Source organism: Papaver somniferum, chromosome 8, assembly GCF_003573695.1.
Source record: "Papaver somniferum cultivar HN1 chromosome 8, ASM357369v1, whole genome shotgun sequence".
Classification (NCBI taxonomy): Eukaryota; Viridiplantae; Streptophyta; class Magnoliopsida; order Ranunculales; family Papaveraceae; genus Papaver; species Papaver somniferum.
In genome coordinates, this window is record NC_039365.1 from 132,576,722 (window position 1) to 132,648,810 (window position 72,089).

The following is a 72,089-nucleotide window of genomic DNA, read 5'->3' on the forward strand; positions in this document are numbered from 1 at the left end:
TATTTGGTATCAACTCTCTTCAACCAAGTGATATGAGTTGGACAAAGGCTCTTCTGTTTATCTTAACATAAACTCCTTTGCTAGGTTCCAAGATTTATCTTATGTTCAATCACCCAAAGGTAATCGTTAAGACTTTGCAATCAATACCTTTAATCCCAAGGAAACGTATTGATGCCGATCTACACAACTATTCTATCAAAATACCACACGGATAAATCGATTATAGTTGGATCCTCTATTGCTGGTAGGACTAGAAGATACCTACAGTTATAAACTGCAAGTGCACAGTGTCGATATGCAACACAGGGCAAGCACAGGTCGATCCACAGGGACAAGGTGGGTGTTGAGTTGAAACTATGGCCTTACTATAACTGATTCAATCCAAATAGTAACAAAAAGGGGTTTTGTTTGTGTCGATACGACAAAGTGATGGATGATTATACAAAATAAATGAAATTACAGGGCAATAAATGGTAAACTAGGGCTTTGAATCCACCCTCAAAACGCATAGAATCTCTAATTTGATATACTAGTTCTCCATTAATCAAGGAGCTATAGAGATGATAGTCTCAAGATACCTTGAAGATGTGATATAATCACTTGTATACATATATGACTTAACCTCACCTAATATGTCAATCCCTAGCATTACTTGTCTTTCTAAGGCACAGGTAATGAAATATTGAACTAAAATCAGTTCACATAGGCTTGAATTTTGACAAAGAGTTAACCAAACTACCTAGGATGCTTGACATACAAGGTGAAAGCAAATTGACAAAATTCAGAAATTAAGACATGTTTACCAATAAAATTCCATGAAGAAAAACAAGCAAAATCAAATAAGAGAATTCTAATTATTAAAGGGTTTCATTTCCGCCCTAGCAGAGAATTTTAGAACATAATACAAAATAAAATTAGTCATAATTTACTACTTCAAGTTGCACCGGCTACTCCGGGCTTAACTTCAAAATATCACTGCTTCCCCAATTTATACAAAATATTTAAGTCTAACAATCCCCTAGTCAACAAATATAATCAGAAAATTAGGGATTTGATTGCTTGGAACTCACCACTGATAGGGTACTCTTTTTATCTTTCACAACCACGACCTTATCTTCACTGGATTTCTGATGTTGATGGTGTTTGAAGGAACAACAATTTCAGACCTAGCTTGTCAATTCATTCACTCTTGAGAACCAATTTAGCCCACCTATTCTTGCTCACATAATAATTACTGATTCTGGGTCTAGCTTGATTGATTTGTGAAAGATGGAAATAGGGTATAGGGAAGATACAACCTCTTAGGGTTAGGCTCTGGTTTAGGTGTTCGAACAGATGGATGGAGATGTTTCTGGGTGAGAGATGAGGTGGTGTTGGGTGTGATGGTTCTGATGTGAAATGGTAAAGTGGGAGGCAAAAATAGAGAATACACAGTAGAGGGATGGGGTTAACAGACAGATAAAATGGAGAAGAAACAACCTCTTTTCTCACGCGTGGAAGCCTAGGTTTAGGTGTTGGTGAAGTCATCAAGGGCATGTTTGGTTGCTTACTTTAGCTTTGAGTATATATGATTTAATGGAACACCTTTCCTTGGATATTAACTGTGCTAGCCTCTTTGCCATTTAATCTTCACTTGAGTCATTAGCAAGACCAACTTCTCATACTTTGTCTACACCAGCCCCCAGTCTTTGGTTCACCATTTAGTATCAGTACCTACACCATAACGCAAAAATGAGATTATTCCGACAATATTACCCGCTAATGAACATATGCACCAAAATACAAGATTTGATATAAAATGAGATCCTATAACACTTGGGATGTGATAAAAGACAACAATATAGCCTAGAAATATGCATTATTAGGCACCGATCACACCCCCAAACCTGAATTTTGCTCGTCCACGAGTAAAACAAAAGCTAAGAAAAGTTCTATGACAAAATATAAGCTCAGATTCCATGAAAGTGATACCTGCATTCAGTTTTAGCTCACAACAATTGGATATGTCAATCTAGCTTTCAAAGGCACAATTCTAGCACTGAAACAACTAAGGACATGTGATAAGAGTGTAAAGTGTATATGCCTTAGACATGCGTAGAGAATGATTTACTCTAGGAAGTTATGACTGCCAATTACTAAGAGATAGTTTTTAGGCTAAGAACTGAATTCAAAGACAAGCTAGTTGTCCGGCTTTACGAGAATTGTGAATGTTCACCTAAGAGTTGCTAATATTTCAGCTTAGCTGCATTGTACATCGATGGCTACACCCTCCTTGCATATTACAAAACCATTTACAACACATAACAACAAAGAACATTGACTGCAATATTTACATTGATTACTCTCATTTTGAGGCAAGAGAGACATTTTGACATTTTTACTGATGTAAAGCATAATAACAAACAATGAGTGCTTCTTTTTTCTTTCTTTTTCTTTTCATTTTTCATTTTAATTTATTTTTTTTGCAACTGGATTTTCTTTTCTCTTCTTTTTTTTTTAACTGATTTTTCAAGTGACTTTGCAATAACAAGAGATACAGACACAAGATGACACGATAACTTTACACAAAAACAGAAAAATACATTACATGACACTTTTGGCAAGAGGCAGTCATTTTCGATGCACCCGATCAAATTCAATGGTTGTTATTCATAACGTATCCTCCAACTTCTATCCTAGACAACCAAAGAACAAGCTAGTCAAGTCTCATTCAGTATTCTAGATGATTGGCAGCCTACTTAACCTATGAAACACCGACGCTATACACGCTTGGTCGATCGTGCATGTGCAAAATTTCTACATCACATGTGAATTGTGCTAGAATCAGGGGTGCCTCATCATCTAGACTAAGAACCCTAAGATATCATACATGCACAGGTATCACAAATCAAGGTAAATGAGCTTCATTCTTCATTTTTTTCATTTTTTTCATTTTTTTTTATAACAAAAACAAAGAGTTCTGTTTTCAATTATAGCATGCCATCAGTCATACGGTATCTACTTTCACCCCCAAACCTAAACTAAACATTGTCCTCAATGTTTCAAAATATAAACATAATTGAACAACAACATACCATTAGAACAATGCTGAGTAGAGAAAAGGAACGAGATTACCAGATTTGACGAAAGAAAGAACCAAACTCCATTATTCGCAGCTAAAATCCAACATTTTTCAGCTGAAATCATTGGATTAGCACCATATATATAAAAGAAACATAATATTCAACTGAAACATTACCTACTGGATTATATACAGGAAAATTTCTCCATACACATACAACCTAAAAAGTTGAGGATCAACCCAAAAGAAGACATGCAGAGACATCAACAGCCTTACACATATATAACATGAGAGTGCAAGTAAGGCTGCATATGTAAACGAGTTACCCCCAAACCTAAAGTTGTCAACATATGTGTTTTTTAACACAAAATCTTGCAATTTTAAGGGTACATCATGCACAAGATCCAACTCAAAATGGACTTTGTTAGGGGAGGGCAGAGACAAACAATCCAACTGTAGATGCAAAATGGTCCAAAAGAACTCAGTCGGCAGTTCGCAGAATTGGCTCACGCCATTCTTCTGGTTCTCTTGATCAACAAAGTTCGCAAACTTTGGTTCAAGGAATAGAACTTATACATAAATGTGTTTCCACAACAATGCTTATGTCCACCATTGGTTATGTAATCTAAACTCTCATTCCAATCATTGAAACATTCTTAGAGGACGTTATGTAGTTGTTACACCATTTCTCGTCAAACCAATTTTCAAAGTGATTAAAACATATCATGAATTTCGTCACTAGGTAAAGATAAACTTGGTTGAAGCGAAAATCTTACCAACACATATTTCGAGATATAGATAGGCGAGGTATACTCGGCTCGAAATACCAAATGTGTATAATCAAAGTCTATATATAACATACGACTTTTATCTCAAAGAGTAGGAGATAGAGTAGATAGACTTTTGAGTGATAGATAAGTTCAAGTCTCCACCTTTTTGCCGAGAAGTTCCACCGGTTCCTTGAGTATTTCTTCATCTTGTATGATGAATCGCCATGAAGTCCTTGAGCTCAACTACACTTTCTATCCTAGTCCGAGACTTAGATATAGTAGACTATAAATCAAAACTTATAGTTTTGATCACTAACATTGACAAAAATGCTTGAGATAGCAACCATGCGAGTTCGACCGAGCAATGCTCTAACAATTTCCTTTTCGGTTCACAACACAAGATCATGAACTTACTTCCTTAAAACACATGTAAGAAAATTGTTTCCTAGGATGAAATCCTCACCTCATACCCATACATAATCACAATAGCATTCATATGATTATGTTTATGTATTATCTACAAAGTTTAATGGTTAAGCAATAAACCTCGTATTTTATTCCTTAATACTATGTCTATCTAGAGTATTCATGCTTCACAGTTTTGTGTTTTCAATATGCACGACTTGAAAGATATGTTAGGGAATGAAACAGTTCAGGTCAAATATTACTAACCTCAAGTGGAAGGATGATGTTGTGGTTGTAGCTCCGTACTTCTTCACTTCTTCAAGTCTTCACAATACTTGTAATGTTTCGTATCCTAATACTTTCAAGTTAACCTATATGAAGTTGACTCTAGTACATTTAATCAAGTGACTCTTAAATGAGTTTTGGTTCACTAAAATATGACAACCAAACTTGATATACCAACGCTTGGTGGGTTCAACCGAGCTATGCTCTAACAATCTTCCCCTTTGTCAATTTTAGTGACAAAACTCTTACAATCATATGGATAAAGAAATTACAAGAATTCATTACACATACGCTTGATTCCCGAATTCAACAACACATAACCTGCATACATTCAATCCTAAAAAATGCAACATCTGTTGACATTATAATAACAAAGCTCATACTCCCCCTAAAGGTGACATAGGTAGATTTGCAATCCTCACGTCTTTGTTATACCAAATCATATGATATGTTACTCCCCCTTAGTCTATGCTTTTCCTCATTCATTATATAAACGTTCAAGCATATTTTCATCTTCCCTAGTGACACCAATCAATATAGATTGACACCAGTATCACCTGTTTACTCCATATATTTCTCCCCTTTTTGTCACAAAATGACAAAGAAACGAAAAAATAAAGGATAACACGAAAAGAATCTTACAAATCTCAAATAGACTTGCAACCTGTTGATTCAAGCACGAGGGTTCAACACACCATTTTTGATAACCAATATCAAAACCGAAACTACAAAGTAATTATGCTTTGATATGTTACCATGGAAACAATTGCCCGAACCAATTTTCCCAACTAGTTAAGCAAACCAAAAAACAACTAATCACATTAGTTCCTTTGCTAAACCTATTGTATAAATACAACCGCTTCATTCGATAAGACCAAAACAAAGATATACTCTATTTTTCTCATCAGGTTCTAATTATCCATATAACTAAGACCTTTAGATTTTAAACAAGCCAAATACTAGGTTAGTTAACTAGCATTTCCTTGTTTAGGCATTCGATTAGACTTGAATAACCGAAACCTCCACTTTGATAAGTCTAACTAAGATCAGAATTAACTTAGTTTATCTTATCCGGAATCGAATTGGACTAAACAACTCATCCCGTCAACATATTCTTATGTCAAGCCATAAATAATTCATAAAAACCAAAACAAATTAACTTGCACAATTATTCACCTCAACCGGAAGCAATTGAAACAACATAAAAAATTGATACCATAAACAATTTATTATCATAAACATTAAAGCACTGCAATTGCTCCGTAAAATTTTGTAAGCCAGAACAATTGATACCACACAACAAAGTAAGATAACAATAGTTTTTCTTAACCGGAACCAATTGAATCACACACACATCCATACACACATAATGGAATAAAAACATCAATTGTACCGAAATTTTGTTAAGCAAAAGCAAAAAGATATAAGCAATAACAATAGGCTTTTCTTAAACAGGAAAACAATTAACTAACAAGATTGTTACCTCAATTTCGCATCCAATCCTCCAATAAGTTTGCATCGTTTTCTTCCAGGGAGAATTGATGTCTAAATATCATCATGTTGTCATCCTTATGCCAAAACAAAAGAATAACAACAACCCTCAATCTTTACCAGAGAAAGATTGAAAATCGGTTTTAACAATTGCAAGCAAAAGTTGAAAACCGTTGAAACACATATGCTTTTATGCTAAACCAAAACCGATTAAACATATTGTGACTTTTTCACATATTGTATCCATCAGAACCCCTCATGATCCTTTGATAAAGCCTACCAACATGGGCTAGAACTTAATCCTGCTAAATCAAAAAGTCACCCAAACCATAAGGGTTCACAACATATTATGAGATCGAACATCAAGGAAATAAAACCGAAAGCAAACATCCCATAAACATTCATAACAATGAATAAAGCTTTTAAGCACGCGCTATGAAAATCAAAAACTATCACAAGAAAAATTATAAATCAAATAACTTTATTCATAATAGTTTTTATTCATAATAGACTTAATACAATCAATGAAAGAAATCAAAAATTGCAGCCTATTTTTTCTATCCATCTAGTAAATAAGAATCTTATCTTATTGCATCTTCTTGTTTTTCCTACAAGAGTTTTCCAAATTCTTTTGTAATTCCGTTCAAGGAGAAATCTCATCGAATAGAGATTGAAACTTCCACAAGACATCCCCACAATGATTAAGGGAGTAGGTAAGATGCTCAATAATGTTTGATGATTGAGCAGTTTTTATTAACTCCTTGTAGTAGAGTACACGTTTCCATTCTCTATCAACTCTTTCATCAAGTAAAACTCTTCTTCTGATTAAGTCCAATAAACCATCAAGTAAGCTAGATGCATGTACTTTTGAATAGGACATGAGTAGAATTGAATGGTGGCATGTATTGTTGCACAATGTCAACCTGTCGGAGTCTAAGGAGTCAAGATATCTTTCAATCTTGTAAAGACAATAATCATTGACAATTTCCCTGCAGACTATACCATTCACTTAATAAAAGATGTGACAGCACTTTCCATCGAACATGCGAGCAAGTTTCTTGGAGAGTATCATAGTAGTCAGTTTTCTCCTTAAATCTTCATTCGGTATCATCTTTGAACATATGCTTGTGAGATCTTCAAGATGACTACTTTGAATAGTCGAAATATTTATCTTTACCAAAAATATCATAAAAACTTGTGGAAGAGCCCAAGTCTCAATTTCCGATGTTGAGATAACATTTATTTTAAGGCAAACATATTTTTGGAAATACATTCTTTTGATACTGAACCATTCAAGGGTTTTTAGACCGAATCGGCTTGTGGATCCGAAGATCTTCCCACCAGTTCACTACACCAAATTTAGTGATTATCAACGGTAAGAGGCAGTTGCAAAGTGGGGTTGCAACAGTTCATATCTGTTACGAAAGTCGATGTTGTAATATTTTGCAACGGACGCATTGCTGTTGCAAATTTTTGGTCGCAACGGTTTCTATCTGTTGCAACGTCAAAAGGTCGCAACTTTTCCAAACAGTTGCGAAATTAGATGTTCGCAACTATTTTCTGCAGTTACGATTTTTTTTGCAACAACAAAAAAAAATAGTGGTTTTGTGCTGGTCAAAACCAGATTCTGACCTGGTCAAAACCGGTCAACTCTTTGTGAATTATTTACTGTATTGATATTTACAATTTACAGGGATTACTGTATTCCATTGAACTTTCATTCTATTCACAAATTCAGCTCAGGAATGATATAAAATATTTGTTTGTTACGCAAATATTTTGTATCATTCAGTAATACCGCAAATAGATGACTAGAAATCCGAAATAGAAAAAGGTGAGTGCTGATGAAGTAACCTGATTCACCGTAGAGACTACAAACCCTTCCACTCTTACGAAGTGTTGGTACATCCTCCCCTGCTACAGTTAGGCGACAACTAGTTGGATGTTCAATACTTCCCGTATGGTAGACCAAGCCAACTCACCCTTCAGCACTATTTTCCTTTGGTGCAGGACCTTTAGCCTTGGGTTCAGCAGACTATGAAGAATCTTTAGATGCATTTATTTTTATGTATGAAGCTTTAGCACCAGGCTTTCTTTAGTGCATGACTTTTAGCCTTAGGTTCAGCAGTCCCTACAGGGGAGAGAATTAGACTTAAAGAAGAACTTGACAGAAACAACAGAAACGTGACTTCCTGAGAAACATGGAATCAAACTATACAGAAATATTGCAAGAAATGTTCAATGATAGTTATGACTGCTTGAGAATCAAGTAAAGTATAACTACAGTAAACCTACAATATGGTCGATTCCAGGAGTGCTCTCGTATAATAATAATAATCACCCTTAATTTTGGTGTGCGAAGTAAAAAAAATTTGTAATACTAACAATGAACTTAACATTTTAGACGTAAAACTCAGTCACTACTTAAACTTGCACTTACAAGTCCTTACTGAACGTATTCCACATTGTCCATGCTTATTCCAGACAAAGCTCGTAATTAGCCACTACCACTGTATGAGCTCTACCAATGCCTGCTTCGATTATTTTGCATCTGCAGCCAACGATAATGTACGTTAGTTGTTGATAAAAGAACATATGGTAGAGGATTATTAACCACCCGCCATCAGAAGTAATTTCCACAATGTGAAACCGATTATAAACAACCCAATGAAAATGTTATATCCATTTTAGAGGTGGAGGTTCGTAATGGCCAACAAATCTATGGAAAGGGTTCACATAATCTTTGTACATAAATCCACAAACAATAAGGAAACATTTAGGATACCTTAGTGATGCAGGGGAACAGCCAAATAAGTTGAAGCAATATCACAATTCCAAACAGATATAAACTTACTCCAATAGTCCACATACAATTGTCGGCCTATCATGCCGAATCGTATCACCATGTCCCAATTGTCCCCTCTACACAAATAAGTCAAAATGAACAAAATCCAATCCAAAATTCAAATTGAAGGAAGAAAACATAACTGGATGAAACACATTGCTCAAAAAACAAAGATTTACATACCTAAGTAATCAAATTCCAAAATTTAACATCTCCCTAACATTTTGACACTAATTAATACCAGGTAAAAAGGAAGTATACAATTGATTGTCAAGTAGATATTTGAAGTTAGCATTTCCTTCAGAAACTCTATAACCTGAAGTAGATAAGTCAATTTACCAGCTATTATTACTGAGAAACACACAAATAGATCTAAACCCTAAAGTCGGAACTTAATGAGTGACTATCACCTTTGTAGAGTCTAAAAGGTAGAAATGAATTATTATTCAAGCAAATATTAAAAGCTAGAGTGAGTACCTCCAGATTATGGCCATGAACAAGCGGTAAAGGGCAACGATCAACGACTCTAGTAACACCAGTTGAATGGAAATCACCAATACCCGCAAGATGCACCTGTTGTAATACATCTTTAGTTAGTTCATATAAAATGTAGTCTAACTAGTTCATATAAAATGTAGTCTAACTAGCGGCGGAAGTGAAAAGAATATGTTGTCTAGTGCATACCAGGAAAATAAGTTGAACATAGAAAAGCTCTAATACATGAACCAGGAACAAAACCAAAACATCAAATAACCAAAGGGAATGGACTCGAACAACTGACCCATGGCTAATCTTCCTCGCATAAATGATATAAGCTAGTTGGTCCAATATGAATCACTAACTAACAGTATACCGCGAGGCATAAAAAAGAATTTGGAACAGAAAACAGTCAAGAAAATACATGAAAGAGATAAGAAAATAACTGAAACAATTGAGCCCGGAGTTATAAAGTTATGACTCTAAAGAATGATTCACCAAGCCAAATAGTGGCATCTGTACCTGAATAAGGTCTGGAACTAAGCAATTTGCCACCAAATGCTTAGATATCAGGACTCAGGTTTCTCCTAGAGCAACAACAACTGTGATCTTGGCACTGAGAGGAGTATTCTAGTGAAAGAGTTCTTGGACCTGAACTGACAACAACACCTTTATTCTTCTTTCAAATCACGTGCATTAACCTGTTAGAAAATGAACAAACTTGTGCTCGGACAAATACTGCTAAATGCAGAAGGATTATACAGAATCCTCAACAAATTTATATATATAAATAAAATATATGGCATCATCTTTGGAAACCAAGTTTATCCAAAAAGTTACAAGTAGCAGATGACACCCAAGAGATTAATCTGAAGAGTATAATAAAGATTGAACTTCCATTCTTTCTGTTCAACATAAACAAAAAATTGTTTGATACCCTAACATAGCAAACCCTAAATACATATTCAAAGGTCCAAATTTGATGATACCTATAAACAAAATCAAAGATTCAAACTTATTAAGAAATTCATGGAACGAGACCAAATAAAAAAGAAAAAAATAAAGGTATTTCCAGTAGACCAACAACATCCACCAAAAACACCAACACCAAACTGAACAATCACTCACAACTGTCAACCACCAGCACCTCCACCCACAACCGCCAATTGCAAGAACCACCGCCCACAACCTAAAACTTTAAGTCACCAGAACACCATAATCCCTGAAATCAAACCACCCATAAAAAATCCCCTAAAACAAACTTGTTCCCATACAAAAACCCAAATTGAAATTACAAAATCAAAATAAAAACTAAGGTTTTGAGTTTTTTAGACTTACAGGGGGTTAGTCGTGGGAGAGTTCGAGAGACTTTAATGTATTTAAGTTTTCTCCTGTTAGTCCTGAGGGAGTTTGAGGGAGTCTCTCCAAATCTCCGTTAGTCGTGGGGGAGTTTAGAGGAGTCTCCTAAACTCTCTAGAAAACACCTGTTAGTCGCTGGGGAGTTTAAAAAAAGCTCTTGAACTCCCTGTTAGTCATAAAACCCTACAATACTAGGGAGTTGGTTGCTTTGGGGAGTTCGAAGGAGTTTTTAGTGTATTTTGGTCTCACAACAAATCTCTCAAAAGAGTAGAGATTTGGGAAGGAGTTTGGTGCGTAGAAAACCATAGGAGAAAGAAGAGGAAACGTTTTTTTCCAGGTATGTTTTTTTTCTTCTTTGATCTCCATGATTATTTATAATAGTTTGATTTGTGTACTATTTTGATTGTTTTTCATATCTTTGATCTCCATGATTTTTTATTTTGATTGTGTGTATAGTTTTTTTTTTTTGTGGGTACTCTCTCTCTGTCAAAACCCTAATTTGTGGTTCAAAAGATCTTGGTAAGAAATTGCATGATTTGATTATAATGATATCTTTAAATTCAATCGTTGGAATATGATGAAATTTGAGTACGTCGTAGTTTACCTTGTTATAGAAGTAAAATAAATTTTCAGGCGGATCAGGTCACGTTTTCTACTGCAAAGCTTGCACAATATATGACTATGGTCTGCTGAGTTTAAATCCCGAATAGGGGACTGATTCCTATTTATCTCATTCTCCGCTTATCGGAAAAAGCTGAAATTTTAGTATGATGTTTGTATATATTAAGGTTACCTACTGTAAAAATTTCATTAAGTTCTGATTACTTTAGGTACACCAAAGTGTGAGAAATCCGGAACTGAATTCTGTATGCACGTATTGAAAGTTGTCGGGTTCTGAGTAATGTATCTTTTTAATGAACCGTTGGAATGCTATGATTTTTGAGTGTGTTGTGTAATATTGAGTTGTAAGTGTACCATAAAAATTTAAAGAGGATCAGGTAAGTATTAGTACTGCAAAGATTGGACAATCTGAAACTGTGTTTCGGTGAAACAGAACTCCTTTACAGCTATCTTCATAATTTGTTATGTCATCATGCATTAATTGGCTTGCTACTTTGCATGGGTGTCATTGAGAATAAATATCACTTGTTAATTCATCTTATTTAGACACATACTTCTATTCTATTCTATATGCCAAAGTTCAATACAGTGGCGTACTTCATTCCGTATTTGCGTGTTTTAGCCAATTCATACGGTGCTTTTGTTATAATGATATCTTTAAATTAAACCGTTGTAATATGATGAAATTTGTGTATGTCTTATTTTACCTTGTTATAGAAGTACAGTAAAATTTTCACGCGGATCAGGTAACGTTTGCTACTAAAAAGCTTGCACAATATATGACTATGGTCTGCTGAGTTTAAATCCCGAATAGGGGACTGATTCCTATTTATCTCATTCTCCGCTTATCGGACAAAGCTAAAATATTAGTATGATGTTTGTATATATGAAGGTTTCCTACTGTAGAAATTTCATGAAGTTCTGATCACTTTAGGTACACCAAAGTGTGAGAAATACGGAACTGAATTCTGTATGCACGTATTGAAAGTAGTCGGGTTCTGAGTAATGTATCTTTTTAATGAACCGTTGTAATGCTATGATTTTTGAGTTTGTTGTGGAATATTGAGTTGTAAGTGTACCATAAAGATTTTAAGATGATCAGGTAAGTATTAGTACTGCAAAGCTTGGACAATCTGAAACTGTGTTTCGGTGAAACAGAATTCCTTTACAGCTGTCTTCATAATTTGTTATGTCATCATGCATTAATTGGCTTGCTACTTTGCATGGGTGTCATTGAGAATCACTATCACTTGTTAAGTCCTCTTATTTAGACACATACTTCTCTTCTATTCTATATGCCAAAGTTCAATATTGTGGCGTACTTCATTCCGTATTGGCGTGTTTTAGCCAATTCATACGGTGCTTTTGTTGCAAGGAGTTTCTAAGGGATTTTCTTTGATTAAAAATTTGTCTAAGTAGATCTGCGTGTTAGTACTGTGCAATCTAGTATCACATTTTTTTATCATGTTTACATTAGACTTTTTGGTGTTATTACTATCCTTGCTTTGTTAAGTTCTAGTATTAGTCTAAGTACTAATGTAGCTAACATGTCACACCATAGAATGGAAAAATCCAGCCAACCTGCTGAAAACAACAAGAAGAAAAAGAATGTTAGGAAGAATAAGAATACGGAACCGGAAACGGAAGTGACTACGAATTACAAACAATGGACAACTCGAGAGACTGAGAAATTATTGGAACTGTTGGTAGAAGCTACACTTGAGAAGAAAAAAGACACTAGTGGTTTGCAACTTCGACTTGGAGTTCATATGCGTGCTCATTGGATGGGAAGGGTCTGCTCATGATTCGAAAATACTTAACGACGCAATGACAAAAAGAAATGGACTGAAAATACCGCAAGGTAATTTTACTTTTATCTAATGTGAAGTTTTGAGTTTTTTGGTTAAGTTATATTCGGGTTCTACTTGACGAAGTTTTCTTTTTGTGTTTTATTTAGGTTAATATTACTTGGGGGATGGTGGGTTTGCAAACCGACGATATTGTTTAACACCATTTCGTGGCCAACGTTATCATTTGAAAGAATTTTCTGGTACGGGTAATCATGCGAAAAAGGCTGAAGAATTATTTAACATGCGTCATGCTTCTTTGAGGAATGTAGTTGAAAGATTGATCGGTGTTGTGAAGTCTCGTTTCTTGATCTTTAAGTCTCAACCTCCATTTCCGTATCAGGTGCAAGCGGAGATAATGACAGCTTGTGCAGGCCTACACAACTTTTTACAAAAAGAATACCGTTCAGATGAGTTTCCGGTCGAGGAAGAGGAAGAGGAAGATAGCCATCCATCAACGCTTGTAAATGACGTTGAAATTGTGACACAACAAACTCAAGAACAACAACGTCAAGAAGCTAATGCATGGAGAAGAGTATAGCGGATGATATGTGGGAAAATGTTCGTGAACAAAGGGAGTTAGAATTGTATGGAGACCGTTAAATTGAAGGGAAAAAAATTATCTCGTGGCACAAAATAACATATTATTGATACAGAGATATGATCATTTTCATTTATTTTTTTCTTTTGATTAAAGATCAATGTTATTTGCAAATAAGAGTTTATTGTTTCTTAAAAGAGAATGAGTTAGGAGTGAACTCTCTCAAACTCCCCCAAACTCCCCCAAACTCCCTATAATAAACTCTCTCAAACTCCCTACACTCCCCCAAACTCCCTGAACTCAAAAACACAAAACTCTCTCAAACTCCCTACACTCTCTCAAACTCTCTCAAAATCCCTGAGATTTAAAATACACTCAATTCCCCCGAAATCACTCGAGGACTAACCCCTCTCGATTAGAAGGATCAACGATTTGACAAACAATAAGAGCAATCAAATAATTTTTTGCAGTACCAGATTGAGCTTGAGCAATCACATCTCTACCTTTAATCAGTTATTAGATCTACATGTATGAATCTACCTGATTCTTCTTCTTGAGTCTCAAACCTGTAGAAGATCATAGTAATTTTCTAGGGTTTGAGAAATTAGGGGCTTATTACAGAAAAGGGTTTTCTAGGTTTAGAATTTCTGAAATTATTATGATAAAAAATCAGGATACAAAAGCATAAATTTTAGGTTTCAATGATTCTTTAGTGGAATGGGAGAACTTTTTTTTATCGCAAAGAAGAGAACGAGAGAGGGGCAGAGAATTAGAGAAGATAACGAGAGTGGGAGAGAGAAGAGAATGAGAGGTAGACAAGAGTTCTCGATAATCATATAGACTGAGTAAGTTTTGAAGCTGACTCCAAGGATCTGAATGAGCTGAAATCAAGTCAGCTTAAAAGTGTGGGAAGCAAACACACGACTCGCACGCGTACAACTCTATTCTGTTGCTAACCATAACAAGGACAAACAGTTTCGACTTTTGTAACAATTAGAAACTGTTGCAAACAAAATTGCAACTAAAATTCGCAACCGAAAATTCGCAACATGGAAAAAGATGTTGCGAAATCTAGTTACTAATTCTTGAATTTGGTGTAGTGAGTTGTGAGTTATGTTTGAGAGATTTCGAAACATAAACCGACTTGGACTGTTTAGGAAACTGATTCCCTTTAGTTTATCGTTGATTTCAACGAAACCATTATGCGGAGAATGCATATGGCTACTTTTCTTAGAGAATATGAAGAAATACTTCCTTTTATTAAACTTGTAGTTTTGACATTTCTCTTTAACTCGAATTATATTGTAACAGGTTTTTATTACAATATTGGTTTTTAATAAAATAGGAGTTCCTACTTTATTAGTAACCTTTTGAGTTATTCGATTCTTAGTTTTGAAATACCTCTCTAGAAGATTGCTTCTAAAATCTAATCCAACGGGATTTTCCGTGAATATCATTGATACATGACCAAATGTAAAATTTACAAAATTTAAGATTTTTACATGATTGTCTCTTTTAGAGAAGTGTTCATGGTGAGAAACCGAAGCAACGTAGGAGATATTTTGAAACCCTCTTAGTTCAACATTATAAAAATTTGTTGAACTATATTGATTCCTTTGTATGAAAGGTTGATCAACAGAAGAAATCATAGAATTGTCTCTTAGATCTAAGAGAGTTTTTCTTAAGAAATCACAAGTTCGATACCAACTTTTAGATGATTCCTTAAGTGGGAATATAGTATTCTTCTTTTGAGTTCTCCACCATGGAACCCTGAATATGTCAAATCCTGCCATTACGTTAACTGAATCATTAAGAAGATTCACTTTCTTATAGGATGGATCGTACCATACACGGATTGTTAGATCTTTTCGTGTTTGCCTGCTCGGATACCAATTGAAAGTCGTGGGGTACCCAAATATACCTCAAGCTAAAATTTTTCCTTCCTATAAGTCCTTTATCCGAAAGTGATTGTGTCGAGACAATACAAAAAATCGGTTCACACTTTGTGTGATCGTCTATGGATACGAGATCGAGACAATACAACAAACAAAGTGTGTTTACTTGATACAAAGGTTCAGACTTAACCAAACACAATAGGATTGCTTATCAAGTAAATAGGAATTAACGTTTGTGTAATTTACTTTAATTATAATAAAACAATTATAATGCGGAAATATAAAGTAAATGACACAGCAAGATTTTGTTAACGAGGAAACCGCAAATGAAGAAAAACCCCGGGACCTTGTCCAGAATTGAATACTCTCAGGATTAAGCCGCTATACAAAATAAACCAACTTCGTATAGTTGAGACCAAGAAACTAAACCTATAGTTCACCTAGTTCCGTCTGTATTCCCACACCTCCGACCTGTAAACAAGTCACGTACTTGGACTAATTCCTTTGGTTCATATTCCAAACAGTAAAGGAACAACAAATATGTTTGGTATCAACTCTCTTCAACCAATTGATATGAGTTGGACAAAGGCGCTTTTGTTTATATTAACATAAACTCCTTTGCTAGGTTCCAAGATATATCTTATGTCCAATCACCCAAAGGTAATCGTTAAAATTTTGCAATCAATACCTTTAATCCCAAGGAAACGTATTGATGCCAATCTACACAACTATTCTATCAAAATACTAAATGGATAAATCGATTATAGTTGGATCCTCTATTACTGAAACAAGTATTGTGCACACCAAAGATTTATATAACCAAGTCAGAAATCTTCTATGTCTTCTTTGTCTTCAAATCTTCTTAGATCTTCAATAAACACCTTCACACAACTACTTGAATCTCTTGTGATCAATCACGCACAGAACGGAGTCTGTTAACAATGGATTATTACAAGATCGTCTTTAGAACTAACAACAGTCTAAGTATCCCTGTCGAAACCTTGAACTAGTTTGAGTGAATCGTATATCAGAAGAGAAGATTCTCAAGCATAAACAAACTAGGTGCAATCAAAGTTCAACCACCGTTAGTCAATCAAATCAATATGAAAACAAAATATAAACAACAATTATCTAGTTTCCCACCAACGGTATGCGCTAGAGATTTTCAATCCCAAAGAAGACTTTAAACTAAGCGGCTATAAGAGATTTCGCCTAATTAGGTTACTCTCCTCTCCGATAGGCGGCTTCACCAGTAACAGTACAATAGAGGAAGTTTACTGTCACGAAGGATTAGTTTTCCCAAAATGCAAACTCAAAGTATTTATAGACAAGGAAGTTTGGACACCAAAGAATTTCCAAAACCGAAAATATTCTCAAGATATTCTATAATAATTTTCATAATCGGTTTTCATAATTCCTGATAATGCACTGTCCAAAATATTTGATCGAAAATCTCCTTGGAAAATCTTTAACTAGCAAATGCACATTACTAATTCTTATTTTCCATATATAGTTAAAAACCTTAATTGAAAGATTCTTAACTTATTTAATTTCAATCCTAGGATTTACTTCCTTCTTAGCAGTTAAGGAATATCTTTGAACAATAAAAAATATACGCATTATTGCACGTGTTCAAAGTGTGTCGACATCCTTTCTATGTAAGTCCTCTTTCATACTTACTCACTTGAAACCGATTTACCACACTTCCAAACAAGTTTAGAATTGGTTCATATGACTTTCAAGTACTATGTGATTGATCAAGTAACACTCAATCACAAATCATGGGTTTAACGGTTCTGCCAAAACAAGTTTCGGTTCTACCTCCATGTGAGTACTGTGCATAGTCACACTAGCTTACCAAAATTCGGTTGACTAGGTACTAGGATCGGTTCCCCACATATATATGGTATATAACTCATATGTGTTGCACATGTCCATAGGATCCGTTCCCCTTTGCCTAAAAACGTGTTGCACATGTCCATAGGATCGTTTCCACTTTCTTCTATAAACCTTGTTGCACCCCATACAAGGATCGATTCCTCTTTGTATGTGTTTTACCTCTTACTAGGATCGGTTCCCCTTTACCCAGTGTTAGGCCTTACACACACAAACTCGATCATACCATCAGGTGATTACTTAAGATCGGTTTCACTAATAAAAGTCATACCAATACATAAGTCAGGCCTCATGTGAATATTTTTACCAAGAACACAAACAAGTCACGAGCGGTTATACTAATCACACATATTGGTCGTTCATAAGATATGCAATGAAGAACAGCCCCAATAACGCCTGGCGATTTCCTTTTCGGTTCACAACACAAGATCATGAACTTACTTCCTTAAAACACATGTAAGAACATTGTTTCCTAGGATTAAATCCTCACCTCATACCCATACATAATCACAATAGCATTCATACGATTATGTTGATGTCTTATCTACAAAGTTTAATGGTTAAGCAATAAACCTCGTATTGTATTCCTTAATACTATGTCTATCTAGAGTGCTCATGCTTCGCAGTTTTGTGTTTTCAATATGCACGACTTGAAAGATACGTTAGGGAAAAAAACAGTTCAAGTCAAATATCACTAACCTTAAGTGGAAGGATGATGTTGTGGCTATAGCTCCGTACTTCTTCACTTCTTCAAGTCTTCGCAATACTTGTAATGTCTCATATCCTAATACTTTCAAGCTAACCTATATGACGTTGACTCTTGTACATTTAATCAAGCGACTCTTAAATGAGTTTTGGTTCACTAAAATATGACAACCAAACTTGACATACCAACGCTTCGTGGGTTGAACCAAGCTATGATCTAACACCACCTAATTTTCTGGAGGACCGTGGAAAAGATAAGACATCCTATGTCCATCGTCACTAACCTACATACCCCTCCGCGACTCAAAGGATTCCTCATCCAAAGGGTTATACCACTCAAACATCTACTCTTTATGATGGAACATGCAATGCTCCAGAACATGTTTCTCAGTTTCTGGAATCACTGGGAGAACATGAGTACAACCATGGCGTTTGTTTGAAGGAATTTTCAAAGTATCTGACAGGCAGAGCATACACCTTGTACAACAACATCGCACCAGGAAGCATTGCCAGCTGGAGAGAGATGATTAATGCTTTTTACAGAAAGTACTTCTTTGTTTCAGAAAAAGTCACTCTCTGATCTAAGAAGGATGTTTCAAAGGAGCAACGAACATCCTAATTATTAAGTGAAGAGGTTTAGAGTCCAGGCTCTGGACTGTCATGATCCAAATATCACAGGGCAACAACTTGTAGACCTGTGCATAAATGGACTGATTCCAGTCTACAAAGCTTTGCTGGAAAATCTCTGATTCTATACTTTCTCAGAGCTTCACGAAGCGGCCAAGCAATCAGAAACCACCATACTTGCTTTATTGGAACGAGTAAAGGACACAAAAGCCGAGGAACCGAGGGAAACTCTAGGTAGCAGATTCTTGATCAACAAGCAGTACAACCTCCAACCTTCCACGAATATTATTGCAGAAGGGAGCAAACTGAAAGCCGGGGCACAACACAAGCACGCTTCTTCAGCCCCTCAAAAAGCACAGCGGAAGGATGATCAAACTCGGAATGCACAAGCTCCAACCTGACGCACGAAAGCCAATCAAGCAGAACTTGATTTCCTTTTTCCCATTGAAGAGGTGATCGAAATGTTAGAGGTCTGGATCCAGGATGGTACAATCAAATTTCCATATGTCAGGAAAGAACCAATTGAAGAGGACATGGATAATCCTAGCTACGGTCGCTTTAATAGATTCGTCAATCATCTCTCAAGTAACTGCAGAATTTTGAAGTGAATATTCAAAAAAAAGTTCAAATCAGGAGAGCTTAACCTGGGGACTGAAGGAGTACACAGATACCCTCTCCCATTCAGGACTTTCACTCTCTCTAAACCAACTGTCAAGGAAGCAGTGCAATCCTTAATCGAGCAAGCCTGTGAATTGCTGTACTTATCAAAGGCTCAAAGAAAAGACATGTTTTCTACACTAAATCACATTGTATCAGAAAGCGTTTCTCAATCCAGGAAACATTCCCTGGACCTCCAACCACAGATAAGGAGATGTACGACTGGGGACTACTCACCACAGTTCACCTCAAAGTAAACGAGTTCAAGCGAGCATTGATTGATGTTGGTACCACTGTCAACATCATCCCACTGAAGACTCTCAGAGTTGCTGGTATTACTCGACAGAAAGATACTCATGCTCTCATCTCAATCATGGATCATGAAGGAACACCTAAAGAAGATTATGGTTACATTACTCTTAAGATGAGAGTAAGTTCAACCTGGACAGAAACCATATTTTACATAATCCGAGAAGATCCATGATATGACATGATCCTCGGACGAACATGGATTCACGCTGAAAAGTTGACTACTGATGAGGCACATACACCCCTCTCAGACGAGGAAGCTTTGATTCAGAAGATTCAAAGGATGTTCCATCAACAAAGAATTTGGAGCAATTTCAAACTATGATGAAGTTGAAACAAGAGCCTGAAGAAGATGTATTGACATTTATCAGGAGATTTCGTACTCATGCAAGTCTTATTCCTCCTAATGCGTCCATGTCATTTGTTTTCAAACATGCTCTCCTAGTCCGGGAACTCAATCATGCTAGCAACTCTATTGTTATAAGACGCTATGAGTGGATAGCCTCAACGCAACAACATTTTACTAAGTGGTTAAATGTGTAACCTCTCCGGATTCAGAACTTTTCTGAGACATTCATTGCTGAAGTAATGTCCAAACACAACAAGGAATGTCTCGGGTATTCTCCTTTGCGTGAGTGTCCACATGTGCCTCAGAACTGGAAATCTTCAATGTCTGCACAAGCATGGAACCCCACTGTGAAAGAAATTTCGAATCAGCAGAATATATTCATAGCACGAACGGTCAAGCCTAACAAGTTTCATAAAGGAGATCTGGTTCTCAAAGCAACCAAGCGTAATCTTCATTTTACAAGGAACTCCAACTGGGAAGGACCTTTCATGATCACTAAGTTTGTGGCTGGTGGGTACTACAAACTAGTCCACATGGATGGGAAAGCAAACGTAGCAGTAATACACGAAAATTGGCTCAAAGCGTTTGACGCTTGAGAATAGTAAACGTTTGAGGTATTGGGTGTTTAAGGCATGAACACCAAAAATTTTGCATTTAGGATTTTCTTTCACTGTATTTTGATTCCTCCAAAACGTGTGCAACACTTGCATTCAGTATTTGAATTCAGCAATTAATCAAAGTTCATTTACTTAAATAAAATCTTTATCAAACCCAAAGAAAATCCACACAGCCATTCACTTATTAAAATAAAAAAAAATCAAAACCAGAAATAAAACCTCACAAGCAAAATAGGATTTATTTTCCTCTGCATCTTTCAAGAATTGCAAAGATGCCTTTGATGACTCCAACTCTTTGGTCAATCTATCAACCACAACTTATTTCTTCATCACAGGATCGTTCGGAAAGGGTATGTTCTTCTCACAAGAATCCTTGATGATATTTATTTCCTGACGAAGTCACTTCACATTGAAGCCAAGCATCTCATAATGCTCCAAGTTATACTCCCAATCAAAGAGTACATCTTGAGTAACATCACTTCTAGCTATGGTTTGTATATCATCTATAAAACGCAAGATGGATCCTACTTGCATGGTTAAGAAGTAAACGCGTTTTGGGTCTTTGGTAACGACGATGTGACCATACATCTTCCATATCTTCTCGTAAAAACCAGCATATCCAGTAGCAACGCTAAATCCACCAACTAATTCATGACACGGGAGCAACTCACCGAATGAAGGATCAAGAGCAATTCATGCACTCGGGTATTCATGAACGATCATACGAGTCTCGACCATCGGAGCAGTTTCTTCTATCTATGGAATAGCAGCAACTTGGGCTTCCATCTCTTCGACAACTTCAGTAGCAATCTCTTCATGACCCTGAGGTGCGGAGGTGGTTATGCCATCATCTTGGTTCGTCACTTGCAAAATGACCAAAACCTTTACACTTAAAGCACCGAGGCATATCCTCGTCATCAGTTTCATCATTATCCCTATTTTTAAGAGGAACACGATTATGAGGTTTATCTGATGACCTGGATTTATCTCTGGAGAACCGTTTACTTCTCTTTAAAAGAAGATCCCTAAACTGTCTTGTGATCAACGAGGCTGACTTGTCAAGATCTTCATCTGATGAATCATCCTCAGAAAGATCATCTTCAGAGATGCAAACACTTTTACATTTATCAAGTAATTTAGTGTTCTTTTGTGATTTGAACGCAACATCCTTTATGGATTTGTATGTATGCTCATGATAAAAGATCTTTAATTTCCTAACCAGAGTATTTCTGGAAAGCGTTGCGAGATTATTTCCTTCAACGATGGCATGATTCTTAGAATCGTATATGGATGGCAGGGATCTGAGAATTTTCATCAATGTCCTTTTCAGGAATAGTCTTACCCAATGCAAAGGATGCATTAACAATTTCAGACACTTTGTGATTAAGCTCATCAATTGAATCTTCATCTGCCATACGAAGGTTTTCCCAATCAGAATGTAGGTTTTGAAGCCTACCTTCTTTTTCACAGGTATTCCCTTCAAATACGGTTTCTAAGATATCCCAGGCATCTTTAGACTTCGTGCACGTAGTCATATGATGCTGGAGATTTGGGTAATGGCATGTATGATAGTATTTAAGCCGTCATAATTTTGCTTTGCAGCAAGGATTTCTTCTGGACTATATCTACCAATATCCTTAGGTATAGACACATCGTCTTCTGTATTAACAGAAGGAGTATAGCCATTAACAACACGTACCCATGTTTAAAAATCATGATCTTGAAGGAAAGCACGCATAGAAATTTTCCACCACAAGTAGTTTGAGTCGTCGAAGACTGGTGGTACTTTTACGGAGATAGAATTTATGTCCATAGAGTCAGATCGCTACAAACACAGACTTATAAGGTCTTTAAGCGTGTTTGCCTGCTCTAATACCAATTGAAAAAGTGGGGGTACAACAACCTCACCCAATATTTCACTTAGAAATCTGTATGGACTAACTCCAATATACTTTTAAGAGAATCAACTAGACAGTTAGACTCAATCTTAATAAAAATTATATTAAAGAGTTATATCTCAATTTCTCGATTCAATCCTCACCCAAACAAATAAAAATCTGTGAGCCTGATTGAATACAAGAGAAATAACTTGAACGGTACCAAATACCAATGCTCAAGGATCAATCAATTTCAATCAACAACCAAAGGTTGGATTTATCAATTGATCGATTCAATGCACAACCTTTGAAGTCTTTAAGTCATTAATCTATAGGGTCTCGATAGAAATATAAGGTTAAAGGAGAATCAACTCTATCATACACAACTAGTATCATACAGGAGGTGTGGGGATTAGGTTTCCCAGTTGCTAGAGTTCTCCTTTATATAGTCTCCAAATCAGGGTTTGCAATCTAAGTTACCTTGGTAACAAATCATTCAATATTCACCGTTGTAGATGGGGGAAAACGATTCACTGGTTTTTAGAGAAGTGAAGAGACGAGCGTGTTTTCGAGACTCCTACACCGAGCAAACTACTTAACCACACACAGATGCACTGCAAAGGGAGTGCTTAGATTCGAGAGATCAATCTGTAGGACTCCGGCCTAAACCAAGTCAATGGTCGTTCCAGAGTCAATTCGGTCGCAAAGAGGGAGATGGGTTGATTTGTAGGAGGGAAGTTGAGAATTGTGTGGGATCAATGGTGATCAAGGATTCTAGATGTGTTAAAGGTTTCTGCAAATTTGGTGAACTGATGAGTTCGAAAAAGTTCTGATAGATTGATGAATTATTGAGAGTGGTTACTCGATAAATTCCATGTAGACAATTGCTGATAGCTGGTAATCATTCCTTGTCCTCAATCATGGATTCAGAGACTCATTTATATTGTCAGAGTCGTGAACACCTTGATCCCTGTAAGTGTGACGGTTCCTTGAGTGAAAGAGTGGGAAAGTGGGAGATCGTGGTGAAACCAGTTACAGATTGTGCAGAGACTTGGTTGATCATTCACCCACTACTTTGCTAACTCCTTAAACCGTTGACACGACTTACTCACATTTCTCGTTGTGGATGAATCCATGTGCTATAGGCCGTCAGACCAAAACCCTAATTGATATCCCCCAATTTGACGTGATTGATGTCTCACGAATCGTGGAGTCTGCATGACATACGTGTATTAATTAATCAGTTGTTGATTGATTAGACAGTGGGTCTAGGTTTTGTTGAATTGAGTGATGAATGCTCAGCGATTCATGGATCGAACATGTAGTTATCTGAAATGATGTCAATATTGTAGATTTAGTGATGAATTACTGACCAGTATTTAAGCGACTGAGCAAGTATTGCTCAATTCGAAAAATTAATGATTATTGATAATTTGACGTGCAACTGAGCAAGTATTGCTCAATTCGACAAATTAATGATTATTGATAATTTGACGTGCAACTGAGCAAGTATTGCTCAATTTGACAAATTACTAAATATTGATAGCTGGATCAATATTTGAGCAACTGCGCAAGTATTGCGCAATTCGAGGAATTATTTATTGGTGACGTGACCCAATAAAATATTAAAATATTGGTATATTACCAAATATTATATGATTAATTCAGATGTTGGTTGATGAATCAACATAAATTCATTAGTGTTTGAATCTTGTTCAGAATGATGATTCGTGGAACATTTATTCGAAACCCTAATTTCAGATCAATTATCTGTTAATTGATGAATCGCTGAAAATATGTCATGAGTGATAAAGGGACCGATCACATGGGATGATGGGCGTCCATGTGGTGCCAAGTACTTGAATGAGCATGCACCAGGGTCCTTAGTTGGAGGGTTGGTGAAAGGATAATGATTGAATGCCGGCTTCATCATTTATTGAAATATTGCTGGATTCAGCATTAGGTGATAAAACCTAAGTATGAAAAATGGGAGACCGACCAAGAGAGCATGAGACCGGCTCTTGGTGGTCACGGGACCAGATGTTGGTCGTTTGAGCAATCCCCAGGCTAGTTGTAGAGAATTTGGGCCCAATATGAGCAATTGAGCAAATTAGGCCAGAATTATGAAAACGTATAGGACCGGCTTTGTGGAAGCCCTAAGGATGACCCTGGTCTGTCAAAAATGCATGCACGTGTTACCATGGTGTCCTTGTTTCCGTACTGAGAGTTTCCATATTTTCTGATGTGCGTTCGAGCAACATTGTGAATTTTCAGAAGAGTTTCATCTTGACTGAAATTCTTGATTTTTGTTGGAGTGAGCATGTATGCTCAATTGATCAATATTTTGTAAATATTAAAATAAGAGTACTTTAACATTTAAAATTACCTTGAGAGGCTAGCCGGTCGTGTGACCATGTTGGCTTTTGGTTTTTCATGATTCGAGAAAAATTTGAGAAATTATGACGAATTCATGATTTTTGCTGAAACCAAGGAGTTTCATCAATTGAGGAAAATAATAATTATAAAAGAATAAGGATTGCAAGGCGTGGAACTGGCCACAGCTAGGGCATGGCCAGCCGGCTATGTTGCCCGGTCCCACAACACTTTCCCTAATTTTATATTATTATTTTTCATGAAACCGTGATGTTATGGAGAATCCATGAATTTTGTTGAATCGGAGGAGTTTCATGAAATTGGGAAATAATAATTGTATAAGGCTAGGGATTGTAAGGTGTGGGAATGGACACGGCTTGGGCATGGCCGTCCGGCTAGGTTGCCCGGTCCCGCACACCTTTCCCTATTTTATAATATTATTTTTCATGAATCCGTGAAGTTAGGGAGAATTCAAGAGTTTTGCTCAAACAAGGAAAGTTGTTAAAATCAAGGAGTTTTCATGAGTTCATGAAAGTAACAAAATAGGGAAAAATAATGGAAGAGGCATGGGACCGGCCCATGGCGCCTCTTATTATTTTATTATTAGTTATTGTTTTCTCCTGTTTTGCGTAGGATTCCTCATCTGTCCATATTTTTGAACGCTCGTTTGTGCATCCGGGTGCTCAGTCGTGCATCTTGTCGAGTACACTTGCACCATTTTTGTGGGTCTTACTCAGTGATGGTTCAGATGCCCAGTTGTTGAGTATTTATTATTAATTTGTGAAATTCAGTAGAGAATAATTCATGAAACTGAATAATAATTTGAGTAGTTGTTTTATTATCAATTCATAGGATCAACTGTGGATTCGACCATGAATTCGGAATAATAAAATTAGCTATTACCATTCCATGAGATCAGCCGTGGATTCGATCATAAAATCGGAGTAACGAGATAATATAGTTGTTTATTTCCATTCCATGAGATCAAGTCGTGGATTCGATCATGAAATCGGAGCAAAAGATAATTGTTTATTGCCATTCCATGGGATCAGGCCGTGGATTCGACCATGGAATAGGAGCAAAAATAGATCATTCTGGGAATTCAGTGGTGAATGTCATGGAAGAATTAATCTATTGTAGAAAGGATATTAGCCAGTTAAAGCGTCACATCCATCCTGAATGGTGCATAGTTAGGGAGTCACGGGTGTTGCTTAAGACCTGAAGGCGTTAATGCTCTCAATCTACGATGAACCGCCTAATTATATACACGGTCTCTCCACATAGTTAGGGAACATTGAGTGTCACCGACGTCCTGAAGGCGTTAATGCTCTCAATCTACGGAGAACCGCCTAATCGTTATTCTATGTGAAGGGGGGTATCTCTCCTGTAGTCAGGGAACAGTGAGTGTCACCGACGTCCTGAAGCCGTTAAGCTCTCAATCTACGGAGAACCTCCCAATTATGTTATTCTACATAGAGGGCACAATGAAATGCCAGGAATCAAACGCTCAGTTAGTGGAGGCTTTTCGAAAGACATATTCATAATGGCTTCGTAAAATATGAATCATCACATGCCTGAAAGCCATGTCAGAAACATGCAGTATCATGATTTTACGGTTTTGACCTTTGTTGAAAATCCACCATCAACATTAAGTCCCCTGCTTAGTGAGGGACAATCATGTTCCGCGGTAAGCATTAGATGGTGATTTTCAGTCGACGAGATCAGTGGTTGAACTCAGTCTTACAAAGGTATTCTCAGAACCCCCGATTTTCTCCAATGGTGTCATGTACGAGCAAATGTTCAGGTAAGGACCCTGATAGTGTCATCACGTGAGCAGGGAGAGATGAGGCACTACTGATTTGGACGCCCGGAGGCTCGGTTCTGGTTGGTTTAACATTTGCGGGTCCAAGCCCAAAAAAGAAATCTTTGTTTTAGGAACAGACGTTCGTTCGTTTGTTAGTTTAAGAAACAAACAACATAGACCTGAGTCTAATGATAAAAAAAATTGTCTATGCGCTTTCACGGAAGCCAAAATTTTATTTTTTAAATATGTGAGATTTTACAAAAGGGAATAAACTCCCGTTTCAAAGGTGGATGCCCGTACGAGAGAAAAGTTTTTTTTTTTTTTTTGAATAGAGGTGCGTCTGTTAGTAATAAAAATTTTGTATATGAGCTTTCATGAAAATTTTTATTTTCGATATGTGAGCCTTCATAATTTATTTTTGAAAATATGCACTCGTTTCAAAGACGGATGCTCGCGAGAGGGAGCAAAATTATATACATATATTTTCAAAGTTACGTGAGTTTCACGTTAAAATATATATTTTGTAAAATCAATGTTTTGACTTTGAACATCTGTTGAAAGTATGGTGAGATAATGTCTGTATGTGAGTTTTCACAATTGTAGAATGGACGTTTGTCCAATTTTTGAAAAATCAGTGAATGTTCACACAGTGAAAATTTATGTGAAATTTAATTTTTGATTTTCCGCAATTTCTAGAAGTAAGAAATTTTTGATAAAATACTGTTTGTATGGATTTTGTGATCTGATAGTGTATGCACAAAACCAATAAGTGTTCACTCGGTGGGAGTCGCTCACACGGTGAAAATAATGTGAATTGTTCACATGATGGAAGTTTTGTGAATTGTTCATAGTTTTATGAAAATCACGTTATGGTTTTGAATAACAAATTTTGTTCGTCTTTGCAGGTTTGAAGGAGCGAACAAATTCTCGAGACTGTAATCACTACAGCTAGTGAAATTGTAAATAGGTAAGAGTTGGATGGTTACCATTTTTGTAGACGTTGTTGTGAGCACCTTTATTTCATGATTCATTGTTTTGTCGAATCCTTCGCTTTGTATGAACGATGTGCTCTGAGTGGTGAGAGATCCTTCATACTGAGTTGTACTCCTGGTTATTCCATTAGCTTTACCACAGGATGATCGTATAGTGAGATCCCGAATAAATGTAGGCTCCACGTAAATGGAAGAAAGTCTACGGGAGCGGAGAACCCAGAAGTAAGGACTACAGGATGTTAGCAAATGACGTGCAGTCCCCAGCCTTTTCTTTGGTGAGTTGTTAGCGCTCCTTGTGTCATGACTTTTCCTTGCCCGTGCAATTAGGATCACGAGACCAAAGTTTGTTATTTCTTTTCAGACTTTTGCTCCATTGATGGACGGTCTTCAACTTGTTCCTGGGCAGACAATTCAGGAATCCAGCACTGATGAAGAAGTCGATGTTAGTATCTCTTTCGTGCAAGTGATCGTGCATCTCCTTGAATGAAATAATAATATTGTTGTTGATGAATCCAGGAAGAAATTATCGTGGATAAACAAGGTATTGATGCTGCTCCTTCATCCTTGGACCATGGTGAGACGGAGAATTCCCAAAACCGGAAACAGAAAATTCAGAACTCCGTCTTTTAGCAAAAACGTCATAAAATCTTCATCCGATGTCGGATTTTCGCGATCTACCCATGTATCCTCATGCCCAGAAAATTTCCAACCTTTATCAGAGGAAGCTTTTTGAGATTTAAACATGTTTAAGGGTTTAAATCGATGAAACAATAAACTTCCAGGAAGTCTTCATAAAAATTTCAGCGGGTGCGTAGTCCAAAGTTTTGGCCACATCGTTTTTCTCGTTTCTCCAATTTCTGTGAAGGTAGAGAACATCCATACGAAGAGAATGGTATATGATCCATCCCTAGATTCTTCAACAATTGCTCCCAGTTTGTCTTCTTATACAGGGCAGCGTAAAATTATCTCAGACGAGCTTGTTGTAAAACACTCATGTTGTGTCTTTAGACCATTCGCTTGTCTTGAACGGTTGGTGAAGGATTTTGATGTCATTGATTCAATTGAGATCAGGAATCCTTGGTTGATACATGAGCATGGTGCTTGCAGTTGCATCTTGTTTATGTCAGTCGTAGAAACATCACTTCTGAAACCCTGGTCACGGGACCACCACTGAGGTTGCTCTCAAGAGGAGGTGATGTAATGACCATGATTGCATGTCTTGGTGTCAGCGTTCCTTTTATGATGAATGATCAACACATGAGAGTCTGGTGTCACGAGTCTTGGACTGTGAAACTGGTCGCCATGATCAATGGACCGTCAGTCCCCAGTATTTTGTTAAATCTCTCTTTTCGTTTTCCCTTCTTCTGGAAAGACCTAGATAGATGACCCAGGTAGAAAAATTGATGTAAAGACCTAGGTGGTCGAAGTTGGAGGTACCTTGATGAAGAACTTAGCGGAATGACCTGGTGGACACCGATCGACTGTGGAAGTTATGAATCCCGTCTAAGAATTGTTGCTTGCATGTTGTATGCTCTGGAAGCTGTATGAACCTCATACGATGTCGGAATTCGATGCTTGACCCCAATTTTTGAAGCTAATAGACTGAGTTATCACATGAGAAAATAATCACTCAACTTGGAGTTGTATAGGTCATCCAACGAAGCGTGCACATTTGTAATTTGTAATCCCATACAAATTTTTCAGATTTCGTAGACCTGGCGGTAAATGCCATATCTTTCAGCTCGTATGTCCGATTGATGCGCCCCTTTGGTATGTTGTAGAAGAGACATAGATAAAAATCTTTTGTTGAGGAGGAATGGTCCCATTCCTCACCCATTAGTACGTTTTTGTAAACCCGTGGCCTGAAATGTGTTGTATCTCTTTTGTGGAGGCGATGAGAACATCTTGTAGAAGACTTTGGTTTGTGCCCGTCTGTCGTGTAAGCTTTGGGAAGACGTTCATGTTACCATGTTTTCAGGTCTACACATCTTGATGAATCATTAGGGCTTGAAGAAGTACGATCCATAGAGAATGGATAATTGATGAAGCCGGATGTCGCGCCCGGGACTGATGCTGTGATTACAACTAGAAGTTCTCCATAAATTCTTGTTGATGCTGAGACCATGAGTAGAGTTACTCTACATGCTGATGCCGATACTATGATTGGAGTTGATACAGAGACCGAAGATGATAGTTTTTACTCTTCCATCCAGTGAGCATTTACATGCACGAACTAATTGGTGAGTTGAGCATTCCTAAGATGAAGGTGTATTAGGATTTCAATCCATATTCTCATGATATGACTTTACTGTGAAGTGGCTTCGTCGTGGAATCGATGTTGTTGCGCGGTAGATAGCAACAGCAATATTCATTCTGGATATGATTGGTGAAGAGAGGAAGTTCCTCAGTCACGCAGGGGCTTGTGATGCAGAGAGGTTCCGTTCGACGACGTTTCATGGAATCACATCAGGTTGAAATGACTTGTTATGTGGATAACATTTATTGAAATATATTGAATTGATATTGCCAATAAAATCAAGTCCCCGGTGCATCCCTCATTCACTTAGCAGAGTTGAAGGAGTTTGTAGCATCCATTGATGAATGATGTTGCATCTTCTTCAGAAGTCTTATCATGGGATAGTGAAGGCTTATCTATTATAATTCACCTATACTTTGTGTGTCGGTGTTGAACTAGTGTATCACGTCGAGATACTGTGCTGAAGCTAGAGGCGTTATTATCGAAGGTGTACTCTTTGATTGGGAGTACAATTCGAAGGCTTCTTATATGCTTGAGCGCTGAAGTGTCGAATGCCTTAGGCTTGATCGCCTCGGCCCGTGTATCTTCCGTTGATTCGGCATTCCGCTGCGATAGCGGGATTCAACACTTAGGCAGACATCAGAGACTTCTAATACTCGTGGACATTCCTACAAGTCCATGGGGAAATTCCCAAAGTGTTCTTTTCAATGCTTCCGGCATCTCTCAGTATTGAATGTCTCGGTGAGATGCTCGATTCGAAGCGGTGTCAGATTCAACCACTTGGTGATATACTAATGCGGTGAAGCTACCATTCATGATGTATTGCAGAGTTGCTAATAGAATTGAGTCCCCATGCTAGGATAACATGTGAGGAAATAAATGACATAGACATGGAAGTAATGAGACTTTCCTGAGTGCGGAACCTCTTGATGAATGTCTATGCATCTTTTGCAGGTTCTTGCTTCAACCTCATCAAAGTTCGAAATTTCTGCAAGTGCTCTAATGATGGGATGACAAGTACCTTCTTTTCGAGTGATGCCTGCGGCTCTGAGGGTTTTCAGTGGAATGATGTTGATGACGGTGTCAGCATCGATCAACATTCTTTCGAATTCATTTCCTCTGTGATGGACTGGTAAGCAGTCCCCAGTTGTGCATCTCCTTGTTTGTGGATGAAGGTTCAGGGAGTATTTCCGGGATAGACAGACGTCTGAAACAATGTGATTCGGTGCTGTGAACATGTATTTCCTTTATGCCTTAGACAAATAGAGAAGTTCACAGATATGCTCGATTGATTGAACTATTTATTTGACTGGTTGTTCAGAGAGTGTAAAGGTTCTGACTTGGAAGGATTCTTGTGTACTCCTTCAGTCCCCAGTTGAAGCTATTATGAATCAACCTTCTCTTTGAAAATATTGCAGTCACCTGTTGGATGATTGGTGAACTTATGAAGGCAGCAATACCTGGGAATATTCACTTCTTCTTCAGTTGGCTATCTCCTGATGAATGTCAATTGGGTTGCACCATCTTGAATCCAGACTTCCAGTAACTCGATCACTTCTTCAATGAGAAGAGGGAAGTTTGAATCTGTCTGATCATTTCCTCGTTTGTTGATGCAGGGTTGAGGTTTGTGCATTTCAGGATTGGTTATCCTTTCTTTGCGCTTCCGAAGGATCCTGAGAGATTGGAGAAGTATGCTTTTGTTGTGGTGCGTCGGCTTTCCTTATGCTTCCTTCAACAACAATGCTCATGGAAGGTTGGAGGTTGTATTGTCTGTTGAAGAGATGTTGAGTATCACGAGGTTCTCAGTCTAGGTCTTTCTATTTCCAGTAAAGCATGTGCGGTAGTTGCTGATCGCTTGCCTGCTTCATGAGGTTCTGAAAAAGTCTGGGATCGCAGATTCTCCGACAAGGCTCTGTATATTGGGATCATTCCATTGTTTTCATGCTCTCCTAGTGCCTCCATGAATCGACAGAAGTGTTCTCGAGCTTTCCATGTTCCGTTGTAGTGTGGACGTTGGGGAAGTGTATCCCTTTGGGAGAGGAATTCTTTACGTAGCAGCAGGATATAGAAGTTGATGACGATGAATCACTGTCTTGTATTTTCATCGATCCTCCATAAAGCGTTCCAAGACTTCACGGGTGATGAAGCCTGCAGGTTCCTTCGTTGGTTGATTGTATGCATCCTTGTGTACTTCATCACCGTCTACTACATGGATCGGAGTGGCTTCAGGATCAGCAGTCGAAGATGTTTCTTTGGATTTTCCCTTCTCCTGAGTTTTGTCTGACATCTTGTCAGTGAGAGTTTTGAGATGATTGCACAGATCTTTTTGTGTTGCAGCCATGTTAATCTGGTTTTTGGCGAGAGTCTCTTGCACCTTCATGAGATAAGATTTCCTATGGTTTCTTCAGGAGATTCGCTAGGAGGTGAATTGTTGATAGTGCTAGTAGCATTGCTTGCAGCATTGACAAGAGTGATCACTGGAGCACCAGTACTCGTAAGAGTGGTAGTAACATGTGGCGTGAAATTGCTGGCCGAAGGAGTAGTATTAGCGGTACCACTGGAGCCTGCAACGTTGAGAGCAATAGTAATTGCGGTGGCAGTACCACTAGAACTTGCGATGTTAGAGTCGGGTGTTGAACCCGGATTGGTAACTGAAACAGACCTAAGATCGACCATATTTTTGAGAATTGGGATTGCAACCGATAGAATGATCTCCCACTATGGTCGCCAATCTCTAGATGGGGGAAAACGATTCGCTGGTTTTTAGGGAAGTGAAGAGACGAGTGTGTTGTCGAGACTCCTCAACCGAGCAAACTGCTTAACCACACACAGATGCACTACAAAGGGTGTGCTTAGATTCGAGAGATCAGTCTGTAGGACTCCGGCCTAAACCAAGTCAATGGCCGTTCGAGAGTCAGTTCGGTCGCAAAGAGGGAGATGGGTTGACCTGTAGGAGGGAAGCTGAGAATTATGTGGGATCAGTGATGATCAAGGATTGCAGATGTGTTGAAGGTTTCTGCAATTTTGGTGAACTGATGAGTTCGAATAAGTTCTGATAGATTGATGAATTCTTGAGAGTACTTACTCGAGAAATTCTGTGTAGACAATTGTTGATAGCTGGTGATCATTCCTTGTCCTCAATCATGGATTCAGATACTTATTTATATTTTCAGAGTCGTGAACACCTTGATCCCTGTAAGTGTGATGGTTCCTTGAGTGAAAGAGTGGGAAAGTGGGAGATCGTGGTGAAACCAGTTCCAGATTGTGCGGAGATTTGGTTGATCATTCACCCACTACTCTGCTAACTCCTTCAACCGTTGACACGAGTTACTCACATTTCTCGTTGTGGGTGAATCCATGTGTTGTAGGCCACCAGACCAAAGCCCTAATTGATATCCCCCAATTTGACGTGATTGATGTCTCACGAATCGTGGAGTCTGCATGACAGACGTGTATTAATTAGTCAGTTGTTGATTGATTAGACAGTGGGTCTAGGTTTTGTTGAATTGAGTGATAAATGCTCAGCGATTCATGGATCGAACATGTAGTTCTCTGAAATGATGTCAATATTGTAGATTCAGTGATGAATCACTGACCAGTATTTGAGCGACTGAGCAAGTATTTCTTAATTCGGAGAATTACTAAATATTGAGAATTTGACGGGCAACTGAGCAAGTATTGCTCAATTCGAAAAATTAATGATTATTGATAATTTGACGTGCAACTGAGCAAGTATTGCTCAATTCGACAAATTAATGATTATTGATAATTTGATGTGCAACTGAGCAAGTATTGCTCAATTCGACAAATTACTAAATATTGATAGCTGGATCAATATTTGAGCAACTGCGCAAGTATTGCCCAATTCGACTAATTATTTATTGGTGACGTGACCCAATAAAATATTAAAATATTGGTAGATTACCAAATATTATATGATTAATTCAGATGTTGGTGGCTGAATCAACATAAATTAATTAGTGTTTGAATCTTGCTCAGAATGATGATTCGTGAAACATTTATTCGAAACCCTAATTTCATATCAATTATTTGTTAATTGATGAATCGCTGAAAATATGTAATGAGTGATAGAGGGATCCGTCCATATGGGATGATGGGCATCCATGTGGTTCCCAGTGCTCGAGTGAGCATGCACCAGGGTCCTCAGTTGGAGGGTTGGTGAAAGGATGATGATTAAATGCCGGTTTCATCATTTATTGAAATATTGCTGGATTCAACATTAGGTGATAAAATCTTAGTATGAAAAATGGGGGACCGACCAAAAGAGCATGATACCGGCTCTTGGTGGTCACGGGACCATTTGTTGGTCGTTTGAGCAATCCCCAGGCTGGTTGTAGAGAATTTGGGCCCAATATGAGCAATTGAGCAAATTAGGTCAGAATTATGAAAACGTGTGGGACCGGCTTTGTGCAAGCCCTGGGGATGACCCTGGTCGGTCAAGAAGGCATGCACGTGTTACCATGGTGTCCCTGCTTCCGTACTGAGAGTTTCAGTATTTTCTGATGTGCGTTCGAGCAACATTGTGAATTTTCAGAAGAGTTTCATCTTGACTGAAATTCTTGATTTTTGTTGGAATGAGCATGTATGATCAATTGATCAATATTTTGTAAATATTAAAATAAGAGTATTTTAACATTTAAAATTGTCGTGAGAGGCTAGCCGGTCGTGTGCCCATGTTGGCTTTTGGTTTTTCATGATTCGAGCAAAATTTGAGATATTATGACGAAATCATGATTTTTGCTCAAACCAAGGAGTTTCATGAATTGAGGAAAATAATAAAAGGCTAGGGATTGCAAGGTGTGGGACCGGAAATGGCTAGGGAATGGACAGCCGGCTATGTTGCCCGATCCCACAACACTTTTCCTAATTTCATATTATTATTTTTTATGAAACCGTGATGTTATGGAAAATCCACGAGTTTTGTTGAATCGCAGGAGTGTCATGAAATTGGGAAATAATAATTATAAAAGGCTAGAGATTATAAGGTTTGGGACCGTCCATGGCTTGGACATGGCCGAACGGCAAGGTTGCCCGATCCCACACGCCTTTCCCTAATTTATAATATTATTTTTCATGAATCCATGAAGTTACGGAGAATTCATGAGTTTTGCTCAAACAAGGAAAGTTGCTAAAATCAAGGAGTTTTCATGAGTTCATGAAAATAACAAAATAGGGAAAAATAATAGAAGAGGCATGGGATCGGGCACGGCTAGGGCACGGCCGGCCAGCCGGTGGGCCTGGCCCATGGTGCCTCTTATTATTTTCCTATTATTTATTGTTTTCTCCTGTTTTGTGTAGGATTCCTCATCTGTCCATATTTTTGAATGCTCGTTTTTGCATCTGGGTGCTCAGTCGTGCATCATTTTCGAGTACACTTGCACTATTTTTGTGGGGCTTACTCAGTGACGGTCCAAATTCCCGGTTGTTGAGTATTTATTATTAGTTTGTGAAATTCAATGGAGAATAATTCATGAAACTAAATAATAAAATGAGTAGTTTTTTTATTATCAATTCATAGGATCAGCTGTGGATTCGACCATGAATTCGGAATAATAAAATTACCTATTATCATTCCATGAGATCAGCTGTGGATTCGATCATGAAATCGGAGTGACGAGATAATATAGTTGTTTATTACCATTCCATGAGATCAAACCGTGGATTCGATCATGAAATCAGAGAAAAAGATAATTGTTTATTTCTATTCCATGGGATCAGGCCGTGGATTCGACCATGGAATAGGAGCAAAAATAGATCATTCTGGGAATTCAGTGGTGAATGTCACGACAAAATTAATTTATTGCAGAAAGGATATTAGCCAGTTAAAGCGTCACATCCATCCTGAATGGTGCATAGTCAGGGAGTCACGAGTGTTGCTTACGACCTGAAGGCGTTAATGCTTTCAATCTACAGAGAACCGCCTGAGTCTATACAAGGTCTCTCCACATAGTTAGGGAACAGTGAGTGTCACCGACGTCCTGAAGGCGTTAATGCTCTCAATCTATGGAGAACCGCCTAATCGTTATTCTATGTGAAGGGGGGTCTCTCTCCTATAGTCAGGGAACAGTGAGTGTCACCGACGTTCTGAAGGCGTTAAACTCTCAATCTACTGAGAATAGCCTAGTTATGTTATTCTACATAGAGGGCACAATGAAATTTCAGGGATCGAACGCTCAGCTAGTGGAGGCTTTTCGAAAGACATATTCATCATGGCTTCGTAAAATATGAATCATCACATGCCTGAAAGCCGTGTCAGAAACATGCAGTATCATGATTTTACGGTTTTGACCTTTTTTGAAAATCCACCATCAACAACCGTTAGTTGAAAACCTGATTAGATTCAAGCTAATATCTTTTAACCGTTAGATCGAACTTAGCTTGTTATACACACATGAAATGAAACTTCATTTAGGTTTGAGTAACCGTACCTAGACGTGTACACTTAGTTGGTTCAACAATAGTTAACCAATGGTTAGCCATATGAGAACTTTCATATCAATCTTATTCATCTTCACCATAACTAGTTCAAATGACTCAAAAAAACTAGTCAGAGAGTCGTTCATCTGCTTAGATCTCATAGAAGTATACAAGTCTCAATCGAAGCAAAAACAGTTTTGATTCACTCGAATCGATTCATGAACATTATAGCCACGTTTTGAAAAGATTGTAGAAAACAACCTACTTAAGTACGCATATCGGTAGGCATACTTAAGTACCCGTACTGAGCTTGTTTTTAGTTCACAAACTCTAGCAGAAATTCACGGGATGTGAACTTCCGACAGTACACGTAAAGGTACGCGGACTTAGCTCCAGTCATCCTAAACCAGTAAAGTACACGTACTTTGGTTCAAGGATTTGGACTTACACAAGTATGAATTCACATATAATGTTTATATCCAAACATGGTTATATATTTTAAACTCTCATTTCAATCATTGAAGCATTCTTAAAGGATGTTATATAGTTGTTATTCACAAACTATTTTTCATCAAAGTGATTTTCAAGTTATTGAAATGATCAACATGACTTTCATCACGAGTAAAGATGAACTTGGCCAAAGCGAAAGCTTACCAACACATATTTCGATAAATAGATAAGAGATATAAACTCGGCTCAAAATAACAAATGTATATAATCGAAATATATATAACACTACGAATTTTGTCTCAATATAGGAGATATAATAGATAGACTTTTGATTGATATATAAGTTCAAGTCTCTACATACCTTTTTGTCGATGAAGTTCCACCAGTTCCTTGAGTACTTCTTCGTCTTTGCATGATGAATGTCGTGGAGTCTAGAGCTTAATTACACTTACTATCCTAGTCCGAGACTTAGCTATAAGTAGACTAGAAATCAAGACTTATATTTTTGGCAACTAAACTTGACAAACAAGCTTGAGATAGCAACGCTTGCGAGTTCGACCGAGCAGTGCTCTAACATTTTGGGGATTAGGTTTCCCAGTTGCTAGAGTTCTCCCTTATATAGTTTTCAAATCAGGGTTTGCAATCTAAGTTACCTTGGTAACAAAGCATTCAATATTCACCGTTAGATGAAAACCTGATTAGACTCAAGCTAATATCTTTCAACCATTAGATCGAACTTAGCTTGTTATACACAAATGAAATGTACCTTCATTTAGGTGTGAGTAAATGTACCTAAACATGTACAGTAGGTTGGCTCAACAGTAGTTAACCGAGGTTAGCTATATGAACACTCTCATATCAACCTTATTCATCTTAACCACATCTAGTTTAAATGAGTCAAATGAAACTAGTTATAGAGTTGTTCAATTGTTATATTCTCATAGAAGTATATAAGAACACAATTAAAGCAAAACCGGTTTGATTCGCTCGCATCAATTCATGAACATTATAGCCATGATTTGCAAAGAATGCATTCCTTATTATATAAATGTATTAGTTTATGAACAAACCGATTTTAGAATTTAACTACTCAAGTATGCAAAAGGGTACGCATACTTTAGTAGAGGGTCTGAGTTTAGGTTCGCCAGTATGCAAACAGGTACGCATACTTCCAAACACAGCAGAAATTCCCAGACCCAAACCCTTTGCCGGTATGCCTACGGGTATATGTAGTTAGGTACTTGGAATTTCACAACTAACAGGTACGCATACGAGTGTGCATACTATAGTTCTGGTCATGGATCACATACATTCAAGAACTCATACTATATTCATAATCCAATGATGGTTAATTGTTATAAACCCTATTTAAATCATTGAAACTTTCTTAGAGGATGACAATAGTTGTTTTCATGAACTATTAACATCTAAGCAATTTCAAGTTATTGAAATAATCATAACGAAATATTCCAAGTCTACATCAAATGATTGTATCACACAAACCATGTAATATGTTACTCGGCGATTTTCACATGATCATCGTTTGACTTTCGTCAAGAATATAAAATGAACTTGATTGAAGCGAAAGCTTACCAACACATATTTCGAGAAATATGTAAGCGAGTTAAACTCAGCTCGAAATCTCAAATGTGCATAATCGAATACTATATAGTAATACGACTTTTATCTCAAAATAGGAGATAGAGTAGAAATAGACTTTCCAAGTGATAAATGAGTTTTAGTCTCCACATACCTTTTGTTGATCAAGTTCACAAGCTCTCCTTAGTAGTTCTTCGTCTTCAATTAATGAACGCCGTGAAGTATAATGATCAACTACACAATCTATCCTAGTCCGAGACATCACTATAAGTAAACTAGAAATCAAGATTTATATTTTTGATCACTAATATTGACAAACAAGCTTGAGATAGCAACGCTTGCGAGTTCGACCAAGCAGTTCTCTAACAGAGTGTCTCGTAGAAAATGATAGAGTCTTACCTAGAAAGACCTATATGAGTGGAAGGAAACCCTCTTTCCTCCCAAACTCAATCATATACTTCGTTCAACTAAAATAGTGAATTGATAGTCTTCACTATACAACTAATTAGGTGTCGTTTAAAAAAAGAAGGAAAAAAACGGCAAACCAAAAGCCATGTGATTCTAAATTGTTCAAAACAATATAAAAATAGGGATGGGACTTGGGTTGGTTGGGCGGATTAGAAGGTTTGGCCGAGGCATACCCAAGTTAAGAATCATGTGCCCAGATTGCCATCGAACCCGTAGAATCCATCAAAGTGCTGCCAAAGTCTGCTAAAATTATGTTCCTCGGGTTGACCCAAGTTTCGCTAACATACAAGTTTGTTATGTGATGATAACAAATTTTAGTAAATTGCTCCATTTAAACTAAATTTCCAGATAACTGAATTATATTTTATAATAGTATAAACTTTTTTCATATTAAATTATTAAATGAAGTTTTTTTATATACTTTCATTATTAGATTTGAAGATAATATTTACAAATACACTCTAAATGTTACAGGGCCCATGCCCATAGATATGCGGTTCAAAAATGGATGTCTTTTGGTTTCCCCTCTCCATGTATATATATATATATATATATGCATTATATCCATGTAACCAATAGAATTCTGATCAATATAAAATCCTTCTCATTCTCTTTTCCTATCTTTTATACTACTAAATGTTATCAAGCACGAGTTCTACTTTGAAGCTAAAGTTGGAATGGTTGATTTTTTTGTTATTTACTTTGCCATCAAAAGCATAAGCTCGACACTACGAAAGAGTTTCACTATCAACGAATATGATTGCGTATTTTGTTTAAATGGATATGTACAAATCTCTGCCTCTGTTTGTGCGGTACTTCAATCAAATAAGATTATTAAAAAAAAAAGCATCAGTAGATGATTTCGTGAAAGAAATTCTGAGGATTTTGTTTATTATCAATTGAATGGATGTGTACAGATCTGTTTATGTTGTAATCAAATAGAATTATCAAAAAAAAAGAAAAGGCACATGTTTATATTGTACTTGAATCAAATAGGATTATCAAAAAGAAGGCATATTTAGATCTGGATTTGGTGTAAGAAAATCTTCCTGAAAGCAAATTTTTGCGAGCGACGGCGTCTGTTGGCGTTCCGAGGAGAAGGGAAAATGTCAACCGGTCCGTTCCACCCTCTTCCCAGTCCAGTCCGGTTCTGGCGTTCCCGTTCCAATCCAGTCCAGTCCGGTCCGGTTCCGGCGTTCCTGTTCCAGTCCTGTTCTGGCGTTACTACTGTGCCAGTTCCAGTTCCAGTTCCAGTTCCAGTTCCAGTTTTAGGCCGTGCACGACCAAGGATGTTCCGGTTCAGGCTATATACAGCGGGAACCAAAGTCTAAGGTATGTAACTATAATGTGGGTTTCTACGTTGAGTACTTACTGTGCCTATTTATTTGTTTATTAGAACATGCCTAGTTTTATTTTATTTTTCTTAAGATAAGTCCACATTATATAAATGGTCTATTTAAATTATGATTGCTGATCTCGATCATTAAGAATTTTGGTCTTAATACTATTTTATTCTCTTGAATATGATAATTGGCTATAGTTGAATGGTGTCTTTTGTTCAATTGGTTGTACCAACTCCAGTGTATTTATTTGGGGTTTAGAAATACTTGGACCATTATTGCGTACTTGATATTGTCTCCCCAAATTTGAATGTTTCGTGGAATGTAATCCACGTGCTAGAATATTAAAGAGTCAGTAGTTTCAAAATAGTTGCAAATAAAATTACATGTATTCCAATTTTTGTGGAAGAACTCACAAAAGATGATACAAGTCAGAAAATTTCTATTTCTCTACTTTATCCATGATACTAACGAACCAGTATATGTGAAGTATGACAACAAGAGAACTATCTTTAGTAATTTATTCAACCTAAAGTACGTGGTTGACATGTATAGCGAGATTCTCTTGGCCTGTTGAGATAAAGAAATTTCTCAACTTAAGCCTAATGTAGCAAAAATTGAAAATGGAAAGAACCCCGAAGTAATGAGGGTTAGACGTGCCGACTCATATAAATCATGTGAAAAGGGACATATATATCATGAGACAAAAATGTATTTTTTCCCCAGCAGTAATGACACCAAAGTACATGTATCAATTGAACATCTGATGAAGCTAAGATGTAATTCTAGCTCACACCAAAGAGTTAGGAATGAATCTTCTTACCGGTATTGGTCCAAGCAATATAATGCGGGTATCATAGTAGCAACCAATTTCCATAGGAAGGTCATAACTTAGACATCAACTTTAATGACAAGAAGAACTTTTCCTGGCCAATTGACTATTTAATTGAACTAGATCCAATATCTGCGTTTATGGAATGAAAAGTACACCATTCCCAAGAAATATAAATTCTCTAAAACACTTGAGATATATCTGGATGAAACATAACATATATTTACTCTAAAGTAATTGAGTTGAATCTCACTTTTGTTACTAATAAGGCGACACCACTTACTTAATATCTCAAGACTCAAAGTCTAACAAATGTTGGTTTCCCTCCCACCTGATTAAGGAATTTACACTAGTTGTTGAACTATTTCCTTATAATGTGACTACGAGGATTGGATAATTGAGAGCAGCATTATTCAAAAATTTGTTTTCATTGAACAAAGAAGTCACAAAATCTCTACATATACCGAGAGATAATCACACCTTGTTAAATTCTAAAGACATCCATGAAAATGGATATCATGTGGAACCTCACAGTGATGAGAATGTAATTGGTTGCATCTTTTATAGTCTATAATATATTTGGAAGGAAATATATTTTAGAGAAACTAATGAGTCAATCTAGTAAAATGTAAATCACTATAATATTTGGATTATTGAATCCATATTGACTCCGACGATGAAATGTTGGGAATTGACTCATACAGGCTTTGAGCTTAACCATAACGGTACTTTGGTTGTGACGTGATGTTTTGTTATGAAAGGACTCTGACAAACATCACTTTATTTGAGTGAACGACACAATGGGAAAAAGACATAATGTGAAGTTGTAGATGGGGAAAAACAGTTCGCTGGTTCATAACAAAACATCACGTCACAAATAAAGTGACGTGAATTGAACACGTCCGTGACGTGTAATTCAGCTGTGACGTGTAATTCAGCTGTGACGTGTAATTCCGCCGTGACGTGTAATTCTTGTGTAACTATTGATAGCAGATCAACATGATGATGGACTGAGCAAATATTGCTTACATGATGAATTGTTGGATATTGATGATTTCATCAATATTTGAACAGATGAGCAAATATCGCTCATTCGATGAATTACTGGTAGTGTGACCAGATAATAATTAATTAAAATATTGATAGCTGACAGAATATTGCGTAATTAATTTAGATATTGATTGCTGGATTAATCATAAATTTATTAGTGTTTGAACTTACTCAGAATTTGTGATTTTTGAGCGTTTGTTCAAAACCCTAATTTTTGATCAATTGTTCATCAATTGATGAATTGCTGAAAACGTTACCGCGTAAGGGGAGGACCGACCACATGGGATAATGGACGACCATATGGCGCCTGAGTGCTCCAGTGAGCATGCACGAAAGTCTTTTATTGACGAGTTGGTGAAAGAATAATCAAATGCTGGTTTAATCATTTATTGAAATACTGCTCGACTGAGCATTAGGTGGAAAACCTAATTTATGTAGAAGTGAGGGACCGACCAAGAGGTCATGGAACCGGCCCCTTGTGGTCACGGGGCCGATGATGGTCGTTTTAAAAAATTCCCAGTCGGCTGGGAAGAGTTTGGGCCCAATATGTGCAATTGAGCAAATTAGGTCAGAAATTGAGCATATGTATGGGACCGGCTTTTTGTAAGCCTATGGCCGTCCTTGGTCGGTCAAGGAAGCATGCCCAAGTCACCATGATGTCCTTGTCTCAATCCGGAGTATTTTGGTATTTTCTGATGTGCGTTTGAGCAACATTGTGGATTTTCAGAAGAGTTTCATCTTGACTGAAATTCTTGATTTTTGCTCGAATGAGCATGTGTGCTCATTTGATCAATATTTTGTAAATATTAAAATAAAGATATTTTAACTTTTAATATTGTCCTGAGAATCTAGCCGGTCGTATGACCATGTCGGCTTTTGGCTTTTTCATGGTTTGAGCAATATTTGAGAAAATATGAAGAAACCATGATTTTTGCTCAAGTGAGGATTTTTTATGAGTCCATGAAAATAATAATTATGAAAATAAGGATTGCAAGTTGTCGGACCGGCCATGGTTAGGGATGGACGGCCGGATAGGTGGCCCGGTACCGCATGCCTTTCCTTATTTTATTATTTTTCATGACCCGTAAAAATATGGGGAAACCCTGATTTTTGCTCAATTCAGGAAAGTTGCTTGAATGAAGGAGTCTTCATAATAAATAATAATAAAATAAGAATTACGAGGTATGGGACCGGCCACGGCTAGGGCATGGTCGACCGGTTAGGTGGATCGGTCCCGCAAACCTTTCCTTATTTTATTATTTTTAGTGACCCGTAAAAATATGGAGAAACCGTGAGTCTTGCTCAAACAAGGAAATTTGATGAAATGAGAGAATTTTCATGAGTTCATGAAAACAAGTCAACAGAAAAAATAAGGAAAATGGCCTGGGAGATCGGCCACGGCGACGTGACCGGACGGCCGGTGGGCCTGGTCCCTAGGCGCCTCTTTATTATTTTAATATTATTTTCTCTCTCCTATTTTATGTAGGATTCCTCATTTGTCCATATTTTTGGATGCTTATTTGTGCATTTGGGTGCTCGTTTGTGCATTATTGTTGAGTACACTTGCACCATTTTGCTGGGGCTTACACGACGATAATCCAGATTCCCGTTTGTTGAGTAATTATTATTAATTCATGGAATTCAGTGGAGAATTGTTCATGAAACGGAGTAATAAAATGTGTTGAGTATTTATTACTAATCCATGTAATTTAGCTGGGGATTTCCGGGAACGGAATAATAAAACGGTTATCTACTACTAATCCCTTAATCCAGCTGGGGAGTTCAGGGAACGGAATAATGAGATATAATATATTATTTTCTAAGAATTCAGTGGCGAATGTCACGGTAGAATTAATCTATTGTGGAATCGAGATATGAGATGGTTGGTTGTAGCACCATATTCATTCTGAAATGTGTATAGTCAGGGAACAACGCGCCAGGTTGTTAACTTCTTGAAAGCGTTTTTCCCCCTCAACAATCATGTATGGAGAGCCGCCTGAATCTATAAACGGTCTCTCTACATAGTCAGGGAACATCGAGTATCGCCGACGTCCTGAAGGCGTTCTGCCCTCTCAACAAATAATCATGTATGGAGGACCGCCCAATTGTTCTTCTACATAGAGGGGGCACGATGAAATGCACAATATCGAACGGTCAGCGAGTGGGAGGGTTTTCGAGAATCATATTCACCGTGGCTCTGAGAGGTACTCGATCAGAGGTCGTGAAAACGGTTCGCGAGTCGTAAAATATGAATCGTCACATGCGTTCCTGAAGCCGGGTCAAAAACATGCAGTATCATGATTTTATAATTTTGCCCTTTTATCGAAGATCCACCATCAAAATTAAGTTCCCTGCTTAGTGAGGGACAGTTATGTGCCGCAGTACGCATTAGATGGTGATTTTCTACGAGATGAGTAGCGGAACTCAGTCGTACAAAGGTATTTTCAGAATCCCCGATTTGCTCCAATAGTGTCATATGCAAGCACATGCTCATGTGAGGATATCTTGACGGTGTGATAGAATGTCGTCTCGTGGTGGCGGCGAGATAAAGCACCGCTGACTTGGACGACCTGAAATCCAGTTTTGGTCGGTTTAGTGTTTACGGTCCCGACCCAAAAGGAAATCCTTGTTTTATTAGGTTCTTTTTGGAAATAAACTGATATAAAAGGGAAGAAGCCCTAAAAAAAATTTATTTCCCATTGACCGACCATTCCCCTCTCCACTCTTTCACTCCGAGCAGAGTAGCAGGGAAGAAGAAAAATTTCGCCGGACCAAAACCAGCGCCGATCACCTTCCGACGAACTTCGGGCCCGCACCGACCAGGTTCGTCCGGCAATTTTTTGTTTTTTGTTTTTGCTGTGTGTTTTCATGAGTTTTTCACAAAACAAAAATCCCATAGGTGTGTATGCATGCGTAGGTTTTATGAGAATTTGTTTGAGAAAATATATACCCTTTTATTCGTTAGTTCATGAAACGAGCAATAATTCTTAATATGAAAGAGATATGTAAGTCCCTGAGTAGATATAACTTAGTTGCAGTAGAGAAAATTTTGTTTATGAGGTTTCATGAAAACAAAACTTTGTTGTGAATACGGAGGTCTTTGCACAAATAGTAAAAAACCCTTGTTGCGTAAAAGGATTTTTTTTTTAGCAAATAACTCACATAAATAAGTTTTTTTTTTTAAAAGTGTGTGAAGTTATTTTGCTCACGTAAAATATATATATTTACGTGAGTTGTAAATTTTGCTAGCGTAAAATTTGGTGTTGTGTAATTGTTGAAAGCAAGTAATATTTTTGTGAACCCGTGATTTTGTAGTGTATGTACACATGGTAGAAAATCAGTGATTTGTTCACATAAAGAGAGTGTGTGAGTTATCCATAATTTCGCCAGGTGTTGACTTTAAATAATGGATATTGCTCGTCTTCGCAGGTTTGAAATAGTGAGCAAGTTTTAAGGTTTTACGTTGTTATCACTACAGCTAGCGAAATCGTAAATTGGTAAGAGTTGAGAATTACCATTTTGTAGATACTAATGTGAGCATCTGGTTATTTTGATGCGCTTTAATTCCGTTGTGTTGATGAAATTTGTGCATGGATGTTACAGCAACTCTGCAAAGATGACTGATTCTCGTAACAGCATTTCCGAAGATGATGCTTCTAGGGAGGAGAACTCCAGTGAAAGTGCTTCCACAGATGCATCCTCCATCAATGATGATTCTGAGACTTCTATGGAAGGAGAAGAGACTCGTAAACTTAAGAACATTCCAAATCTGGATGATGGATTCTTCGTATTTTTGTATAGACCGGAAAAACGTCCCACAGGTTCCTCGTTCAGATGCTTATAAATCCCAGGAATACTACTCAGAATAAATTGGTATCCCCTCAGGAAACAATTCAGTTTGGTTTGCCTAGATGACACTTTTTGGCTTCTCAGATAGAATTCAAGCTTACGCGAAAGCTTTTGACATATTTTTCTGGATGGGAACGACACATGTTGGGTTATGCTCACGTGAGAGCCATGTTGGACCGTGCACAAGTAACTCGGGCAATTCAGGCCGCTGGAGAATTGGTCATTTCCCATGATGCACGAGGTATGACGGCTTTGCTAGCTCGTTGGTGCATTCCTACTCATACTTTCATATGCAGGTGGAGAGAGTTTGCTATCACTTTAGAGGATGTAGTTGCTTTGTTGCATCTCCCGGTTACTGGTAATTTCCCTGGATAGCTCTCAGTAGAGGAGACTGTGATTTCTGATGCATTGAAAGTTGTGATGCACGAACTCAACAAGTCACCCAAACTTTGTTACATTCTATGGTTGAAGTATTGGTGGCCGAGATATAAAGTTCATGAAGGACCCGCTGATGGCGTATTGACCATTGCTGCTTTCTTATGCTTGTGGCTCTCTAGAGACGTTCTTGAAGATAGCGGACATTTGTTGAAGCCGTTTGTGATTCCTTTTGCTATCAAGATGGCTAAAGGTGAGAATCTTCCTATCGGTAGTTTGTTTTTGGGTTCACTATTTTCCAATTTGGACTCCTTAGTCATATATTCCCGCATTTCTGATGGCTTCATGAAAATTGAAACATATGTTAATACAATGTTTCTCCAAGCCTTGGTGTGGGAGCACTTTGAGAAGTATGCTCCGACTCCTCGTAGCATTTTGCAAGGACCAAATGTTGATACTTTCCATGCCTTCCTTGAGAAAGATAATACCCGGATCATGTGTTGGTCCACAAAACAACCGCGTCGCAAGAAATGCCTCACCAGTGTTTTAGTCATTGAGTCTGAGTTCAATTTCCGTCCTTGGGTGTCGGTTCCTCATCTTTTTTCGCAATTGATTACTTTCAATATTGCTTAAGAGAATGTCACCTTGAAATCCAGTGTTGAGCTGAGTGAATGAGAGAAATCTTTCGTGTTGAGTTGCACTCCCGGTCACCTAGTATCAGTAATGCATGGAGAGTTCCAAGTGGAAGAATATAACATTGACAGGGCAGCTAGACAAATGGGTCTTGACCAGTGTTCTCCAGGTCATCGAACAGATAAGTCGACTGTTGAGTGATAGGTGTAGAATACACCTTGATTTAATATCTATAGTTTATGCTTTCTTTGCTATTTTTCTTGTAAATATGTATTTTACGTGTATTTTGAGTTTTATAGCTACTTTGGAGTCATGCGGAAGAAAAGAAGAAGAAATCACCCAATTTGAGCAAAAGGGCAAAAATATCATTTCCTAGGAGAACACTATCTGGAGCCCAGTCAAGGTTAAGGGGAAATTCTATTTGGAGGAGTACTAAATACAGTCAAGTTGAAGTTAAGGGGATTTCCAGTTGGGTGGTTCTTATACGGTGGGGTGTCTAAATCCAGCCCGATCATTCCCAACCTTAAAATCGATCTTCTTTCATTATTACATCTGAAATGAAATTGAGGCGCAACCATAAACTGATAAACGAAATCGAGAAAGAAATATGAAGAGAAAAAAAATTGCACAGCAGCCGGAGAATTGGGAGATGAAGATCGAGAGAGTGATGTTCGAATACAACAGGATGAAATCGGAAATGGGTTAGCTTCTGAATTGGAATCGAGAAGAGATGATGATGTTAGTGTGGAGAAGAATTGAGTTGTTGCTGCTCTCTGTGTTCGAATGAGAAGATGTGGAGATGGGTTTGGTGTTCTTGAGAGAATCATAAATGGAATCAATGATTGAGCTACTGAGAACAGGGTTTTGAAATGGATCTGAAGCTGCTGCTGTTGATGGATTCATGATTATGGTCTGTAGCTGAGATTGAAAAGAAGAAGATGGACTCGAGTCTGTAATTGTGGTGATTGAAAATGGGTTAAACTCGGATTCAAGTTCGTAGATCGATCGACATGTTGGGTTTGAAGAATTTATGGGTTCTGGTGGTTCTTTACTATGAATGATGGGTTCGAATTTGTGTTTCCATTTGAGAAGCTGAGAAAGGTGAATATGGGAATTGAAGGAGGAACCGGATCCGTTGTTGTACTTGAAGGGTTATGATTCGAATTAGAAGAAGAATTAAATGGGGCTGTGGATCTGGTTTGTGTTGGCTGAGATGGTTATACTGCAGTTGAAGGAATTATTGGTTCGAGAGATGATGCAGTGGATGAGAAGACCTTGCTGTGAAGAACAGATGAGGATGAGTTTGCGCCGCTGCTGCTTGAATTACAGGGAATGATGGACTGATGCTTGAGAATCAGATGTATGTTTAGGATACAGGTACTGCAGGAATGAAGATATCGGCCTGAAATTGGCTGAGAAATGCCCGGAAAACAGAGGAGAGACCGTTGGATTTTCTACTCCGGCGAGTCAACTCAGATTCAGATGACCGATCCAGTCTTATAATTCAACTGAGTAAGATCTAGTAAGACCGAGTCAGATAGCTAACTCGGCTGATTCACCCTTTCTCCCTTGACCGTTGACTGACGGTTAACGATATTGACTGTTACTTATAACGGCACCATAACAGATTATTCCGTTACAGGCGACAGAGCTCAGGCGGCCGTCAGTGATTTCCGGTCGACTTCCGGTGGTACCAGGATTTTCACGGCGACCCAATTAATGAAGAATTTTCTAGACTCATCTAGACTTATGGGTTTGAAGAATTGGGCTTGGATTTGGAAAGAGAAGATGGAGGATTTGAGAAAGACTTGAACTTGGAAATTGAATTGCTAAAGGAAAGGGATTCTATTCCCAAGAGGATTGGAAGCAAATTGAAGCCTATACATAGAGAAGTTCCTCTACTTTTCTATACACCTCCACACCTTTACACACATAACACTTGTGTTTTTGATTGCTTTTCACATCTTTTCTTCTTTTAATTATTTGTGTGAACTTAAAAATTCTTCTTTTAATTGTTGGTGTGAATTTCAAAAAATGAGTAGCTAATTTTCTTATTGATTGGGGATGAATTCCTAGTACTTAACATGTTTTGAGTTTTGTTTTAAATCTACTTTGAAGTTTTTACATGATTATCGTTTGTTTTTGCTAAAAAGAATGTTGATGCTTGATTGATAGGTCGTTTAGGTGCACAACTAAATTGATTTGTTAATTGATCTAAAGCTAGTAATAGTTGGGGGATAAGTAATCGTTTCTTGACTCTTTACATAAGTAGAAAACACGAGACCTTGCAGAGGGATTCCGTGGAGCAGTTGTGTGTGAAAACAACGTTAGAAATTAGACCTTGATCTAAGAGTTTAAATACTAACATCAACCTAATAAATTCATAAATCTTAATGCGTTTAACTAAATTACATCTTGAGTGATCTACTACTAGGTGGTTTGGTAAATAGAATCCGGTAGACGGGAACTTCCGTATTCGGTGACACAAGGGTTTTTGGGGATAACACTGATCTAGCTGTTATTCTAAGGTTGGTGGTAATCTGCGACTAATAATAAGTGGATGAAAAACGTAACTTGATTCATTGTTTTGCAACGAATAAGGATTCCTTGAACTAATCTCTCTTATTGATTTCAACTTAAACTTTTAGTTGATTTGTTTATTTTCATTTGCTTTTCAAAACCAATCCCCCCCCCCCCTTTTCGTGACAACTGTACAACTAAAAATCTCTTGCTCCTTGTGGGAACGAACTTGACTACACTATATTACTTGTTAATTAGGTAGTAAAATATTATTTAATTTGTTGTGGTTACGACACGCATCATTGAGTATCTGAAGGCTCATCTAGATTGCACGCACGTGGAAGGAAATAATTACTTGTTTCCCTGTTCTAACCGAATGACTTATGCAACTCCAGGCTACGTTGATTTCTGGCGTGAGAAACTTGAGAGTTTACATAAGTTCACAATGGATATTAAGTCCCCGATACGAAAGTTTCCTTCTGCTGATGTGATTTCTGACCGGCCAAGATTGAAGTATCTCTCCAATGGTGATAAAAGAAAGACATCTCCAAAATGCTCACAGAGTCACAGGTAAGCATTTTCCTTACGATTTTTAGTGAGAGTATAATAACGTGCCTTAATTATTTCATTACTTATCGTCACAGGATGGACGCATCGTGAGATATCGGATCCATGAAGACTTCTCAGAGGTGCAAGACAGTCCCCAAGGTGGAGAAGATATAAGTAAGGTGAAGTACGGAATGATATCGAATGATGTGCAGTCCCCAGCCGCTTCCTTGGTAAGTTGTTAGCATTTCTTTGTAACAACTTTCCATGTCCATAAAATTAGGATCACAAACAAATGTTTGTTAAATTTCAGAATTTTACTCCATCGATCATTGACGGTCTTCGTTTTGCTCCTGGTCAAACAATTCAGGAATCCAACGCTGACGGGAAAGTCGATGTATGTATCCCTTTCCAGTGCAAACAATCATAGTACCTCTCTGGACGAATTAGTAATACTCGTTGTTGATGTATCCAGGAGGAAATTGTTGTGGACAAGCAACATGTTGATGAAGCACACTCTTCTTTGAGGCATAGGTATAAGGAGAATTATCAAAACCCGGAACCGAAGGGAGATAGCGGCGTCGCTAATGATGATTTCGACATTGCTGAGCCTTCAAATGATTTAGAAACTCCCCAAGTAAGTATATCTCCTGTAATTTCTTCATATAAGTATGAAATTTCGGACTTGTGAATGAATGAATGAGGATCCATGTGAGTATATGAAATTTTTTTGCCAAAATACGTCATCAGAAAATTTCAGACTTCAGTCTTTTATTAAAAACGCTGTAGAATCTTCGTCTGACGTCGGATTTCCACGGTCTACATATGCATTTTCGTGCCCATGAAATTTCCAAGCTTTAACAAAAAGCTTTTTGAGTTTTTAGCATGTTTAGGGATCGAAATTGGCGAAAAAGTAAACTTCCAGGAGACTCTCAGAACTTTTTCAGATTGTATGTAGTCCAATATTTTGGCTACATCTCTCTGCTCGCTTATCCGATTGTCATAAAATTTTGATATGTTGTAGAGGATACACATACAAAGAGAATGGTATATGACTCAACCTTAGACTGTTTACTAATTTCTCCCAGTTAGTCATCTTATACAGGGCAGTATAAAATTTCTTCAGACAGGCTTGTTGAAAAATGTGTTTTATGACTTTCACACCATTTTCCCATGTCTTGAATGCATAGTAAAGAACTTAGATAGTGTTAGTTTACTCACATACTGTATTTTATGATTGTCTTTGGTTTTCATGCTTGGATTGCTCTAATCCCATGTAATCTTCACATTAGGTACCAAACGTCGAAGTTGGGAATAACGGAGCAAATAATGATGATTCGATCAACTTCGATGTTAGAGCATAGCTCGGTTGAACCCACCAAGTGTTGGTATGTCAAGTTTGGTTGTCATATTTTAGTGAACCAAAACTCATTTAAGAGTCGCTTGATTAAATGTATTAGAGTCAACTTCGTATAGATTAGCTTGAAAGTATTAGGATATGAGACATTACAAGTATTAGGAAGACTTGAAGAAGTGAAGAAGTATGGAGCTACAACCACAACATAATCCTTCCACTTGAGATTGGTGATATTTGACTTTAACTGTTTCATTCCCTAATTGTAGGTGGGGAAAACGATTTGCTGGTTTTTATGGAATTGAGGAGATGACCGTGCGGAGACTCCTTGAACCGAGCAAATGCTCAACCTCACACAGACGCACTTCAAGAAGGGAGTGCTTTAAGTTCGAGAGATCAATCTGTAGGAATCCGGCCTAAACCAAGAAAATGGCCGTTCCAGAGTCAATTCGTTCACAATAGAGGATGGGATGATCTGTAGGAGGGAAGCTGAGACATATGTGAGATCAATGGTGATCGAGATTGTAGGTGTGTTGTGTATTCTGCGTAAGAAGGTTCTGAATGATTGAATTTACTCAGTTGAGAGTGATTTATCTGACGATGAGTTCGTGTAGACGAAAGATTGTCTGTATAAACTTGTCGAGAAATTCTTGTCTTAGACGAATGTTCGAGTATTCGAATCTTGTCCTTTCAATCAGGATTCAGAGACATCTTATAATGTCGGAGTTGAAAACACCATGATCCCATGAAGTGTGACAGTTGATGGAATCTGAGAGTGGGGAAGTGGGAAATCATGTCAAAACCAGTTGCTCATCGTGCGGAGACTTGTTTAATTTTCCACCCACTACGTTGCTGACTCTTCCAACTGATTGCATGACTTGCTCACATTCTCATCATATGTATGAACACACGTGTCGTAGACCGCCAAACCAAAACCCTAGTTAATAACCCCCAATGTGACACGATTGATGTCTCGTGATTGCGGAGTCAGTTGATGACTTTATGGGACGATGAGTCCTTGTATTGCTGAGTTGAACACAATTTGCAAATGTTCTGAGACTCATGAATTAAACGCATGTCTGCTGAGATGAGGAATCATTGAATAAATGTTGATAATTTAAGACGAGCAAACTGTGTTTCTGAATTGATGAATATTGATGGTTGAACCAATATCTTTAATCTGGACAAATATTGCTAGTTCGAGCAAATATTGTTAGTTCAAGCAAATATTGCCGGTTTGAGCAAATATTGCTAGTCTGAGCAAATATTGCTCGATGAATTGCTGGTAGCAGGACCAAATAAAATATTAGTTTAAGATACTGACTACTGGGTCGAGTATAATAAACAAAGTGTTGATTGTAGGATCAACATAAAATTATCAGCCTTTGAATCTGCTCAAAATTATGTTTTTGCAGAGCTCTGGATTCAAAACCCTAGTTTTAATGAATTGACGATTTATTGAAAAATTATGTTTTTGCAGAGCTTTTGATGAATGTCTATGCATCTTTTGCAAGTTCTTGTTTCAACCTCGTCAAAGTTCGAAATTCCTCCAAGTGCTCTGATGATGGAACGTCCGCCAAATCTTCTGGATCAGAACTTTCTTCGTTGGAGAGATGTGTAACCAAAGGCGCTTTGTAAGTACCCATCTTTTCAGTGTGGATCCACGCTCGTCTGAAGAACATGTCATATCCTGGATCTTCCTGATAATTTGAAACTTGGTTTCCGTCCAGGTTGAACTCTTGTTCACTTTGAGAGTGATGTAGCCATAAGTAGTTCCGAGCGTTCCTTCAAGGTATCTGATTGAGATGGGAGCATGAGTAGCTTCTTGTCGAGTGATGCTTATGGATCCGATGGTTTTCAGTGGAATGTTGTTGATGGCGGTGCCAGCATCGACCAACGTTTTTCCAAATTAGTTTCTTCTGAGATTGACTGTGGTAAGCAATCCCCAGTTGTACATTTCTTGGTTTGTGGCTGGAGGCTCAAGAAGTATTTCCGGAATGGACTTCTTTACACGGTCTGGTTCAGTGCCGTGAACATGTCTCTCCTTTGTGCCTTCGACAAATAGAGCAACTCACGTTCGACCAAGGATTGAGCTGCATCTTTGATAGGTTGCTCATAGAGTGTAAAGGTCCTGATTGGGGGAGGATTTTTGTGTACTCCTTAAGTCTCCAGTTGAAGCTATTGTGGATCAACATTCTCTTTGAAAATGTGCTTCAAAATATTGCAGTTGCTTGTTGGATAATTGATGAATCTATGAAGGTGACAGTACCTGGGATTCTCCATTTCTTCTTCAGTTGGCTCTCTCCTGATTAACGACAATTTGATTGCACCATCTTGAACCCAGACTTCTAGTAACTCGATCACTCCTTCATGAGAAGATAGAAGTTTGAGTCTATCCGATCATTTCCCCGTTCGTTGATGCCGGGTCGAGGTTTGTGCATTTCAGGATTGGTTACCTTTTCTTTGTGCCTTCAGAGGATCCTGGGATGTTGGAGAAGCGCTGTGTCTTGGATTTCCTTTCATTCCTTTCAGCAACAACTTTTGTTGAAGGCTGGAGATTGTAATGATTGTTGACTAGGCGTCGGCTGCTTCGAGGTTCCTCGATCTTGAAGACTTTGCTCTTTCCAGTAAAGCGGGTGCAGTATTTGCCGATCTCTTCGCCGCTTCATGAAGGTCTGAGAAGGTCTGGAAACGAAGATTTTCCAATAAAGCTATGTAGACCGGGATCATGCCGTTGATACACAAGTATACCAGTCGTTGCTCTGTGACGTTTGGATCATGACAATCCAGGGCCTGGACTCTGAATCTTTTCACGTAGTCATTGGGGTGTTCATTGCTCCTCTGAAACATTCTTCCAAGATCAGAGAGAGTAATTTTCTCTGACACAAAGAAGTACTTTATGTAGAAGGAGTTAATCATTTCTCTCCAACTGGTGATACTTCCTGGCGTGATGTTGTTGTACCAGGTATATGCCCTTCCTTTCAGGGATTTTGAAAATTCCTTCAGACGGACGACATGATTGTGCTCATGTTCGCCCAACGTTTCCAGAAACCGAGAGAGATGCTCTCGAGCATTGACCGTTCCATCATACAAAGTGAAGGTTGGAGAGGTATAACCTTTTGGAAGAGGAATTCTTTACGTAGCAGCAGAGTACGGAGGCTGGTGACGATGGACATGTGGTGTCTTGTCTTTTCCACGGTTCTCCAAGAGGCATTCCAAATCTTCCCGAGTAATGAAACTTGATGATTTCTTCGCTGATGGATAGTATGCAGCTTTGCGGACTTCATTGTCATCCACCGTATGAACTGAAACGGCTTCAGGATCAGCATCCGAAGATGTTTCTTTTCCTTTTCCTTTTTCTTGAGTTTTCTCTGACATCTTGTCAGTGAGAGTTTTGAGATAATTGCACAGCTCCTTCTGTGTTGCAGCCATGTCAGACTGATTCTTGGCAAAAGTCTCTTGCACCTTCATGAGATCAGCTATGGTAGGCGGGTTTTCTCTGACTTCCTCAGGGAAACGAACAAATAGAGGATGTGCTCCAATATTGGTCTGAGGAGGAGTGATATCACCGCCATTGTTGGAAGCAGGAATAGTTTCCGGAATACCATCATTGTTATTGTTGCTAGTCTTAGCGACGTTTGTGTTGGAACCTGTAACTAACCCAGACCTAAGACCAGCCATCTTTGTGAATTGTGAGATTGCAACCGAGAGAATGATCTCCCACTGTGGTCGCCAATCTGTAGATGGGGAAAAACGATTTGCTGGTTTTTACGGAATTGGGGAGATGACCATGCGGAGACTCCTTGAACCGAGCAAATGTTCAACCTCACACATATGCACTGCAAGAAGGGGGTGTTTTAAATTCGATAGATCAATCTGTAGGACTCCGGACTAAACCAAGACAATGGTCGTTCCAGAGTCAATTCGGTCACAAAAGAGGATGGGATGATCTGTAGGAGGGAAGCTGAGAAATGTGTGAGATCAATGGTGATCGAGATTGTAGGTGTGTTGTTTATTATGCGTAACAAGGTTTTGAATGATTGAATTTACTCAGTTGAGAGTGATTTCTCAGAAGATGAGTTCGTGTAGACGAAATATTTTCTGTATAAACTTGTCGAGAAATTCTTGTCTGAGATGAATGTTCGAGTATTCGAATCTTGTCCTTTCAATCAGGATTCAGAGACATCTTATAATACCGGAGTTGAAAACTCCCATGAAGTGTGACAGTTGCTGGAATCAGAGAGTGGGGGAGTGGGAAATCATGTCAAAACCAGTTGCTCATCGTGTGGAGACTTGGTTAATTTTCCACCCACTGCTTTGCTGACTCTTCCAAATGATTGCACGACTTGCTCACATTCTCATTGTGTGTATGAACACGCGTGCCGTAGACCACCAGACCAAAACCCTAGTTAATATCCCCTCATGTGACACGATTGATGTCTCGTGATTGTGGAGTCAGTTGTTGACTTTATGGGACGATGAGTCCTTGTATTGCTGAGTTGAACATAATTTGCAAATGTTCTGAGACTCATGAATCAAACGCATGTATGCTGAGACGAGGCATCATTGAATAAGTGTTGATAATTTAAGACGAGCAAACTGTGTTGCTGAATTGATGAATATTGATGGTTGAACCAATATCTTTAATCTGGACAAATATTGCTAGTTCGAGCAAATATTGCCGGTTTGAGCAAATATTGCTAGTCTGAGCAAATATTGCTCGATGAATTGTTGGTAGCAGGACCAAATAAAATATTAATTTAGAATATTGACTGGTGGGTCGAATATAATAAACAAAAGTGTTGATTGTAGGATCAACATAAAATTATCAGCCTTTGAATCTGCTCAAAATTATGTTTTTGCAGAGCCCTGGATTCAAAACCCTGAATTTAATGAATTAACGATTTATTGAAAATCAGCGAAGCAGGGACCGGCTACAGGGGACGATGAGTCGTCCATGTAACGCCCAGATGCTCGAATGAGCAAAATACCAAAGTCTCTTAAAGACCAGTTGGTGAAAGAATGATTAAATGCTGGTTTAATCATTTATTAAAATAATGCTCGTGTGAGCGACATATAATAAAACCTAAATGTGAAAAGATGAGGGACCGTCCAAGAGGTCATGGGAGCGGCACTTGATGGTCATGGGACCAATTAACGGTCGTTTGAGTGAACCCTTGACTGTTTGAAAAGAGTTTGGATCTAACACGGGCAATTGAGCAAATTAGGTCAAAATAATTAAAACACGTGGGACCGGACATTTGCAAGCCTTAGGGTCACCCTTGGTCGGTCAATGGGATGTTCCCGTGTCACCATGGTGTTCGTGTCTCAGTCCTGAGAGTTTCGATATTTTCTGGTGCACGTTTGAGCAACATTTTGAGAAAATATGCAGGGTTCAGGATTTTGCTGAAACTAGGAAAAATACATGAGATGATGAAAAATAATAGATAAAACAGGGAATTGCAAGGTGTGGGACCGGCTACGGTTAGGGCCTGGCCGGCCGGATGACAAGCACGGTCCCACACATTTTTCCCAGTTTTATGTTATTTTATGTATTTTATCTGAATTGAGGGAAATTCCATGAAACTGGAGAGTTTTATGAAATTAGGGAACTTCCATGAGATGAGGGAAATAAAATAATAATAAAATATGCAATGATGGAGTGTGAGACCGGCAATGGACAAAGCATGGTCGGCCGGCCAACGGGCACGGTCCCAGGGCACTCTTCCTAATTTTATGTAATTTTCATGAAATCAAAGAGATTTGTTGAAACCAAAGTATTTTGTTGAAATCAGAGAGTTTTCATGGAATGAGGAAAACAAAACAAAAAATAATAATAAGGTCCCACAAGTTTTCTTAATTTTATAATATTTTTCATGGGTTTAGGGAAAATTCATGAAATCAGGGATTTTTCATGGTTTTAGGGAAAATTCATGAAATCAGAGAATTTTCATGGATTGTGGGAAATAATAAAATAATTGGGAACCGTGAGGTGTGGGACTGGCCACGGCTAGGACATGGCCGCCCGTCTGGTGCTCGGTCCTGTGACACCTTTCCCTAATTTTATTATTTTCGTTGACATAAAGAAATATCATGAGATTAGAGAATTTCCTTGAAACGAAGGAGATTTGCTCGAATGAGAGAATTTTCATGAGATCAGGAAAAAATAATAAAATATGATAAAAAAATATAAAATTGGGCGTGAGACTGGTCACGGCATGACCGACTGGATGGTGAGCCCAGTCCCCTGGCGCCTTTGCTAATATTTTATTATTATTATTATTCCTTCCTATTTTGCATAGGTTCATCGTTCATTCGTATTTTTGAAATGCTCGTTTGCGCATTCAAATGCTGATCACTTGCACCATTTCAGTCAGGGCTTATTCGATGCTCAGATGCCTGCACATTGAATATTTATTATTAACCCAAGGAATTCTGTTGGGAAAACCATAAATTGAAGTAACGAAACATTCGAAGAATCGTAGAATATAGTTGAATATTCGGCTACGATTAGAGATAATTAATTGATGGCTCTATACTAGCAGGGATTCCTAACTAGGAGCATTAATTATATGAGAGTTGAGCAATATGAACTTGCTGGAGTGTCATATTTCTCATATATAGTCAGGGAAAACCTGGTTGCATCCTGAAGACGTTGTTGTTATATACTAGCAGGCACGTTGTCTAGGAGCCGTCCAATCTTTCGATTCTAAATAGAAATAATTACTGAAATTGCTCAGTATTCATGAGATGTGTCGTGGCCTCAGCTGGGAGACTACACATCTACATATACTCTGAGAGACAGCCTTCTAAGTCAGAGACTTTATGGCATGAGCTTTCACGCTTTATTGAGAGCCATGAGTCTCAATACTCATCTGATTGCCGGATCCGGAGTATGTATGATTATGGTTTTACGATTTTTCCCTTGTCAAAAATCCACCATCTACACTAACGTATCTTTCAAGTCGTGCATATTGAGAACACAAAACTGTGAAGCATGAACAATCTAGATAGACAAAGTATTAAGGAATACAATACGAGGTTTATTGCTTAACCATCATTAAACTTTGTAGATAGGACATCAACATAATTGTATGAATGCTATTGTGATTATGTATGGGTATGAGGTGAGGATTTCATCCTAGGAAACAATGTTCTTACATGTGTTTTAAGGAAGTAAGTTCATGATCTTGTGTTGTGAACCGAAAAGGAAATCACTAGGCGTTATTGGGGCTATTCTTCATTGCATATCTTATGAACGACCAATATGTGTGATTAGTATAACCGCTCATGACTTGTTTGTGTTTTTGGTAAAACTATTCACATGAGGCCTGACTTATGTATTGGTATGACTTTTATTAGTGAAACTGATCTTAAGTAATAACCTGATGGTATGATCGAGTTTGTGTGTGTAAGGCCTATAACTGGGTAAATGGAAACCGATCCTAGTAAGAGGTGCAACACATACAAAGGGAAATCGATCCTTGTATGGGGTACAGAAAGGTTTATAGCAGAAAGGGGAACCGATCCTATGGACATGTGTAACACGTTTTTAGGCAAAGGGGAACCGATCCTATGGACATGTGCAACACATTTGAGTTAGATACCATATATATATGGGGAACCGATCCTAGTACATAGTCAACAGAATTTTGGTAAGCTGGTGTGACTATGCACAGTACTCACATGGAGGTAGAACCGAAACTTGTTTTGGTAGATTTTCAACAAAGGTCAAAACCGTAAAATCATGATACCGCATGTTTCTGACACGGCTTCAGGAATCCATGTGACGATTCGTGTTTTACGAAGTATGATGCATATGTCGCTCGAAAGGCCTCTCCGGAGCGTTCAAAACTGGGCATTTCATCATAGCCTCTATGTAGAATAACGTAATTGGGCGGTTCTCCGTAAGATTGAGAGCTTAACGCCTTCAGGATGTCGGTGACACTCATTGTTCCTTGACTACATAGAGGAATTCACCTCTACATAGAAGAACGATTTGGCAGTTCTCCGTAAGATTGAGAGCAATAACGCCTTCAGGAGGCAGGTGATATTCACTGTTCCCTGACTATGTAGAGTGTCCATGTATAAACTCAGGCGGTCCTCCATACATGAAATGTTGAGAGGGAAAAACGTCTTCGGGACATCGTCAACACTCGCTGATTCACTGACTATACGCAAGAGATTAAATTCTACGTATTATTCACCACTGAATTCCTAGAAGATAATCTATCTTATCTTATTGCTCCTATTCCATGGTCAAACTCACGACTGGTTCTATGGAATGGTAATAGATAAATGTATTACTCCTATTTCATGATCGAATCCACGACTGATCTCATGAAATGGTAATAAATATTACTCTGATTTCATGGTCGAATCCACAACTGATCTCATGAAATGGTAATATCACCACCTATCTTATTACTCCGTTCATGATCGAATCCACGGTTGATCTCGTGAAATGGTAATAAAAAACCATTACTCTGATTCTATGGTCTAATCCGCGATCCTATGGAATAGTAATACTGATTTTATTATTTCGAATTCATGGTCGAATCCACGGCTGATCCTATGGATTGATAATAAAAAACTACTCATTTTTATTACTTAGTTTCATGAATCATTCTCCACTGAATTTCATAAATTAGTAATAAATACTCAACAATCGGGCATCTGGACCATCACTGAGTAAGCCCCACAAAAATGGTGCAAGTGTACTCGACAATGATGCACGATTAATCACCCGGATGCAAGAATGAGCATCCAAAAACATGGACAGATGAGAAATATTACGCAAAACAGGAGAAAGCAACAAATAATAATAAAATAATAAGAGGCACCCAGGGACCGGGCCCACCGGCCGGCCGGCCGTGCCCTAGCCGTGGCCGGTCCCATGCCTTTTTTATTATTTTGCCTTATTTTGTTATTTTCATGAACTCATGGAAACTCCTTGATTTTACCAACTTGTTTTTGTGCAAAACTCATGAGTTCCCAATAACTTCTTGGATTCATGAAATAACATTATAAAATAGGGAAAGGTGTGCGGGACCGGGCAACCTAGCCGGCCGGCCATGCCCAAGCCGTGGCCGGCCCCACACCTCACAATCCCTAGCTTTTTATAATTATTATCCCCAAACTCATGAAACTCCTCCGTTTCAACAAAAATTCACGGATTCTCCATAACTTCATGGATTCATGAAAAATAATATTATAAAATAGAAAAATGTGTGCGGGACCGGGCAACATAGCCGGCCGGCCATACCCTAGGCGTGGCCGGTCCCACACCTTACAATCCCTAGTCTTTTATAATTATTATTTTCCTCAATTCATGAAACTCCTGGGGTTTGAGCAAAAATCATGATTTCGTCATAACTTCTCAAATTTTGCTCGCATCATGAAAAACCAAAAGCCAACATGGTCACATGACCGGATAGCCTCCCACGGCAATTTTAAATATTAAAATACACTTATTTTAATATTTACAAAATATTGATCAATTGAGCATACATGCTCATTCCAAAAAAAATCAAGAATTTCAGTCAAGATAAAACTCTTCTGAAAATTCACAGCGTTGCTCGAACGCACATCAGAAAATACTGAAATTCTCAGTATGAAGACAGGGGTACCACGACAACACGTGCATGCCTTCATAACCGACCAGGGTCATCCTTAGGGCTTGCACAAAGCCGGTCCCACATATTTTCATAATTCTGACCTAATTTGCTCAATTGCTCGTATTGGGCCCAAAATATCTCCAACCAACCCGTGGATTGCTCAAACGACCAACAACTGGTCACGTGACCACCAAGAGCCGGTCCCATGTTCTCTTTGTCGGTCCCCATCTTTCATACCTAGGTTTTATCACCTAATGCTAAGCCCAACAATATTTGAGTAAATGATGAAACCAGCTTTTAATCATCATTCTTTCACCAATCATCAAACTGAGAACCCCGGTGCATACTCACTCGAGCACTGGGCACCACATGGATCCCCATCATCCCATGTGGTCGGTCCCTCTATCACTCATGACCTATTTTCAGCGATTCATCAACTATGATATGAAATTAGGGTTTTGAATAAATGCTCCACGAATCATCACTCTGAGCAAGATTCAAACACTAATGAATTTATGATGGATTCAAAAACCAACATCTGAATTAATCATATAATATTTGGTAGCTTACCAATATTTTAATATTTTATTGGGTCACGTCACCAATAAATATTTCGTCGAATCGAGCAATACTTGCTTAGTTGCTTAAATATTGATCCAGCTATCAATATTTAGCAATTTATCAGTAATTTGTCGAATTGAGAAATACTTGCTCAATTGCACGAAAAATTATCAACATTCATTATTTTGTCGAATTGAGCAATACTTGCTCAATTGCTCATCAAAATTATCAACATTCAGTAATTTTCCGAATTGAGCGATACTTGCTCAATTGTACGTCAAATCATCAACATTCATTATTTTGTCGAATTGAGCAATACTTGCTCAATTGCTCGTCAAAAATTGTCAACATTCAGTATTTTGTCGAACTGAGCAATACTTGCTCAGTTGCTCGTCGAATTCTCAAATATTCAGTAATTCGTCGAATCGAGCAATACTTGCTCTCGCTCAAAGGTCAGTAATTCATCACTGAATCTAGAATACTGACACCATTTCAGAGAACTACATGATCCATGAATCGCTGATCATTCACCACTCATGCTCGATTCAACAAAACCTAGACTCACTGTCTAATCAGTCAACAACTGACTCACTAATACATGTTTGTCATGCAGAATCCACGATTCATGAGACATCAATCACGTCAAATTGGGGTATAAAAACTAGGGTTTTGGTCTGGCAGGCTACAACACGTGGGTTCATCCACAACGAGAAGTGTGAGTAAGTTGTGTCAACGGTTGAGGGAGTTAGAAAAGTAGTGGGTGAATGATCAACCAAGTCTCCGCACAATCCGGAATTGGTTTCACCACGATCTCCCACTCTTTCACTCAAGAAACCGTCACACTTACAGGTATCAAGGTGTTCACAACTCTGACAGTGTATATAAGTCTCTGAATCCATGATTGAAAGGATAACAAACAACGAATGATCACTAGCTATCAACAATCGTCCAGAATTTCTCTAGTAACTACTCTCAAGAATTCATCAATCCATGAGAACTTATTTGAACTCATCAGTTCACCAAAATTTGCAGAAACCTTCAACACATCTAGTAATTCTTGATCATCACTAATCCCACACAATTCCCAGCTTTCCTCTTACAGATCAACCCATCTTCCTCTTTGCGACCGAATTGACTCTGGAATGGCCATTGACTTGGTTTAGGCCGGAGTCATACATATTGATCTCTCGAATCTAAGCACTCCCTTTGCAGTGCATCTGTGTGAGGTTAAGCAGTTTTCTCGGTTAAGGAGTCTCAACAACACGCTCGTCTCTTCGCTTCCCTGAAAAACCAGCGAATCTTTTTTCCCCATCTACAGATTGGCGAACACAATGGGAGATTAATCTCAAGGTTGCAATCTCAACTTTCAAAAAATGGTTGATCTTAGGTCGGGTTCAGTTACAAATCCTAACACAAACAACGCGAGCACTAGCAACAATGGTGGTACTCCAGAAACCATTCCTGCTTCCAACGATGGTGGTACCACTCCTCCTCAAACCAATATTGAAAATCATCCTCTCTTCGGCCGGCATCCCGAAGAGGTCAGAGAAAATCCACCTACCATAGCTGATCTCATGAAGGTCCAGGAGGCTCTCGCTAAAAATCAGACTGACATGGCTGCAACACAGAAAGAGTTGTGCAATTATCTCAAAACTCTCACTGACAAGATGTCAGAGAAGATTCAGGAGAAAGGAAAATGCAAGAAAACATCTTCAACTGCTGATCCTGAAGTTGTTCCAGTCCACATAGTTGACGATGATGAAGTCCACAAAGCTGCGGAAAACCCACCAACAAAGGATCCTGCCGGTTTCATCACTCGTGAAGATCTAGAGCGATTCATGGAGCATCGAGGAAAGGGCAAGGTACCATCTTTCCATCATCGTCAACCTCCCTATTCCTCTGATGTACAGAGGATTTCTATCCCGAAGGGATATACTTCTCCAATGTTCACACTTTACAGTGGAACGGGGAACGCCCGAGAGCATGTTTCTCGATTCCTGGAGGCATTAGAAGAACATGAACACAATGATGTCGTCCGACTGTATGAGTTCTCAAAGTCTCTTACCGGCCGAGCGTATACTTGGTACAACAACATCGCACCAAGGAGCATCGCTTACTGGGGAGAAATGGTTAATGCCTTCTACAGGAAATACTTTTTCATTTCAGAGCAGATTACTCTTTCTGACTTAGGGAGAATGACTCTGAAAAACACCAAACATCCGAACAAATATGTTAAGAGGTTCAGAATTCAAGCCTTGGATTGTCATGATCCTAATGTTACTGAACAATAATTGGTGGACTTGTGCATCAACGGGATGATCCCTGTATACATAGCCTTGCTGTAAAATCTCCGGTTCCAAACTTTCTCAGAACTCCATGAAGCGGCTAAGCGATCAGCAACTACTGCTCCAGCCTTACTGGAAAGAACAAAAACTGTCAAAACTGAGGAGCCGCGAGACACTCGAAGCAACATCAGACGCCTAGTCAATAAAAAATAAAATGTTCAACCTTCCATGAATGTTACTGAAGGAGGCAAAAGGAAAGCTAAGGCGCAACAACATAATAATGCTCCTCCAACGTCTCATCCTACAAAAGCACCAAGGAAGGACAACCATGATAGAAATGCACAACTACCGGCTCAACATCAACAGAACGACCAAGAAGAGCCAGATTTCCCTTTTCCCATCGAAGAGGTGATCGATTTATTGGAAGTCTGGATTCAAGACGGTGCGATCAAACTACCTCCCGTCAGAAGAGAGCCAACAAAAGAAGAAGTGGAAAATCCGCGCTACTACCACTTCCATAGGTATGTCAGCCATCCGACGAGTGATTGAAGAATCTTGAAGCGCATATTCAAGGAAAAGTCCGATTCAGAAGAACTGGGGACTGGGGATGCACAAGAATCCTCTACCAATCAGAACCTTTACACTCTCTGAACAACCAGTCAAAGAAGCTGTTCAATCATTGATCGAACATGCCTGCGAATTGCTATATCTATCGAAGGCTCAAAGGGAAGACATGTTCAAGGTTTTGAACCATATAGTGTATGGGAAACGACTATCCATTCCAGAAATGCTCACTGAATCTCCAATCATTGACAAAGAGATGTACGACTGGGGGACTTCTCACCACTGTGCATCTCAAGGGAAATGAATTCAAGCGAGCGTTGGTCGATGTTGGCACCGATGTCAACATCATCCCTTTGAAAAAACTCAGAGCTGCAGGCATCACTCTACAAGAAGCCAATCATGCTCCGGTTTCAGTCAGAGACCATGAAGGGATCTCCAGGGATGCATATGGTTACATTGTTCTCAAGATAAAAGCTGATTCAACTTGGATGGAAACCAAATTTCACATAATCAGAGAAGATCCATGGTATGACATGATTCTTGGATGAACATGGATTCATGATGGAAAGGTAACTCCGACACCTTCAATTGCACATTTTTCCGTTGAGGAAAGCTCTGATTCAGAAGAAGAGGAGGACGATCCATCGTTTGAACATCTGTATAAATTCGAAGCCTTGATCGAGCTCACACAAAAACCCGAGGAGAGCGCACACGATTTTTTCAAGAGGTTCCGCACTCAGGCAAGTCTTATTCCTCCTCATGTGCCTGTATTATCAACTTTCAAACATGCTAAGATGGTCCGGGGACTCAATTATGCCCATAACTTGGATGTCACCAAACGCTATGAATGGCTGGCTTCGCCTCAACAATATTACACCAAGTGGTTAGATGTAGAGCCTCTATAGATCCAGCATCTCACAAACACGATCATTGCTAGAATAATGACCGAGTTTGACAACCAATATTCTGGGTACTCTCCCTTGCATGAGTGTCCACACGTGCCGCAGAGAGCTTCTCAGACCTGGGATCTTAACGTACGAGGAATCCCTAACCAGCAGAAGATATTCAAGGCACGAGCAACCCAACCCAACAAATTTCATGAAGGAGATTTAGTTCTCAAAGCAGTTAAACTCAAAGAGCGTTCAAGGAGGAAGCCTAACTGGGAAGGGCCTTTCATGATCACCAAATCCGTGGTCGGTGGGTACTAAAAGTTGATCGACATGGATGATAAAGCCATTGTACTAGTGATGCGTGAGAAATGGCTCCAAGCTTTTGAAGCCTAAGATATGGACATTTGAGGTATTGGAGTTCAAGACATGAACGTCCAAAACATCTGGATTTGACATTTAGGTTTTTCTTTCATTGTATTTTCAATCCGTCTAAAACGTTTGCAATACTTGCATTCAGTATTTGAATTCAGCAAATTATCAAAGTTCTTTTACTTAAAGAAAAAATCCCTATCAATTCCAAAAGAAAATCCTCAATCATTCACCTATCCAAAACCGATCAAAAAACCAAAACCAAAATAAAACCTCACATCTCTCAGAAGTTCAAAGTTCAAGAGATCATGGAAAATGAACTAAAGGAAGCCATCAAAGTAAGATTTCTTATCCTCTGCAACTTTCAAGACTTGCAAAGCTGCCCTGGCCGACTCCAGCTCTTTCTTCAATCTAGCAACCTCCATCGCCTGCTTCGTCGCATCATCGCTTGTCAGAGGTACATTCTCCTTGATTGCTGATTTGATAGCTTTCATTCTTTCATGAATCCATCCCACATTGAAGCCCAGATTCTCAACATGATCCAGATTGTGCTCCCAATCAAAGAGTACACCTGGAGTTACGGTATTTCTGGCCCTAGTTCGCATGTCATCTATAAATCGCAAAAGAGGTCCTACCTGATTAGTGGAGAAATAACTCTTTTCTTGATCTATAGCGAAAACAATGTGACCATACCTCTCCCATATTTCTGTATGCATAGACGCATATGCACTAGGAATGCTGAATCCACCAACAAATTCATGGTGTGGGAATAACTCACCAAATGGAGGAACAAGAACGACCCTTGCAGTAGGATACTTGTATAACACTATACGATTTTCAACAACTCCTACCGTTATTGTAACGGTTTCTCCCATCTCTAGAGCGAGCTCTTCTACGACTGGAGCAGCCTCTTCTATTTCCATTGAAGCAGCAGAGTCAATTTGGTCGATCACGGTTTCTTCCGCGACTGACACGGTTTCTTCTACCTCTGAAGTGGTAGAAATTGGAATCATCTCCTCCTCGACAACTTCAATAGTAACATCCTCATGACTTTAAGGTGCAGAGATGGTAGCATCGTCATTTGGATTCACCATATTGCTCGAATCGTCGTCATTGTCTCTATCATTCCCAACTTCAATAATTGGCACCTATTATGAAGATTACATGGGATTAGAGCAATCCAAGCAAGGGAACTAAATGCAATCATAAACCTAAGGTGTAATTAATCTAACATCATTAAGGTTCGTTATGATGCATTCACAACATGATCAAATAAAGTGGAAGTCATGAAAACACATTTTATGGCGGAGCTCATCTGAAGAGTTTTTCACTGCCCTGTATAAGACGATGAACTGGGAACAATTGGTGACGAATCTAAGGTTTAGTTATATACGATTCTCTTCCTATGGATGTCCTCTACAATATATAAAAATTTCATAACATTTGGATAAACGAGCAAAATGATGTGTCCGAAACATCCAACCACATGCTAGCTGAGAAATTTCTGAAGGTCTCCTGGAAGTTCACTGTTTCGTCGATTTCGGCCTCTAAAAGCGCTCAAAACCCAAAAATATTCTTTTCCAAAGCTTGGAAATTTCCTAGAGATGAGGATTCATGGGTGGATCGCGAAAATCCGACATCGGATGAAGATTTTATGACGTTTTTGCTAAACTCTGAGTTCTAAATTTTTTGATGACGTATTTCGGCAAAAATTTTCATTTATTCATTGGGATTATTGTCTATTCATCAAAAAATCATCAATATTATACTTCCATGAAGAGAAAGAAGAGTGGATGCTTACTCGAGGAGTTTCTAAAGTGCTCGGAAGATTAGTTTGGTCGACATCAACGTCAAAAGAATTATTACTTTCTTCCGATCCTAATACCTGGGAAGTCTCTTGCTCACCACCACTTGATGGCGGATGGACGGTATGACCATGTTAATTCTCTGCAATAATGTCCTCCTGGATACATCCATGATTATTATTACTCTTACTCAAGAAATATCATGATCGATTATGTGAAGAAATACTTACATCGATTTCTTCATCACTGGATTCGTGAGCCGCTTGCCCAGCAGCAGTAAATCGAATACCGTCAATACTTGATGGAGCAAAATTATGTAATGAAGTAACAAACATTTGTTTCATGATCCTGGTTTCACGGATAAGAAGAAATCGCGGGGAAGGAAGTTTCGCCAGCTCATCAGTGAAACGACTGGGGACTTTACAGTGTTGAACAACATCCTCTAAGGTGATGGTGAACTCTCCACATCTACGTATGAAAGTGTGAGTTGGAATGTACCAGCGATCCATCAGAGCCACTATACCTCGCGCACCATGATAAATAAACATGTCTCCAGATGCCTGAATAGCTCTTGTCACCTGTACACGGTCCAGCATACCTCGAACGTGGGGAAAAATTAGTATATGTCTTTCCCATCCAGAGAACTTTTCTAAGGGTCGACGAGAAAGCTTAAATTCTATGATCGAGGGAGAAAATTGTCTCCGCTGAAGACAGAAACGAATAATTGCTAGAGGAGTCACCAATTTATTCTGAGTAACACCCCTGGGATTTATCAGAAGACAAAATGTTGGGGATTGGAGACGTTTTTCACGACGAATATGCTGAATCACGAAGAAAGAAGCCTCAGTATTTGGAATGTTTTTGGTTCCAGGTGCTTCCTCCTCCCGTTCTTCATCAACGGAGACCTCATCCATACTTGCGTCGTCTCTGAAAGCATCATTATTCGGAGAATCAGGCATTCTTGCAAAATTGTTGTGACATCCACATTCAGATTTTGTTAACACAACAGAATCAAAGCATAATTAAGATGCTCGCAATCACAAAAATGGTAATCCTCAACTCTTACCTATTTTACAATTTCACTAGACTTTACTGATGACACGAAACTTCGAAAACTTGCTCACTCCTTCAAACCTGCGAAGACGAGCAAAAATTATCACTCTAGAGTCAACACTGACTTTTCACAAAACTATGAACAGTTTACATAACTTCTTCGTGTGAACGTCCCATGATTTTATGTCACAAATTCATGAAATCATAGCATATAATTGTTTATCTCTAACAATTGCTCAAAATTGCTTTTTGATTTTTATAAACAAAAAAAAAACTCACGTGCGGTTCAAAAATAAATAAATAATAAATTTACGTGAGTTTTTCTTAAAAAAAAAAAAACTTTATTTTTGCTCAAACGAGCATTTTTTTATGAGACGAGCATCTTTCTATTTTGAGAAAGTCCACATATTCCAAATAAAATTTCAAAGGTTCACAAAAAAATAAATTATTATAAGGTGGTATGTTCCAAAAATCTCTTTAATACCGTGGGTTACTGTTTATTGCTTTAAACTAGCGAACGTACAAGCATTCCTAAAATATTTGGAACCCTGTGCTTTGAAAAATAAATTTTGTTTTCATGAAAACTTCATAAACAAAATTTTATCTACTGCAATTAAACCTCATCTATTCACAATATATATATATATATATATATATATATATCTTTCATACTAGGGACTTTTGCTCGTTTCTTAAACTATCGAACGAACGTGCACACATATTTCCAAAACAACAAATTTTCATAAAACGTACGCATGCATGCAACTATGGGTCCTTGGAATTTTCAACAACTCATCAAACATACATCAAACAAAATATAATAAATTTTTTAGAGGTTTCTTCCCTTTTATATGAATTTATTTCCAAAAACCTAATAAGATAAGGATTTTCTTTTTTGGGCCCGGACCCATAAATCCTAAACCGACCAAAACTAGACCTCTGGTAGCTCAAATCAGCAGTGCCTCATCTCTCCGTGCTCACGGCATGACGCTCTATCACATTACCAGGATTTCCACCCGAACATTTGAAGTAAATTAGAGATTCTGAGAATGCCTTTGTAGACTGAGTTCAACCACTGATCTCCCGTCGACTGAAATTCACCATCTAGTGCTTACTACGGAACATGATTGTCCTTACTAAGGAGGGCACTTAATGTTGATGGTGGATTTCAACAAAGGTCAAAACCGTAAAATCATGATACTGCATGTTTCTGACACGGCTTCAGGAATCCATGTGACGCTTCGTGTTTTACGAAGTATGATGCATATGTCGCTCGAAAGGCCTCTCCGGAGCGTTCGACACTGGGCATTTCATCATAGCCTCTATGTAGAATAACGTAATTGGGCGATTCTCCGTAAGATCGAGAGCTTAACGCCTTCATGATGTTGGTGACACTCATTGTTCCCTGATTACATAGAGGAATTCGCCTCTACATAGAAGAACGATTGGGCGGTTCTCCGTAAGATTGAGAGCAATAACGCCTTCAGGAGGCCGGTGATATTCACTGTTCCCTGACTATGTAGAGTGTCCGTATATAGACTCAGGCGGTCCTCCATACATGACATGTTGAGAGGGCAAAACGTCTTCGGGACATTGGAAACACTCGCTGATTCACTGACTATACGCAAGAGATTAAATTCTACGTCATATTCACCACTGAATTCCTAGAAGATAATCTATCTTGTCTTATTGCTCCTTTTCCATGGTCAAACTCACGACTGGTTCTATGGAATGGTAATAGATAAATGTATTACTCCGATTTCATGATCGAATCCACAGAGATCTCATGAAATGGTAATAGATATTACTCCGATTTCATGGTCGAATCCACGACTAATTTCATGAAATGGTAATATCACCACCTATCTTATTACTTCGATTTCATGATCGAATCCACAGATGATCTCGTGAAATGGTAATAATCAACCATTACTCCGATTCTATGGTCGAATCCGCGATCCCATGGAATGGTAATACTCATTTTATTATTCCGAATTCATGGTCGAATCGATGGCTGATCCTATGGATTAATAATAAAAAACTGCTCACTTTTATTACTTGGTTTCATGAATCATTCTCCACTGAATTTCATAAATTAGTAATAAATACTCAACAATCGGGCATCTGGACCATCACTGAGTAAGCCCCACAAAAATGGTGCAAGCGTACTCGACAATGATGCACGACTGGGCACCCGGATGCACGAACGAGCATCCAAAAACATGGAAAGATGAGGAATCCTACGCAAAACAAGAGAAAGCAGCAAATAATAATAAAATAATAAGAGGCGCCCAGTGATAGGTGTCTAAAATACCTAATTTTATATATAGTATTTATGCCTTCTTTGTTATTATTCTTGTGAACTGCATCTCTTATGTTTAGTTTTGAGTTATTAGGTGCAATGGAGTCTTTGGGAGCAAAAGAAGGAGAAATCATCCATTTGGAGCGAAAAGAGCAAAAAGATCAATTGGCGGGCGAAATATATTTGGAGCCGGCTAGGTTAAGCAAGAAAGAATAGGCTGTCAGTTATCTGGAACTGACAAGTCAAATATCACTTCAGTGGCCCTTATCATCACCCGTGGGGTGTAAACAACCGTCTCTTTCTGTCCTAATAAGATCGAGAGGGAGAAAATCAGGGTTCTCATTTGCTTTTCTTCCCCAATTCATTCCCTGCGGCCGATATTGTGAGAAAGGGGATCTGATAAAATGATTGAGATGGAATTTGTGTAGGAGTTGTCGAAATCAGATGGAAGATTTGAGCTGCTAGTGATTTCAGTGAATACTGGTTGGATTTATGCTCGAGAAGACTCGGAGATTGGTGAGATAATGAGTTGATGCTGATGTTAATAGAAGATGGATTAGATAGAAAAGAAACCGAGTAGTAGCAAAGATGGGTTCATGGCTGAATTAGGGTTCGATGAACAAGGAGCTCAGGTTAGGGTTTGCAGCTGAATCGGAAATCAAGGAAGAAGATAGATGGGGGTTATGCTGTGTGTTGGTTCAATTGAGAAATTAGGGTTGTGGTTGTTCTGCTGGTGGAATTATAAGATGAACCTGTTGTTGAATCAAAGATGGTAGTTGTGTAGGTCACTGATTGATGCTACAAGATCCAGATACTGATTCTTATGGCTAACGGAGGAAACTGAGATGGTGATGGCTGTGAAATGATGGGTTTGAAGTTCTCAGATCGGGAATGAGATGTTGTTGCTATTGCCGAGAGAAGAAGGAAATGGGTTTGTGTTGGTGTTTGAGAAATTCAGATGGAGGTGGAACTGAAGCTGGTGGTGCTGTGTGTTGGCTCAGGAATGAATCTAGATGTATTCCTAGGATTTTACAGGTTATGAAATGAATTAGTGCTGGTGCTGGAAGGCTGAATTAAAGATGATTGTTGGTTCCTGTTCAAATGGGAATATGGAGTTGCAAGCTGGCAG

At 38.3% G+C, this 72,089-nt stretch overlaps 1 protein-coding gene across 2 annotated transcripts; it reads left to right on the forward strand.

Annotated features, from left to right (window-relative positions):
* The first annotated feature begins 47,656 nt into the window (after window positions 1-47,656).
* On the forward strand, window positions 47,657-51,858 carry LOC113303092. 2 transcript variants are annotated; one of them, XM_026552084.1, is made up of 8 exons: window positions 47,657-48,606; window positions 48,737-48,986; window positions 50,010-50,184; window positions 50,259-50,393; window positions 50,474-50,557; window positions 50,636-50,797; window positions 51,453-51,548; window positions 51,784-51,842. In XM_026552084.1, the coding sequence occupies exons 3-7, from the start codon at window positions 50,167-50,169 to the stop codon at window positions 51,522-51,524; spliced, it is 471 nt and encodes a 156-aa protein (XP_026407869.1). In that variant the 5' UTR covers window positions 47,657-48,606; window positions 48,737-48,986; window positions 50,010-50,166; the 3' UTR covers window positions 51,525-51,548; window positions 51,784-51,842. The 2 variants fall into 2 exon arrangements, with proteins under 2 accessions (XP_026407869.1, XP_026407870.1); XM_026552085.1 differs by having other exon boundaries at window positions 47,657-48,986; window positions 50,531-50,557; window positions 51,784-51,858.
* The last annotated feature ends 20,231 nt before the right edge of the window (window positions 51,859-72,089 follow it).

What these genes read in the sequence shown, in the direction of transcription:
- LOC113303092 (XM_026552084.1), top strand. An exon ending in ACGCTGACGGGAAAGTCGAT is followed by an intron (nt 50,558 to 50,635) that starts GTATGTATCCCT and finishes TGATGTATCCAG; the next exon opens with GAGGAAATTGTTGTGGACAA. An exon ending in ATGATTTAGAAACTCCCCAA is followed by an intron (nt 50,798 to 51,452) that starts GTAAGTATATCT and finishes TCTTCACATTAG; the next exon opens with GTACCAAACGTCGAAGTTGG.